This window comes from Populus nigra, chromosome 9 (assembly GCF_951802175.1).
Source record: "Populus nigra chromosome 9, ddPopNigr1.1, whole genome shotgun sequence".
NCBI classification, from domain to species: Eukaryota; Viridiplantae; Streptophyta; class Magnoliopsida; order Malpighiales; family Salicaceae; genus Populus; species Populus nigra.
The window spans coordinates 13980504-14052272 of record NC_084860.1 but is presented as its reverse complement, the minus strand read 5'-3'; the positions used below and the strand labels follow the sequence as shown (position 1 = coordinate 14052272).

General features: G+C 32.5%; 7 protein-coding genes across 9 annotated transcripts; 4 read left to right on the top strand and 3 right to left on the bottom strand.

Moving 5' to 3' along the window:
• The first annotated feature begins 7593 nt into the window (after positions 1-7593).
• Positions 7594-8949, top strand: LOC133702776 (stemmadenine O-acetyltransferase-like). Its single transcript, XM_062127093.1, has one exon. It carries the CDS (start codon positions 7594-7596, stop codon positions 8947-8949), a length of 1356 nt encoding a protein of 451 aa, XP_061983077.1.
• Positions 8950-13446: 4497 nt separating this feature from the next.
• LOC133702825 (probable disease resistance protein At4g27220) lies at positions 13447-17243 on the top strand. The gene is made up of 2 exons (XM_062127137.1): positions 13447-13676; positions 14069-17243. Exon 2 carries the CDS (start codon positions 14086-14088, stop codon positions 17023-17025), a length of 2940 nt encoding a protein of 979 aa, XP_061983121.1. The 5' UTR covers positions 13447-13676; positions 14069-14085; the 3' UTR covers positions 17026-17243.
• A 3763-nt stretch (positions 17244-21006) lies between these two features.
• On the top strand, positions 21007-24952 carry LOC133703490 (probable disease resistance protein At4g27220). The gene is made up of 3 exons (XM_062128049.1): positions 21007-23135; positions 23244-24405; positions 24577-24952. Exons 1-2 carry the CDS (start codon positions 21385-21387, stop codon positions 24367-24369), a joined length of 2877 nt encoding a protein of 958 aa, XP_061984033.1. The 5' UTR covers positions 21007-21384; the 3' UTR covers positions 24370-24405; positions 24577-24952.
• A 492-nt stretch (positions 24953-25444) lies between these two features.
• On the bottom strand, positions 25445-37019 carry LOC133703488 (trafficking protein particle complex II-specific subunit 130 homolog). 3 transcript variants are annotated; one of them, XM_062128046.1, is made up of 21 exons: positions 36784-37006; positions 36470-36699; positions 36180-36361; positions 35417-35600; positions 34986-35076; positions 34136-34296; positions 33455-33544; positions 33182-33343; positions 32875-32936; positions 32612-32702; positions 32058-32221; positions 31700-31913; positions 30110-30655; positions 29796-30008; positions 29300-29693; positions 29099-29189; positions 28865-28949; positions 28479-28668; positions 27112-27410; positions 26044-26134; positions 25445-25941 (listed from the first exon to the last, which is right to left on the bottom strand). In XM_062128046.1, the coding sequence occupies exons 1-21, from the start codon at positions 36845-36847 to the stop codon at positions 25766-25768; spliced, it is 3780 nt and encodes a 1259-aa protein (XP_061984030.1). In that variant the 5' UTR covers positions 36848-37006; the 3' UTR covers positions 25445-25765. The 3 variants fall into 3 exon arrangements, with proteins under 3 accessions (XP_061984030.1, XP_061984031.1, XP_061984032.1); XM_062128047.1 differs by lacking the exons at positions 35417-35600; positions 36470-36699; positions 36784-37006 and having other exon boundaries at positions 36180-36318; XM_062128048.1 differs by lacking the exons at positions 25445-25941; positions 26044-26134; positions 27112-27410 and having other exon boundaries at positions 28492-28684; positions 36784-37019.
• Positions 37020-47553: 10534 nt separating this feature from the next.
• Positions 47554-51776, top strand: LOC133703431 (uncharacterized). The gene is made up of 8 exons (XM_062127923.1): positions 47554-48125; positions 48828-48968; positions 49059-49172; positions 49261-49434; positions 49950-50065; positions 50942-51026; positions 51147-51441; positions 51534-51776. The coding sequence occupies exons 1-7, from the start codon at positions 47649-47651 to the stop codon at positions 51150-51152; spliced, it is 1113 nt and encodes a 370-aa protein (XP_061983907.1). The 5' UTR covers positions 47554-47648; the 3' UTR covers positions 51153-51441; positions 51534-51776.
• A 976-nt stretch (positions 51777-52752) lies between these two features.
• LOC133702530 (uncharacterized) lies at positions 52753-53377 on the bottom strand. Its single transcript, XM_062126829.1, has one exon. The coding sequence runs from the start codon at positions 53364-53366 to the stop codon at positions 52872-52874; it is 495 nt and encodes a 164-aa protein (XP_061982813.1). The 5' UTR covers positions 53367-53377; the 3' UTR covers positions 52753-52871.
• Positions 53378-57456: 4079 nt separating this feature from the next.
• LOC133703139 (NAC transcription factor 56-like) lies at positions 57457-59466 on the bottom strand. The gene is made up of 3 exons (XM_062127575.1): positions 59097-59466; positions 58683-58990; positions 57457-58543 (listed from the first exon to the last, which is right to left on the bottom strand). Exons 1-3 carry the CDS (start codon positions 59302-59304, stop codon positions 57992-57994), a joined length of 1068 nt encoding a protein of 355 aa, XP_061983559.1. The 5' UTR covers positions 59305-59466; the 3' UTR covers positions 57457-57991.
• Between the last annotated feature and the right edge of the window lie 12303 nt (positions 59467-71769).

Here is a 71769-nt window from a genome sequence, read left to right as displayed (position 1 = left end):
ATAAATCTTTTAGTTGTATTTTTAAACAAAGTTCATGAACTCTAGAAAATATAACTGAATATCTTTACTATAACATAAACTAAGCTCTAGAATATAAAGAAAACAAAGAAAATGATAGAGCTTGAAACTAAAGAAAATAAGCTAAAACACTAAGGTGAAGAAGAGTTTGGAAATCTATCAGATACTTTTTCATTCAATTCCTTTTTATAATAGTAGATTTTGGAATTAAAATTAATTCTTTTTATTTATCAGCTCTATTTACCTGTCACCAAATAAAATTAACTTGATGGTTTTTAATTTTAAAATATAATTTTTTTATTAAATAAAAAATAATTTGGATTAAAGAATAAAACTATACAAACACTATAATCAAGAAATGAAGAAATTAATGAGCTCGAATAATTATTTTTGAACAAAAAAATATTTTATAATAAATTTAAATCCAAATAAAAAATAAATTAACAAGAAAAAAACAAATCAAAACTCAAAACATGAAATTCAAAGTCCAAGACTTGTAGCAAAGTTGAGCCGGGCTGAACGAGTGCATGTGGTTTAACTCCAAAGGCGATGGAATCAACTTTTGTCCCATTGAATGAAGAATAGTGGTTGACGAAGCCTATATAATTAAGACGCTCTCATGCAGTAGAAAGAAACCACATCAAGAACATCTCTTTATGCATTAGAACATCTGCTTTTGTTTAAGTCGTCTTCTTCAATATGGACGTCAGTATCATTTCAAGAGAGCTCATCAAACCCTCTTCGCCATCCATCTATCAACCTTCACCGTTCAAGCTGTCCCTTTTGGATCAGCTTTTCCCCACAACTTATGTTCCAATGGTTTTCTTCTACCCAACAAAAAACAACCAAGATTTCAAAGGTTTACAAATCCCAATTCAACTGAAGAGATCACTGTCCCAGACACTATCCACCTTTTACCCTTTATCTGGGAGGGTGAGAAACAACTCTATTATAGACAACTACGAGAAGGGTGCTCCATTTGTTCAAACCCGAGTGAAGGGGGAGTTTGTTCGATTTTCTTATAGAACCTCAGCTAAATTCACTGAATAAATGTCAACTCCCCGAGTGAAGGGGAGTTTGAACCAACAACTCATGATATGAGTTTGAAATAAAAAAAATTAAAAAATTAATAATCTAGTAAAAAAACTAAAGTTTAATAAAAAAAAGTAAAAGAAACCCCGAGTTAATTTTACCAATCCACTCTCGGAATAACTAAACAGTAAAAAAAGTGAAAAATGACAAATCTCAATGGTAAATAACTTAATGTAAAATGTTGAAATTAAAAAAATATATGATAAAAAAATAAAAAAAAAAATATTCAAATCAACATGGATTAACTCAACTAACTAGCAATACAAGACATAAAATCAAAATGAAAAAAATTAATTAGATCTCCAAAAGAAGGGCCCGAAAAAAAGACCCAAGTTAAAATCTTAATATTTTTTTTATTTGTGATAATCTAATTATAGAATATTATTTTTATTTTTTAAAATTAAAAATTATAATAAAAAAATTATATTATTAACTCAAAAAAATATTTATATTATATTTACAATAAAACTCAAATTTATGACACTAACTAAATATAAAAATATTAAAAAAATAGTTTTAATATTTTATATTGCTAAAAAATGCTTGTATATAAAAGAAGAAAATGTATATTATTCATCTTTTTTTCTTGAAAAACTGCAGAGGACCTCTAAGTTTTTTTTTCTTCCATACTCATTGTAAATTTGAAAAATTAGTTTCATTTTTTTATATAAATATATTGCATTTGAACAATAATGGATCGATGGGCAAGCCTTTGACTTGTTTGTCATCCCCATTTCTCTTCACGTGAATCGAAGTTTTTGTTTTTTTAGCTCTAGGATCCAAAATAGTCAAAGATTAGATAGATAGCATGTGCTCCACGGCTAAAATATATTCAAGTGACGAGACATAATTTTGATTAAATTAATTAAAATATAGATTGAGATGAAAGACTAAAAAAAACCTATAAAAAAAAAGAAATTATAAAGTTAAAGGTTTAATAACCTAATATTAAAGATAAAAACAAAAAAAAAACTTTAAAAAATATAATGTTCAAGAAGAAAACCTAAGTTAGTTAAGGGTAACTTAATGAATCAACAACCCACTAAAATAAAATTAAGATAAAAAAAAATTTCAAAATGATAGCCTAGTAGAAAAAACAAAGTTCAACAAGAAAAAAGTTAAAAAAAAAAACCTGAGTTAATTCAAGTTAACTTTATCAATCCACTCTTAAAATATCCAAATGATAAGAAATGTGAAAAATGACAAAATTTAAGGGCAAATAACTTGATGTAAAATGATGAAATTAAAAAAATATATTATAAAAAAATCAAGAAAAAAAAATCTGAGTCAACCTGAATTAACTCGACTAACCCGCCACATGTTACATGAGATTAGAATAAAAAAATTAGACCTCCAAAAGAAAGGCTTAACAAAAAAGGACCAAGTTAAATAAAATAAAAAAACATTGTGAACAAAAATACAAGATGACCTGAGTTACCTTGACCAATTCGCTCTCAAAATAACAAAACAGAATGAAAGTGAAAAAATGATAAAGGAAATAATTTAATGCAAAATGATGAAATTGAAAAAAAAATCATAAACAATTGAGGAAAAAATTGAGTCAAGTCGGGTTAACTCGACTAACTCATCACTCAAACCATGAGACCAGGATAAAAAAAAATAGACTTCCAAAAAAAAACCTAGCAAAAAAAATTAAAGTTAAATAAAAAAAACATTGAGTAAGAAAATGCAAGCTAACCCGGGTTAACTTGTACTTGGGATAACCCAACAGAAAGAAAAATAAAAAAATCGCATAGCTCAAGAGCCAATAATTTAACGCCAAAGTATAAAATTATTAAAAATAATAAATTTCATAAAAAAAACTAAGGGAAAAAAATCTAAGGCAATTATGATTAACTTGATTGACCTGTTACCTAGGATATGAGATCGTGAAAACTCAATGAAAAGGAAAACACAAAAAACAATGAAGCTAATGGCTTAATAATCAAATTTCAAATGATGGATTTGAAAAATAAAATTAATTTTCAATAAGAAACTGCCTTGTTGGAAGGCAATTACAAAAAATAACAAAATAAAATATCTAAATGTAAAATAATTTAAAACTCAAACAATGAAGACCAAACATGGTATAAAAAAATAAATGAAAATAATTAGGGGGCTAAATTAAAAAGTAAAAAAAAAACTAAGAAATGAATAATTTTTTTTTAAGAATGAAGATCAAAACTCAATAAAAAAACATCAATTGAAATTAAATGTTGAGAGGCAAAATTAAAAAAAAAAGATAAAAAAGAAAAGGATAAAAATATAGCAATCAAAAGAATGAGGACTAAAAATAAATTAAACAAATACAATAAATTAAAAGGGACAAAATAAAAAAAAAAACAAGAAAAATATAAAGCACAGAAATAGAGCAAATAAAAGTAGAGGAACCCAAATCGGATAAGAAAATCAAATTGAAAAAATATCCAGGGATAAAATTGAAATAAATTCAATCTTCAAAAAGTATCAAAAGCCAAATAAATAATAATTAAAAGGAAGATCAAAATCGATAAGATTACAAACCGGAGTATACAATTGTTTTTTTGGAAGTTTAGGTGCATCTTTCCAAGAAATGAGAGAAGAAAGAAAAAATTCACTGCAACCCAACCGAACCTCCTCTGTGAACATGTGCCACGTTGACAGAAAGAGGATGACATGCTGCTCCTAATTTTTTGCGACGAAAGCAAAACTTTGGCCATTATACGTTCCCTCACGTGCCACTTGAATGACATGCAGGCCATGCCAATTTTTTATATATAATATTTAAAAATGTCAAGCTATCCTTGACAAAAACCTAAAAATAACAACAAAATCAGTAAAAAAAACACAGAACACCCTTGCAAATAACATTTGTTTTTTTTAATGGACGGTAAATTACAGCATTCTTTTAAAAAAAGAAAAGTTGGAGAAACTCGTTTATGCATCTATATTTCTTTCTCTTCTAAGGACATGATCATAACTTATATGCTCATTTTTTAAAAAAAGATAAAAGAGCCCCTCACCAAAGATATTTTTTTTTTCTTTTGAGGGAAAAACAATCATTACACTATAACAAAAAAACATGTCCGGATTATTTTGTTATTAATCAATTTTGTAATGACAAACGTATCACATAAAAAATACATTTTTACCCCAAATTGCAAGCTTCATTAGTTTTTGGCAAGGAAAAATTTGTATTTACACTGTTTCAATCTATATTGTTTTATGTCTGGGCCACAGTAAAATACTGGACTCACTTAGGTATTTTTTTAATAATTACAAAATTGTAAATTATTTGTTTTGTAGTCAATACACTTGTGCTATGTCATAACTAGGGGTGTCATGGATATACTTGGGTCGGGTTTGAGTTAATTATATCCGATCTAACTTCTAATATCTTACAAATTATAAAGTCCACCGATTTATTTTTAGATATATCAGGTTAGGCTAATTTTTGTGCTCGCTAATTTTCCTTGGCACAGCTTTATTAGAACTAAAATTTAAGTTCAATAAATTATCCAAAAACATGTTATAAGTTATAAAAAAAATACTTTAGGCTTAATACATCAAATAACATAATTGACTAATATAGAAGAATCAATTGCAAAAAAAAAAACTTAAAATATAACATACAGGGAGATATGTGAATAAGAGGTGGAGGGGGGATGAACAAAGAAAAAGAAAGAGAATATTTATACCAAGAACTTTCTAGAATATAGGGTTACATTGGTAGTAGGGCTATATAAGATAAATGGGTTGGGTCAGGTTAACTAAATTTCAAAAATCTCAGCCTGTAACATTCATTTCTTAGATATTTTTAACTCAATTTTATTTGTAATATCTATATTATTTAACTTTGACAAATTAAATTAAGTCAGATAATACAAATATTACAAAGTACTTGAAGTTGTTTTTTCTTTGTCTTAGTTGTTTTTTGATATTTATTTTTTTATAGAATCCTACATATTCTTGGAGATGTTCTTGCACATAATGATTTCTAAGAATAATTGGTCAATTGATTGGAAAAAAATATTTATTTACCTTCAAATCCTTCAATAATTGCCCTCTATCATCAATTTGTTTTGCACATAAATTATTGTTGTTTTAACTGGTGGATTAATTATTTCATAAAAAATGACTTGATAATATTTATAATTTTTTAAAAGATTTTTTTAATAATATGCTTCAATAATCATAATGACCATGAAATGGTTTATTAAATAAAGTTTTTGAAAGCTATGATTTTTTTTTTGTTGAAATGGTTGTGAATATTTTGCTGTGTTTGAAGCTGCTACCACTGATGTGCTTTGGAGGCTGATTACTGCCATGGAAGGTGGCAATTATTGTTGTATTTTGAGGTTGATATACTGCCATAGAAGATGATTATTTATGATAATCTAATTAGAGAATATTATTTTTATTTTTTAAAATTAAAAACTATCATAAAAAAATTATATTATTAACTCAAAAAAATATTTATATTATATTTACAATAAAACTCAAATTTATGACACTAACTAAATATAAAAATATTAAAAGAATAATTTTAATTTTTTATATTGCTAAAAAATGCTTGTATATAAAAGAAGAAAATGTATATTATTCATTTTTTTTTCTTGAAAAACTGCAGAGGACCTCTAAGTTTTTTTTTCTTCCATACTCATTGTAAATTTGAAAAATTAGTTTCATTTTTTTTATATAAAAATATTGCATTTGAACAATAATTTTTGTTTTCATTTTTCTGACTATTTTTTTTAAAACTAAAGTATTATTCTCTTTCTAAATAAACCCTTAGATACTATCTCCAACTCCAAACTTTTTTTCTTATTATATTTAGAAATCTGAAATCCTAAAATTATGATTAGTGGAAGGTATACCAAGTTTTGAATATTATTAATCTTTTGATGGAGAGGTCCACTGGGCCATAATAAGCGAAGATCCAGAGTTTGCACTTGTTAATTTATTATCAAGTCAAGATTCAAGAAATTAACCGTTGACATTTTATGATTCACAAGTGGTCGCCTAACAAAACCTTCCATCGCCTCTCTCCTACGCTACCCTGAGTGGCTCTGCTAAACCATTGATTCTCGTCTGCGCTTCGTTTTCTCCCAGGATTTCTTTTTGTGATTCTTTAACTCTTCCGTAGAAAGTCTTTTCTGGTCAGGTTAGCTATCTTTCTGTTCCTTTATTATAATGGTTTGTCATTCCATTCATACAGGTTCTTTTCACTTGTCGTGGTATATATATCATCACATTTAATAGTTTTACCACATAATATCATATATATATTTACTTTAATATACCGTTAGTGAGTATTTTCCAGATGGATCAACGGATGGAACTTGCTGTTAGAAAAAATCTCATCAGTAATTTTTGATCTGTTATAAAATCATGAGTCGACACATGTTTTAGATGTCTTTTCTTGATCGACATCTAATTAATGACACGTTGTTGTTATCATCACTACTAAAAAAAATTAACTACAATCTTGTGTTCATAACGTGTAATTGATTTTCCTCTATGTATCTACATAAGTTAACAAAAAATAAATAAATAATTTCAATATTTAAAAAAAAAAAAGCAATTCAGCAGCACTTCCTCTTCTTTGTATAGGAACAACCCAAAATTTTTAATCCTACAAATAAATAGTATAAATGCCTCAAATCAAATGATTTTATTTTATTTTTATCAACAATTTTAAATAATTCAATTTTGTAGAAAATTCTCATTTTCTAGGTGATAATATTTTTAATCTTGACAAGAATTTTTTGTAATTAAATTTAATTCTATATATTAAATTGACATTGAACAACAAAATTGAACAACAAATTTGATGATAACAATTAAAATTTAACAAAACAAGAAAACATTATTTCAATATAGACCAAAACAAAGACAAAAAAATTGAAAACATAATACAAAATATAGGCATAAAGAATGAAAAATTCTTACCTTAATGGCATGTTTAATTTTGAAGTTGAACTATGTGTGTTATGAAAAAAAATAAAAATACATTATTTTTAAATTGAAGCAAAGAAGAAAAATAAAAAAAATACTTCAAAATATTCACATATACTTGTTTATTGTGTTGAGAGATAATGCAACAGTAGAGAATTAAGAAGAGAATTTGAGAAAAAACTAAGATTTAGCCGTGAGAAAAAAATGTTTTATGAATGGAATACTATTAAATATTATTATTTTTAATGATGATAACTAAAATTAATTATCTCTATTTATCAACTTTATTTACCTATCATAAAATGAAATTAACCTGACAGTTTTTAGTTTGAAATTCAAAGTCCAACACTTATGGCAAGGTTGAGCCGGGCTGAAGGAGCGCGTGTGGTTTAAGTCCAAAGGCGATGGGATCAACTTTTGTCCCATTGAAGAATAGTGGTTGACGAAGCCTATATAAGACGCTCTCATGCAGTAGAAAGAAACCACATCAAGAACATCTCTTTATGCATTAGAACATCTGCTTTTGTTTAAGTCGTCTTCTTCAATATGGACGTCAGTATCATTTCAAGAGAGCTCATCAAACCCTCTTCGCCATCCATCCATCACCTTTTACCGTTCAAGCTGTCCCTTTTGGATCAGCTTTTACCCACAACTTATGTTCCGATGGTTTTCTTCTACCCAAGAAATAACAATCAAGATTTCAAAGGCTTACAAATCTCAATTCAACTAAAGAGATCACTGTCGCAAACACTATCCACCTTTTACCCTTTTTCTGGGAGGGTGAGAAACAACTCTATTATAGACAACTACGAGAAGGGTGCTCCATTTGTTGAAACCCGAGTGAAGGGGAGTTTGTTCGATTTTCTTATACAACCTCAGCTACATTCCCTGAATAAATTTCTTCCATGCCAACCATTCGGCTATCAATCAGATCCAGAAGCAACACCGCAAGTAGCCATACAAGTTAACACATTTGATTGTGGTGGGACGGCACTCGGTCTCTGCTTTTCACACAAGATCATCGATGTAGCTACGGCGATTGCGTTTCTCGACAGCTGGGCAGCCAACACACGAGGTCATTACCATGAGCAAATAAATCCTGCTCTTTTTGAGGCGTCATCCCGATTTCCTCCTCAAAATAAATTCTTAGTTCAATTTCCTTTGTGGGTGGCGGAAAACTATTTGTTCAAAGAAGGAAATGTGACCAAGAGATTCGTTTTTGATGCCGATGCCATTGCCACTCTAAGGGCTAAGGCTAAAAGCAAGCGCGTGCCGAATCCATCTCGCACTGAAACACTGACTGCCTTTATTTGGAAATCCTGCACAGAAGCTTGTAGGTCGTTATGCGCTCTGCCAAGGCCGTCTGTCTCTCTACATGCAGTGAATATAAGACAAAGAACAAAACCTAGCTTTTCAAGATACTCTATTGGGAACCTATGGTGGCGTTCACTGACAGCCTGTGAGTTGGCTGATACCAAGATAGAGTTAAATGATCTGGTGAGCTTAACTAGAGAATCTTTCACTAATATAAACGATGATCTCCTCAAGGAATTCCAGGGTGAGAACGGGCTTCGAGGCATATCTGAGTCCTTGCTGAAACAACTGGTGGGTATAGGCTCGAGAAACCCAGAAATATTTTTATTTTCTAGTTGGCTTAACTTTGATTTAAATGATGTCGATTTTGGATGGGGAAAACCTATATGGGTGGGTCTTACAGGAGAAGTTGGACGCCCTTCAGGGTGGGCGAATGCTACTTTCTTCAAACAGACTGGACGAAACAATGAAATTGAGGTGTGGATGACCTTAAATGAAAAAATAATGTCTGCGGTAGAGCGTAACCCTGAGTTCCTCAAATTCTCTACTCCAAATCCTAGTATTTTCATGCCTCATGTATCATCTTAATTAATATATAATTGTTTTTTGATATTTCTCCGACTGCGAGTGCTCTAAGCCTTATGTTTTCATGGATTTGATGTTGTTTTTTGTTCTTTTCTTTCTTTTGGGTGGTTCTGCTCTTCTTATGCCCTACTCTTTTTTGTCATATTTTCTTGTGGTCACATATTCTGCAAGGCTGCAGATAGGCCTTTTGTGGTCGCTGAAATTTTTAACTTTCCAGGACAGTAGAGTTTTAGTTTCAGGTTTCTCGTGATAAATAATGGATCGATGGGCAAGCCTTTGACTTGTTTGTCATCCCCATTTCTCTTCACGTGAATCGAAGTTTTTGTTTTTTTAGCTCTAGGATCCAAAATAGTCAAAGATTAGATAGATAGCATGTGCTGCACGGCTAAAATATTTTCAAGTGACGAGACATAATTTTGATTAAATTAATTAAAATATAGATTGAGATGTAAGACTAAAAAAAACCTATAAAAAAAAAAGAAATTATAAAGTTAAAGGTTTAATAACCTAATATTAAAGATAAAAACAAAAAAAAAACTTTAAAAAATATAATGTTGAAGAAGAAAATCTAAGTTAGTTAAGGGTAACTTAATGAATCAACAACCCACTAAAATAAAATTAAGATAAAAAAAAATTTCAAAAGAATAGCCTAGTAAAAAAAACAAAGTTCAACAAGAAAGAAGTTAAAAAAAAAAACCTAAGTTAATTCAAGTTAACTTTATCAATCCACTCTTAAAATATCCGAATGACAAGAAATGTGAAAAATGACAAAATTTAAGGGCAAATAACTTGATGTAAAATGATGAAATTAAAAAAAATATATTATAAAAAAATCAAGAAAAAAAATCTGAGTCAACCTGAATTAACTCGACTAACCCGCCACATGTTACATGAGATTAGAATAAAAAAAAATTAGACCTCCAAAAGAAAGGCTTAACAAAAAAGGACCAAGTTAAATAAAATAAAAAAACATTGTGAACAAAAATACAAGGTGACCTGAGTTACCTTGACCAATTCGCTCTTGAAATAACAAAATAGAATGAAAGTGAAAAAATGATAAAGCTAAGGGGAAATAATTTAATGCAAAATGATGAAATTGAAAAAAAAAATCATAAACAATTGAGGAAAAAATTGAGTCAAATCAGGTTAACTCGACTAACTCATCACTCACAATTACATGAGACCAGGATAAAAAAAATAGACTTCCAAAAAAAAACCTAGCAAAAAAAATTGAAGTTAAATAAAAAAAATATTGAGTAAGAAAATACAAGCTAAACCGGGTTAACTTGTACTTGGGATAACCCAACAGAAAGAAAAATGAAAAAATCGCATAGCTCAAGAGCCAATAATTTAACGCCAAAGTATAAAATTATTAAAAATAATAAATTTCATAAAAAAAAATTGAGAGAAAAAAATCTAAGACAATTATGATTAACTTGATTGACCTGTTACTCAGGATATGAGATCGTGAAAACTCAATGAAAAGGAAAACACAAAAAACAATGAAGCTAATAGCTTAATAATCAAATGTCAAATGATGGATTTGAAAAATAAAATTAATTTTCAATAAGAGACTGCCTTGTTGGAAGGCAATTACAAAAAATAACAAAATAAAATATCTAAGTGTAAAATAATTTAAAACTCAAACAATGAAGACCAAACATGGTATAAAAAAATAAATGAAAATAATTAGGGGGCTAAATTGAAAAGTAAAAAAAATAAGAAATGAATAATTTTTTTTTAAGAATGAAGATCAAAACTCAATAAAAAAAAACCAATTGAAATTAAATGTTGAGAGGCAAAATTAAAAAAAAAGATAAAAAAAGAAAAGGATAAAAATATAGCAATCAAAAGAATGAAGACTAAAAATAAATTAAACAAATACAATAAATTAAAAGGGACAAAATAAAAAAACAAGAAAAATATAAAGCACAGAAATAGAGCAAATAAAAGTAGAGGAACCCAAATCGGATAAGAAAATCAAATTGAAAAAATATCCAGGGATAAAATTGAAATAAATTCAATCTTTAAAAAGTATCAAAAGCCAAATAAATAATAATTAAAAGGAAGATCAAAATCGATAAGATTACAAACCGGAGTATATAATTGTTTTTTTGGAAGTTTAGGTGCATCTTTCCAGGAAATGAGAGAGAAAAGAGAGAAGAAAGAAAAAATTCACCGTGACCCAACTGAACCTCCTCTGTGAACATGTGCCATATTGACAGAAAGAGGATGACATGCCGCTCCTAATTTTTTGCGACGAAAGCAAAACTTTGGCCATTATACGTTCCCTCACGTGCCACTTGAATGACATGCAGGCCATGCCAATTTTTTATATATAATATTTAAAAATGTCAAGCTATCCTTGACAAAAACCTAAAAATAACAACAAAATCAGTAAAAAAAAAAACACAAAACACCCTTGCAAATAACATTTGTTTTTTTTAATGAACGGTAAATTACAGCATTCTTTTAAAAAAAGAAAAGTTGGAGAAACTCGTTTATGCATCTATATTTCTTTCTCTTCTAAGGACATGATCGTAACTTATATGCTCATTTTTTTGAAAAAGATAAAAGAGCCCCTCACCAAAGATATTTTTTTTCTCTTTTGAGGGAAAAACAATCATTACACTATAACAAAAAAACATGTCCGGATTATTTTGTTCTTAATCAATTTTGTAATGACAAATGTATCCCATAAAAAAATACATTTTTACCCCAAATTGCAAGCTTAATTAGTTTTTGGCAAGGAAAAATTTGTATTTATACTGTTTCAATCTATATTGTTTTATGTCTGGGCCACAGTAAAATACTGGACTCACTTAGGTATTTTTTTAATAATTACAAAATTGTAAATTATTTGTTGTGTAGTCAATACACTTGTGCTATGTCATAACTAGGGGTGTCATGGATATACTTGGGTCGGGTTTGAGTTAATTATATCCGATCTAACTTCTAATATCTTACAAATTATATAGTCCACCGATTTATTTTTAGATATATCAGGTTAGGCTAATTTTTGTGCTCGCTAATTTTCCTTGGCAGAGCTTTATTAGAACTAAAATTTAAGTTCAATAAATTATCCAAAAACATGTTATAAGTTATAAAAAAAATACTTTAGGCTTAATACATCAAATAACATAATTGACTAAAATAGAAGAATCAATTGCAAAAAAAAAAAACTTAAAATATAACATACAGGGAGATATGTGAATAAGAGGTGGAGGGGGGATGAACAAAGAAAAAGAAAGAGAATATTTATACCAAGAACTTTCTAGAATATAAGGTTACATTGGTAGTAGGGCTATATAAGATAAATGGGTTGGGTCAGGTTGACTAAATTTCAAAAATCTCACCCTGTAACATTCATTTCTTAGATATTTTTAACTCAATCTTATTTGTAATATCTATATTATCTAACTTTGACAAATTAAATTAAGTCAGATAATACAAATATTACAAAGTACTTGAAGTTGTTTTTTCTTTGTCTTAGTTGTTTTTTGATATTTATTTTTTTATAGAATCCTAAATATTCTTGGAGATGTTCTTGCACATAATGATTTCTAAGAATAATTAGTCAATTGATTGGAAAAAAATATTTATTTACCTTCAAATCCTTCAATAATTGCCCTCTATCATCAATTTGTTTTGCACATAAATTATTGTTGTTTTAATTGGTGGATTAATTATTTCATAAAAAATGACTTGATAATATTTATAATTTTTTAAAAGATTTTTTTAATAATATGCTTCAATAATCATAATGACCATGAAATGGTTTATTAAATAAAGTTTTTGAAAGCTATGATTTTTTTTTTGTTGAAATGGTTGTGAATATTTTGCTGTGTTTGAAGCTGCTACCACTGATGTGCTTTGGAGGCTGATTACTGCCATGGAAGGTGGCAATTATTGTTGTATTTTGAGGTTGATATACTGCCATAGAAGATGATTATTTATGATAATCTAATTAGAGAATATTATTTTTATTTTTTAAAATTAAAAACTATCATAAAAAAATTATATTATTAACTCAAAAAAATATTTATATTATATTTACAATAAAACTCAAATTTATGACACTAACTAAATATAAAAATATTAAAAGAATAATTTTAATTTTTTATATTGCTAAAAAATGCTTGTATATAAAAGAAGAAAATGTATATTATTCATTTTTTTTTCTTGAAAAACTGCAGAGGACCTCTAAGTTTTTTTTTCTTCCATACTCATTGTAAATTTGAAAAATTAGTTTCATTTTTTTTATATAAAAATATTGCATTTGAACAATAATTTTTGTTTTCATTTTTCTGACTATTTTTTTTAAAACTAAAGTATTATTCTCTTTCTAAATAAACCCTTAGATACTATCTCCAACTCCAAACTTTTTTTCTTATTATATTTAGAAATCTGAAATCCTAAAATTATGATTAGTGGAAGGTATACCAAGTTTTGAATATTATTAATCTTTTGATGGAGAGGTCCACTGGGCCATAATAAGCGAAGATCCAGAGTTTGCACTTGTTAATTTATTATCAAGTCAAGATTCAAGAAATTAACCGTTGACATTTTATGATTCACAAGTGGTCGCCTAACAAAACCTTCCATCGCCTCTCTCCTACGCTACCCTGAGTGGCTCTGCTAAACCATTGATTCTCGTCTGCGCTTCGTTTTCTCCCAGGATTTCTTTTTGTGATTCTTTAACTCTTCCGTAGAAAGTCTTTTCTGGTCAGGTTAGCTATCTTTCTGTTCCTTTATTATAATGGTTTGTCATTCCATTCATACAGGTTCATTTTACTTCTTGTGGTAAAAGATTTTTGTTCTTGATTTGATTAGTTGATGATTTAAAACACATTATCCCCATGTATTTATTTACGACAAGTCTACTATCCCAGTTTTTTTTAACTTTCATTTTCCAGTTAAAGAACATCATTGAGCCAAAATCGTGCAATTCATATATATATCTCAACTCAAAAAAATTGATAAACAAAATTCTAAAATTAATTAGTTTGGAGAAGATTTAAGTTAAGAATTTGACAAATTATGTGGTCTTAGCTAGATTTCTGGTTTTTTAAAAGTATTTTCTTTCTGTTATCAATTACTGTAATCATTTTTGTGGATGCAGGGCCTAAGAAAAAGAAAATGGTTGATGGATTTTGGAATTATGTTGAGAAGAAAAATAATGGTTTCGCCTGTAAGTTTTGTGAGTTTGAATTTGCAGCGCGCACTTCAGTTACTAGGATTAAATCACATTTATCAGGAATTAAAGGGCTTGGCGTTAGCATATGTAATCGAGTGCCTGATGATGTTAAAGAGGCAGCCTGTCTAGCAATTCAAGGTGGCAAAAAAAGACGTAAACCCATGTCAAGTTCAAGTAATGATGTGCTAGTTCCAAATCCAGAGAGAGATGTAGAAATGACACCAATGGCTGCTCAGAGATTACATCAACTGGTGGAAGGTGGAAATCTTTCAGGTATAGAAATAGGAAATTGGGTAGACAGTATGATTGGAGGAGAGATTGAGATTATCGATCAAGGTAGAGCTCCTGAAGTGAGTGAAGCACATCCTGCTAAAGGAAAAGCATTTCAGACAACAGAGCTAGTGGGTCGTGCTTTTGAAAGAAATGTAAGTAAGATCTGGTCGTGGTTAATGAAGGATGATGTATTAAGTATTGGTATTTACGGGATAGGCGGTGTTGGCAAAACGTCATTGTTGAGACATATCAATGATCAGCTTCTACAAAGACCAAGCTCTTTCCAGAATGTTTTTTGGATTAATGTAACGCAAGATTTCAGCATTTATAAATTGCAGAATCTCATCGCCAAAGCTGTTGATTTAGATCTTTCAAATGAAGAGGATGAGAAGAAAAGAGCTGTGAAATTGTCAAATGGATTGATTGCGAAAAAGAACTTTGTTCTCATTCTAGATGATTTGTGGAATCATTTTTCTCCAGAGAAGGTGGGCGTACCTGTTGGAGTCGATGGATGCAAGTTGATTCTGACTAGTAGATCATTAAGAGTTTGTAGACAGATGTGCTGCCAGGAGAAAATAAAAGTGGAGCCACTTAGCGAGGATGAAGCTTGGACTTTGTTTATGGAGAAACTTGGTCTTAATGTTGAACTTCCTTCAGAAGTTATAGAGATTGCAAAATCTGTTGCAAAGGAATGTACTGGTTTGCCACTTTGGATATTAACAATCGCAGGAAGCATGAGGCAAGTGGATGATATAGGTCAGTGGAGGAATGCCTTGGAGAAATTAAAAGGGTCAAAAATTGGGAAGGGTGACATGGAGGCTGATATATTCAAGATAATAGAGTTCAGTTATATGAACTTGAACGATTCAGCTTTGCAACAAGCTTTCTTATACTGTGCATTGTTTCCTGTAGATTCCGGAATCAGTAGAGAGGACTTAGTAGAGTATATGATCGTGGAGGGAATCGTTGCAAAAAGGAAGAGCAGACAAGCAGAATCTGATAAGGGCCATGCCATGCTTAATAAACTTGAAAATGCCTGCTTAATAGAAAGTTGTACACGGGAAGGTTATAGATGCGTCCGAATGAATACCTTGGTTAGGGATATGGCCATTAAAATACAGAAAGTGAGCTCTCAAGCCATGGTTGAATCTGGTGCACAGTTAGAGAAATTACCGGACATAGAGAAATGGGCAGAGGATCTAGTGCGAGTTTCCTTAATGAAAAATTACATAACTGAAATTCCTGCTAGCTATTCACCAAGATGTCCCAATCTTTCTACTTTATTGTTATCTCAAAATTACATGCTGCGGTCGATTGGAGGTTCTTTTTTCACACAATTGAATGGACTCGCAGTTCTTGATCTTTCTAATACAGGTATTAAAAGTTTGCCAGGCTCCATATCTAATCTGGTGTGCCTCACTACATTATTACTCAGGAGGTGTCAACAGCTGAGGCAAGTACCAACATTAGCAAAGCTTACAGCATTGAAGAAGTTGGACCTGGTTTACACACAACTTGAAGAATTGCCTGAAGGCATGAAATTGTTGTCCAATCTTAGGTATCTTGACCTCAGTCATACTAAACTAAAACAGTTGTCTGCTGGGATATTACCTAAACTCTGCCGTCTGCAAGTTCTCAGAGTTCTCTTGTCATCGGAAACTCAGGTGACACTTAAAGGAGAGGAAGTAGCATGCTTGAAGAGGTTGGAAGCTTTGGAATGCAATTTTTGTGATCTCATTGACTTTAGCAAGTATGTCAAGTCTTGGGAAGATACACAGCCACCGAGAGCTTACTATTTTATAGTAGGACCTGCGGTTCCTTCTCTTTCTGGAATACACAAGACGGAGTTAAATAATACAGTTCGGTTGTGTAACTGTAGTATCAACAGAGAAGCAGATTTTGTGACACTTCCAAAAACCATTCAAGCCCTGGAAATTTTGCAATGCCACGACATGACGAGCTTATGTGCTGTTTCTTCAATGAAACATGCAATAAAACTAAAATCCTTGGTAATTTGGGATTGTAATGGAATAGAGTGCTTGCTTTCGGTGTCCAGGATCTCCGCCGATACACTCCAAAGCCTTGAGACTCTATGTCTTAGCAGTTTGAAAAACTTGTGTGACCTCTTTAGCAGACAAAGAGCTCCTCCACCACCATTTCCATCCAACGGTACCTTTTCCAGTCTCAAAACATGTAAGATATCCGGGTGTCCAAGTATGAAGGAGCTGTTCCCTGCTGGCGTGCTGCCAAACCTACAAAACCTGGAAGTGATTGAAGTCGTAAATTGCAGCAAAATGGAGACGATAATAGCAGGAGGAGGAGGAGGAATCATGAGTGAAGAAAGAAATTTTAGTTTAAGCAACACTTCTGCTGGTAGCAGCACTGACATCAGTCTCCCAAAGTTGAAGCTTTTGACATTGATATGCTTACCAGAACTGCAAATCATTTGTAATGATGTAATGATCTGTAGTTCCCTTGAAGAAATCAATGCAGTTGACTGTCTGAAGCTAAAGAGAATACCGATCTCGCTTCCCCTTCCTTGTCTTCAAAAAATCAAAGTCAAGGCATATCCAAAAAAATGGTGGGAATCAGTGGAATGGCGTTATTGAATACTAGTGAAGGAACAAAGGTGCCAAAGTGGCAGAAGTCACTCTGTTTTTCACTCTGCCTCTCACTCTTAAGTCTAAATTGTTCAAGATTTTATTGTCATGTAAACAGCTATCTAATGGCATGCTAGGTTGCTGCCTGCCACCAACTTTCTATTTTGATCTTCCATGGTCTTTCTTTCAATCAAATATTCAAATACAGACTTGCAATTATCTGTAAACTTGTAGTAGCTCTCTGTTACAGCCTGTTGGAAACCAATTTATTAGAGTTTAATTGAGTTTCTTTTTTCGAAATCACTCTATCAAATTTAATGCCAAGTCAAGAAGTCTGTTTGAAGAACACTATGGAGCATGGTTATCAAATTTGACTCAGCCTCACGAATCAATTCACTAACCTGCTGATTGTAACCTAGTCTAGTCAGGGTTTTATTTCGAACCAATTTGAAGGTTAACCCTATTAAATCTAGGGTTGATCCGGCTAAACCTAGATAAAATCTGATCAAATAACATTCTCTGCTTTTTTCTCTCCTTCAAATTTTCATGTCATCTAGTTCTTGAGAGTTCTTTTTTCCTCTTGTATTGTTCAGCACTTCTTGCTTTATCGGGTCACAGTTCAGAACATATCCTCCTGGAACTTAGTTTATCATTTGTTATATATATATATATATATATATATATATATATATATATATTAAGTTGTTGCATTTTATTTTAATAATAATTTTTGGTATACATAAACATATTAAAAATATCATAACAATAAAAAAAATTATTTAACATGGCAATTATAGTCTCGATCACAGGATCCAGGCTAAATAGTTGTGACAACTCTAGATATAAGGTAGGGTAGAAAAAAAAATCCATCTCAACAAATATACAGAGCCCAATTCAAGGTGAATAGAATCCTTGTATAAAATTATAAATAATATCTTTTAAAATATTTAAGAAATATTTTATTATTATTTTTTATGCATGTTTGAAAGTGGACTTGAGCAATCTTCATTTTACATTTAGAATCTTTTATTAAATAAAAACAATATTTATTTCATAAAATATAATTAACAAATATACTTTATTTATTCTTAAAAAAATTATTAAGTAAAATTCTTGAGTCATTGTCCAAGTTGTCCATATATCCTAGCACCTGTTTGAATTTGTGATTGCGGTTACTTTTCAAAATATTTTTTATACTGAAATATATTAAAATAATATTTTTTTTATTTTTAAAAAATTATTTTTGAGATCAACGTATCAAAATGATCCAAAACATAAAAAAAATTAATTTTAAAAAAAAATAAAAAAAATTGAAAATGCAAGTACAACCGTTACATTTTCAAACGCTCACCAAGTCTACTCTACAAAATATGGGTGAAGCTGCCAAGAGAGGAAAGGAAGATAAAGGAATTAAGAATTTTAGGAAGATGAAAAGGTTACATATATCTTTGACAAAAATAAATTTTCATGGATTGTCTAATTATATATAAATTAAGAGAGTGACTATTTTAGAATTTCGAGTTCTAATTTTTCATTTGTTTAACCTCCTAAAACAATAATTAAAAGAATAAGTATTTTGGATTTTCGTTTTCATCATTTGTTTAAGTGAAATTATACTTTAGTCCTTATTTAATTTAGTAATAATCACTATGGCGTCTATGGTTTAAATTTTTGCAAAGTTGTCATCTAGTTTTTAAATAGTTCCAATGTGGTCCTTGATCGATAAATAGAAGAGTTTCAAGAAAAAAAGTTAAATAGGAATTATTTTAGATTTTCTTTTTTAGTGTTAAATTTTTTTTATGAGATACTCTCTTAAAAAAGTCATATAATATTTTATATCTTCACTGACATGCGTCGATAACAAAACAAATTATCTATAGAATTGTTGTTATATTCTAAATAATGATTAAAAAGCCTTTAAAATAAAATAAAAAATTATCACTCAATTTACATAAATGAAAGAAAGGAGAAACCGAAAGAAACTACCGAGAAAAGAAAAACTCTCCCTCGCTTTTCTAAATATAAAACCCTAGCGACCAACCTTTACCATACTGGTCGTCAAAAACACCAACTCCGACCAACAGTTTCCCTCTCATCCGCCTCTCTCTTTTCTATCTCTCTCGCAACCATCATGCAATTCACTAGACTCCACCATACTCGCTGCCAAAAACACCAATACAAACCAACAACTTCCCTTTTATCTCTCTCTCTCTCTCTCTCCCCAACTCCTCCATAAGCACCACACAAATCTTTCGGTTTCGATTAAGAGAGGATTTTGATTTATTTCCTATTTAACAAGGGAAAAATAACGAGGCAGGGGATATTTATTAGGTTTTGATTTGTTATTTAACTGATATGTTATTTGTGGGTGTTTGTGTTATATTATATGTAAGTGTATATTTGTTTTTTCATCCAAATTTAAAAGTTGTATAATTTTTAAAATTATAAAGGCAAAGAGTAATCCTAACTAAACTATAAAAGAGTCTCAGTAATTTTTTCAAAAGAAAACAGCAACTTCTAAACATTCATAGTGAAATAAAAGTATCGTTCTAATCATAATTATTAATCTCAACTTCAAAAAATAACTAGGTCACAAGATTCTAATCATAATTATTAATCTCAAGTCTGGAGAGTGACTCAGATTAACCTTAAAAACTAAAATCCCAACAACAATGCATATCATTAGATTATAGGTTAAAACACCATTTAGCTAGTAATTCAAAATCCAATTACAAAACATACAAAACCCAAATATTACCTCCAAAACCATAACCAAAACAACATTGTATCTGGATCTTAAAATCCCAAACTAAAAACAAAAACACATAAAAAAATTTTTAACTTTTTAACATACCTAGATGAAACTAGTGTCCATATTAAAGCTTGGCCCATAAAAATCTTTATTATTAGTAACCACTTCAAAACAAATCAAATATGAAATTGACTCTTCAGTTCAAATGACTTGTCATTCAATCTTTCTACACTATCTCCATCATCCATAATCACATCATTCTCGCTATTTTCCAGTCCCATCTCACCTAACCCAAAACCACAAACCCTTAAATCTATATTCTTTTTCTATATAAATTAACACTTTTTCCCTTTCTTTCTTTTCAAAATTACCCCACCAAAAATCACAAAAAAAAAAAAAAACCAACCAACCACAGTGCCTATTATGACTGCAACATTGGTGTTTAAACCCCTTGGACTAGTGGATGATGTACTTTCAAAGACATCAATGTCATGGCTGATCTTGCAGTCGGTTCCCTTGATGGGATGAAATGAAAGGTTAAGGTGGGACTTCTTGTCACTAATGAATTAACCAGAGGGGAAAAAGGAGACATTACAGGGGCCGGGTGTTGATGAGGTTGAGGCCCTAAATTATAAAGGAAAAGGTAACTAAAGAAGAAGCATGTTGGGAACTCATGGGAAGAGGGGATTTGGTATTTTGCATGGTGACTGCTTGTTTCAGAAAGTCGAGATTTTTATCCCTAATTCAAAATAACATGTTTATGAAGAAAAAATAATCAGGTTTCACTCGAGAAGTCACTTGCAACTCTAGTTTTTTGCTTTGTAAAACAGGATCAAGGTCCTTGATCTTAAATCAACAAACCAGATCAGGCCAGATCAGGCCAGGTTTTATAAGAATGATTCCAATGAGTTTTCTTTCTGAAGTGTTGGAAATTGATTAAATCAAGCCCGGTACTTTTAATTCATATGTGACCCCGTATCAAAAGTTTATGGGTTGATAAGTCCAAAGTTGAAGTACAAGGGCTGGTTTAATTAATTTCCAAAACTTGGGTGTCCATAGGATGAGTCTACTCTACCCCATGCTATTCTCATGAAAACAGGTTTCGATTTCCCATCCTCCAACTTTTTTTAATAATGTGTTAACTATTGATTTTTTTTAGATCTTTTCGAACGCTCTCCTTTATTGGGGGACCTTTTTCTTTAGAGGTTTGTCCTCTTTGAAAAAAAAACAAATTGAAAAACCTCCACTATGAGTCATAGTTTTCACTTTTCAGGGATGAATGCTGGTTTGCTGTCTGTACTCTATAGGGCCCACAAAAGAAGAAGGTATAACAGTGATCAATTTTGCGAAGACCAATGGTGGTGGTGGACCGGTGGTGGTGTCGAGTGCAAATTTAGAAACTTCAATTTCAAGGGTCAAATATCAATTGTCAGGAGAAAAAGGGCACGGGTTTAATATTGGTGGAAATGTACCCCTTGATGTTATAAAGAAGCAGCCTACCAAGCATTTGATAAAAAAAAAAAAAAAAACCGAAGTCCATCCCAACAAGCTACGTTCCAGATGTGGAAGCTCGGACAATAGAGTAAGAATTGAGGGAAGGACAGTATCTTCCAGATATGGAAATGGAAGATTGGATAGAGAGTATGAGAGGGGGGGAGTTGGTGGTTATTGATGAAGCTGGTAGATCAACAGTTTCTCAAAGGGAAGGAGGAGATCTTTTAGACACAGAAAATTTGACAGAGAGCATAACCGTAGAAGGGTATATGCTTATCAACCAAGGTAGAGTTTCGTCAGAAGGGCAAGAGACAGATGTTTCAGATGTGGGAGTGGAGGATTTGACGGATGACTTCATTATGGTTGCCGACGAAAGTAGGGTTTCTGAAGGGCTTGATACACATAAAGCTAAAGGAGAAGCATTACTGACAACAGAGCTGGCAGGTCAGGGTTTTGACAAAAATAGGGAGATGATCTGGTCTTGGTTGATGAAGGATGAAGTCTCAAGTATTGGCATTTATGGGATGGGCGGTGTTGGTAAATCATCATTGGCAACGCATATCCATAATCAGCTTCTACAAAGACCAACTTCTTTCAAGCATGTGTTTTGGATTACTGTATCACAAGATTTTAGCATCAGTAAATTGCAGTATCTTATTGCCAAAGCTATTAATTTAAATCTTTCGAATGAAGATGATGAGAAGAAAAGAGCTGCCAAGTTGAATAAAGCATTAGTTGCAAAGGGAAAATCTGTTCTCATTTTAGATGATTTGTGGAATCATTTTCATCTAGAAAAGGTGGGCATACCTGTTGAGGTGAACATGTGCAAGCTGATTCTCACAACTCGATCATTGGAAGTTTGCAGGCGGATGGGTTGCCAAGAGAGAATCCAAGTAGAGCTTCTTACTAAGGAAGAAGCTTGGACTTTGTTCAAGGAGAAACTTGGGCATGATGCTGCACTCTCTCCTGAAGTTGAACAGATGGCAAAATTGGTTGCAGCTGAATGTGCTTGTCTGCCACTTGGGATTATAACAATGGCAGGAAGCATGAGGGGAGTGGATGATTTATATGAGTGGAGGAATGCGTTGACAGAATTGAAACAATCAGAAGTTAGGCCACATGACATGGAACCTGAGGTATTCCATATTTTGAGATTTAGTTACATGCGTTTGAATGACTCAGCATTGCAACAGTGCCTCTTATACTGTGCATTCTTTCCAGAGGGTTTCACTATGGATAGAGAGGACTTGATAGGGTATTTGATTGATGAGGGGATAATTCAACCAATGAAGAGCAGGCAGGCAGAATTTGATAAAGGTCAGGCTATGCTTAACAATCTTGAAAATGCCTGCTTGTTGCAAAGTTATATAAGAAAAGAAAACTACAGATGTTTCAAGATGCATGACTTGATTCGAGATATGGCTCTCCAGAAACTCAGAGAGAACTCCCCAATCATGGTTGAAGTTAGGGAGCGACTAAAAGAATTACCAGGCAAGGATGAGTGGAAAGAGGATCTTGTGAGAGTTTCGTTAATGGAAAATCGCCTCAAGGAAATTCCCTCTAGTTGTTCACCAATGTGTCCCAAACTTTCAACATTATTTCTAAACTCAAATATCGAGCTAGAAATGATTGCAGATTCCTTTTTCAAGCATTTGCAAGGGCTCAAGGTTCTTAATCTATCAAGTACTGCTATCCAGAAATTGCCAGGTTCCTTTTCTGATCTAGTGAATCTCACTGCATTATATCTCAGAAGGTGTGAGAAGCTGAGGCATATACCATCATTAGCAAAGCTTAGGGAGTTGAGGAAATTGGATCTCCGCTATACTGCCCTTGAAGAACTGCCCCAAGGCATGGAAATGCTGTCCAATCTCAGGTATCGACAGTGAAATACATGGATGAAAATTCATTGAATCTGAAATAGCTTGTGTGAGAAAGGATAAAATGACTGACATCATTTGGATAATATGCTGTACCATCTCAGGTATCTTAATCTTCATGGAAACAGTCTGAAGGAGTTGCCTGCTGGTATATTGCCTAACCTCTCCTGTCTAAAATTCCTCGGCATTAACCGGGAAATGGGCCTTTTCAAGACCGAAAGAGTAGAGGAAGTGGCATGTTTGAAAAGCTTGGAAACTTTGAGATACCAATTCTGTGATCTTTCTGACTTCAAGAAGTACCTCAAATCTCCAGATGTGAGGCAACCTCTGATCACATACTTCTTCCTAATAGGACAACTAGGCGTGGATCCAACCATGGATTATTTACTTTATATGACACCAGAGGAAGTCTTTTATAAGGAAGTTTTGCTGAATAATTGCAATATCGGTGAAAAGGGAAGGTTCCTTGAGCTCCCCGAAGATGTTTCAGCTTTGTCAATTGGAAGATGCCATGATGCAAGAAGCTTATGTGATGTTTCTCCATTTAAACATGCACCTTCACTAAAGTCCTTCGTGCTGTGGGAGTGTGACAGGATAGAGTGCTTAGTTTCAAAGTCAGAATCCTCCCCAGAAGTATTTGAAAGACTTGAGTCTCTATACCTTAAAACTTTGAAGAACTTCTTTGTCCTCATTACAAGAGAAGGATCTGCCACACCGCCACTGCAATCTAATTCTACCTTTGCCCATCTTAAATCCTTGACAATAGGTGCATGTCCAAGCATGAAGAATCTGTTCTCCCTTGACTTGTTGCCAAATCTCAAAAACTTGGAAGTGATTGAAGTTGATGACTGTCACAAAATGGAGGAGATAATAGCTGTAGAGGAGGAAGAAGAAGGCACTATGGTTAAAGATAGCAATAGTAGCAGCAACCGCAACACAGTTACCAATCTCTCAAAATTAAGGGCTTTGAAATTAAGCAACTTACCGGAGCTGAAGAGCATTTTCCATGGGGTAGTGATCTGTGGCTCTCTACAAGAGATTCTTGTGGTCAACTGCCCAGAGCTTAAGAGGATCCCCCTCTTTGATCCGGTCCTTGGCATTGGCCAAATACCTCTTCGAAGAATCCAAGCATATCCGAAAGAGTGGTGGGAACGAGTGGAGTGGGGCAATTCCAACAGCAAGAATGTCCTTCAGCCCCTCTGTGTGTTTCAGGAGGCTTTGTATTATTAGTGGGAGAAGAAGGCCGGCAGTTGAACCACATTCATGGTATGGCCCTCATTCTGTATCTTGTATCCTTCTAATTCATATCTCTAGATATCTTCCTCCTCATCTGTCTCATTTCAGTCTCAACATTGTTAGTACGTCCAAGTGTCAACCTTCCACTGGTTTTTCCATTTTACCATTCCTCACTCCCACTTGAGCCATTTTTTTTCGCAGGTCTAGAGAGAGTTGAGAAGCAACCAAGCTCACTCCCCTTGAATGATCACCAGAAACCTAAAGAATTGAAGTTTGGGGAGAGGGTGCAAATAAAATTGGGAAGAGATGCATGCAGCGTTAAAGAAATTAAAGCAATACTGAAGGACAATCGGCCAAGCGTGGAGAAGGAACAAAGCCTCCGGAGAAAGTAAAGTGAAGGCATCAAGTGATCATTCTAGGAACTGGGAAAAAAAAAAATTCGTTCAGTTTTGGCTGTAAAACTAAAATTGCTTGGATGAAAGGCCAAATAAGTTTCCCTTGCTAGCTGTCTTGCTCATCTCTGTAATTTCAGCAACTATCATGGCTGGTAACAATTTTATTTTATTTTTTTGACACACTTCACAATGCTGCCCTTGAAAAAAAGTGCTCTTTACGTAGAGCAGATTGGGGAAAGTGCTGATTTCATAGTCAATTGGAGGGTTTGTAAACCATGTATACTTGAGTGTCAGGATCGGAAAAGCGTCTTTAGCTCAACTGGGTTGGAGAATACCCACGGCAAGGATATGATATGGATGAGACAGAAGTCTGCTTTGACGCACGGATAGTTAATTCCAGAACTGGCAGTGAAGCTGCAAAGAGCTTCTCACGAATGGCAAGGGATCAACAAAAAGATGGAAGAAGCCATCATCTCCATCTAGAAGTCAACAACAGTATTTGTCACTCATTATTCGTGTATTGTCCTCTGTTCGAAAGACGCAAAAATGACGATTGTTTCGAAGATAAAGCAATCTGCAAAACCTCCATATCAGTCGTGTAAATTCAATGTATCCTAGAAAATTAAAAAAAAAATGTCATTAATATAGTTTTATCAAAAAGAAAAAAGGGAGAATTGACGAGAAATAAAAAGTTGACTCTGTCAGGCTTTGATTTGCATGGTGTACGTGAATACGAATTCCACTATACAAAAGCAAGGACTTTACATTGCAAACGGCACTACTAAAAATAATAATAAAAGAGCCTAACCCTATCAAAATTCACTCCAACTCAACTAACTGTTCTTGATTCTCGAACTTTCAGGAACTTACAAATTTACAAGTTTCAGGGTAAGCAAAACTGGATGCTTAACATATTACCGTGTTTGTAATTTGATTGAATTGAAAAGGCAATCCGACCATTTCCAGAATAACTGGAATGCATCAACTAATAACAATCAAGGCGGAATGCAGAAGGAGGAGCTGAGAGCTGGAGGCATGACACAAACCAGATGGGGCCCAGGAGGATTGCAGCTTATATTTGACTCATCAACATCTGGTAGCCCAAGTTGAGGAGGGCGGACATAACCAGCTACCAACGGCACACATAATACTGAGATGACTATTCTTGAACCTGTCCAATATGAAGGAAAAGGGAAATCACTAATTATACCTGTAAGCCACTACATATTTCATCTAACAAAAATTGATGACAGAACTAAAGTAGTTTAGGAACCTTGGATTGTTGAGAGAGTAACATGTCCGCGCTTTCTCCCTGCAAGCATCCAATTTTCAGAATTTGCACTGACTTCATACAGCACTTCACCCTGTTGCACAAATAGCAGAGAGTACTTATGAATTCATTGCAGGGAACAACATGATTTACATCATCTAACTGATATGCACAAAGGTGAGAATTTTAAGGTTCCTATGTTCTGCCTCACATTCTCTCGAGATTTTAACATCTTAAGTCTGACATCAGGAGTCCCCGGAAAACAAAGGTCAGCAGTGATATCATCAAAGTTTGAATTCATTACACTAAACTTTGAGCTAATTGCAGAGAAAACCAAAAAAAAAAAAAAGAATTGGCAACAAACAGTAGAATCATATGTTCAAGCCATTTTAAAAATTTTGCATCACAGATGTGTGAGCAAAAAGGGGGGAAAAAAGTAAAAGAAAAAAAGAGCAGGCAAACAGAAATTCATCTCAAGTAAGAGAAACAGCAATGCTTTGTGAATGTAAGTTTTTTAATTGCAAAAATTCAAAACTGAGAATATAAAATCCATTGGCTTTTCTTTCCCAGTTTCAGAAAGAAGGGATGTCAAAAGGAGGTGAACAAGTAAAAATAAAAATCACAGTACTAACAAGGGTTCGAGATATATGTAACTTGTACCAAATATATAAATAAAAAAATAAATACTCGCAACTTTTGTTTGAAAAATATATAAGCAATGTAGGGCAACAAATCACATCCAATTCAACAATGACCATGCCAATGCTCTTTTTCCTCTCAGTTCAGGGAAAGGAACAGGTAATAAACCACTCCAACTGAAATGACTAAAGCAAATACCCTGAGATAACAGAACAATGAATTTGCTTAGTCCTGTGATGCATTAGCAATAAGCACTTGCAGGTAAAACCAGTGCTAATATTAACACTAATACCATGACTAATACTTGCACTAAAAAGAACAAAAGTAACAAGTATATAATAATCATGACAATAACACCTATGTGAGAAAATGTTGTTGTAACTCCATGATAGTTGCAGAAACTTCTTATTTTAAATTTCCATCAAGACTTACATTGTGTTCAGAAATTCCATTGTCCTCCAGGCCCTTCAATCTTTCAACTCTCCACTGCATGGTGATGAGTTGTCCAACTCTGAGGCCAGTTGAAGGAAGAGGAAGAAAACCAACAGCCAGGCATGGGTCAAGCACTGGTCTCTGCAGTACAATAGCACTCTTGAAGAGCAAGTCCTGCCTGGCATCCTCAGGTTCAATGCCATCCAAGGAAACAGGAGGATGTGCTCCATTTGTTCGCTCACCATAAATTCCATATCGGATATTTAGTATGCTCTCTGTCTGCAGTGCTTCCACTTCATCTGTAATCCAAGAGAATTTTTAAGACATGATGCACTGAAAATACAAAAAAGCAACGGATGAAAGTATGCAGTGTGCATAACATGTATCAACAAGAGCCAAATGTAGGAAGGGAAAATTAAAACTTAGAGAATTTATAAATATTAAGAAGGGTAGGAACAAGTTAAAAAGATCAGCAGAAATCTATGAGAATACACCATTAGCAAGACAATAGATATTTTCAATAGCTCAAATGTTCTTCAACTCTACTTCTAAATTCACCAAATTGACCGCGCTGCTCAGCTCCTCGCCTCTCAATCTTTCATTGAAACCAAGAAGTACAACATTATCCTGACTAAACCACAGCTAGGGGATACAAACAATTCAAATGTTCAATCTTGACATCAAATCATTCAGGGCTCCATGACAAGAGCCCTGAACAGCTTTACCCCTGAACAGAAGAAATTAAAAGGTTCATAAGAGTGTACCAGAGGCGGAATCATTAGAACAAGTTGACTACCTTTCTTTCACAAAATAAGAAACAACGAGAAAAGGCAAGGTGGGAAAGAATATAGAATGACTACAAACATTTGTGTTTGCTTTTCAGAAAACAATTTTCCAATTTCCATATCTGCTTTTCATCTTTGTTCTAAAATCATTCCTCCAAAGAAAACTAAAAATTGCATCCACAAATTAATAGCTCTTGAAATTGAAAACAAGGGCCTTGTTTGGATTGTCCTTAAAAGGATAAATGGTCAAGAGATTAACTAACTGATGAACCTAACGAGGCCCTAATTTCCTAAAGTGGAGAATTTGGAAACTTACAGTAATTTTCAATCTTCCTAGAAAATTGAAAACACGCATTTCCAATAAACAATAATCAGTAAACATGATTTCTCTGTTTTCTAGAAAACAGGAAAATTCTCCATGAGTAAATATGACTAAGCAAGACACTCTCCTAATGACATTAAAAGCTCAATGCACAGTTTCAACATAATAGCATGCTTTGTGAATGAATGAGGTGTATGTTTGACTAAGGACCAGCTATAAGTACAAGAAATTCTTTTTAAATACAAAAAAAAGATCCATACCTTTGTCAATTACTTTTCCCAAGCGAATACTGAACATGATTCCTGCTCTAGAGGTTGGAGAAATCATGAGCGGGAAGAAGCTTGAAGTTGGTCTTCCAGTTCCTTGTCCAGTATGAATAAATCCATCTTGAAGCTCAAGCCAAGCATCATATATGGTCAACGTAGCCTTCACTTGGGAATGCAGTATCACCTGGAAGCAACACAAACTATTCTGAAACTCAAATGAAATTGAAGAGGAACATAATAAATATAATGTGATATTTATAATTCTATCATAGCATGAAATAAGAACTGGCTAAGATGGTCTCCCTCAAAATGTCAACAGTTTGAGAATGCATCAGTTTGGTGGTTAAAAAACATCCCAGCTTAACGTATTTGCAGCATACCTGCAACAGCAGAGTACCATCATTACACTTGTCTGCAACACGTGTGCTCACATGGAAAGGATCAGTGAAATGTACTGCTACAGTTCTGCAGATCAAGGCAATATGATTTTTCATGTTTGGATGATTAAATAACATATTTTATACTTTTTATAGGTGAGGGAATGAGGAAAACAAAAACATAAAATAACTTATTATCAGCAGTATAATCAGGGAAGTGATGGACAATGACAATGCCTTTCAAATATCTGGTTGTGGGATACTCCAAATTCAAGTTTCAAAGCAATTGTCCTCATGCCATCTAGATTGCTTTGTTTCTGAGGGGTGACTGCCACAAAAGGAAATATATTATAAGACAGGAACATCATCGGATACAACAGAAAGTGTACATGCAAAAATTTATAGACTCAACAAAAAGCTGCAAATCATTATTATCACCTGAGGATGACCCTCTAGGAAGCCTGTCACTGATTGCACGAACAGGAATCCAGAGAACAGAATTTACATCACTTGCCCAAGCAGGAAACTCTATTCTACCATCTTGAAGTTTTAACTGCTGAAATTCTTTTTTAGAAGCCGAAGAACAATCCTTTTGTGTGCCATTAGAGTTTGTCATTTCAGCACTGCTCTGTGATATATTGACACGGGTCTCCATCTCAATGACATGCGACTCTTCAATATTCAGACCTGGACCAGTATCAATATACAAGACAGCACCTTTGAGAGAGTAGTCAATAGGCCGTACTATAACCCCAACCCACTGAGTTTCATTTATCAGTAAAGCAGATGAAATAGCTGCAGCAAGATCAACTAGTGGTCTTGGTTTGAAAACCTAAGAAAGAAGGGCTTTATTAGATAAGCAATACAATGCACCTATTTAACCAAATGGAATGACCAGAACACATAATCCTTGTATGAAACACAAAACCAATACCTTGAGTATAGGTCTAGTGGGTTTTTCATAACTCATGAAATCATCACTGTCCGCTGGGCCAACCTTTGAAAAACTATGAGATCTAAATCTCAACTGACCAATCTGCCCAGTAAGAACCCCCAAGACATAGGAACCTGGTTTTTGAGGAGGTAAAGCAAGGGTAATGGTATTCCTACCAGGCTTCAGTATGGTGGCAGTAGAGCTCCTTAATGCCTGAAATGTGAGAGGGTTTCTTGAGTTGTGAAGAATTCTGTACATATCATATCTGCTCTATAGAATCAAGTCACAACTATCAATGTCCAAGAAAATTGTACCTTAGCACCCTCGTCAGCATTAAATGTAGCAGTCAAAGTGAGGTTAAGTGAATCGAGAGTTATATCATCAGGAAAGCCACTCCAAACAGTTACAGAGAGAATACCAGGATCCCCATCACATAACTCCAAGGGAGGTCCAGGATTTCCAGAAAACGTAATCAGTGATGAAACATCCAAGGGCACAGGGTCCTTCATCTCACTGTGTGCAAGACGAAGAACCTCGGCCTGAAATGCTTGGCGCTCCTTTGTTGAGAATAAACCTTTATCTAAAGACAGCAATCTCACGCAAGATGCTAAATAGCCAGCTTGATCATTTAGCATCTTCTGGCACTCAGCTAAATTGGGAAGGACATCAGCCAATAATTCCTGCCATCCTTCGCCAGCATAAAGGGCACAAACTTTCTCATAAGACTTTGCAGCTAGATCAAAATTTCCATGCCCAAAGCAAACAGCTGCTATTTCACCATCGAGAACAACTCCATGCCTTTTCCACCAGGAATGATGGTAATTGTCAGCAGCACCTTTGGTTAGCTCGAGATACTTTTGCTGCCGTGACAAGAACATAAAATTGGTGAAATGAGGGAGGGGGGGTAATGAACTAGCACGTTCACCACTAAGCACTAAAATCCACAACTACCAAACTATAACCTTGAACTGATCTCTTTCAGAATTACCAACTGTTCAATTCTATTAAGAATATGAAAAATCAGTTGAAACTTTTGGCATTCTATTAGCACTGAAAATAACTTAATCTAGCAATAATCTTCCATCGCTCATGCATCTTTTTAACAATATAGCTATGGCTCACCATTGAACACAAAAAGTTTCCAGGCATGGACTGACAATATCTTGTCAGAAGTAGGCAGTTCTCAGAATTCCAATATTTAACAACAACAATGCCATGGGTTAGAAGGTTTTGCATTTAATCAAAGCACAAAACTAAAATGAATGAATATACAGAAATGAAGAGAACTTGAAGCAAAAGCACATGGTTTGCTGTGGCAAGGTCTCTGTTCACACTACAATGGCAATTCTTTTTTTGGCTTCTTTTAGTTAAGATTTCAATTAACAGTTGGTACTTGATCCTTTGCAGGATGATCAAGCAGTCTAAACAATACTCTTTTAGAAAAGTAATTTCAAATAACCAGCAAGATTTTGCAGATTAGTTCTGCAAATAGACATTCTGGGAATTGGGTTGATGATATGCTAAGCAGCTTTTGCAAAAGATTTTAGTTTCCATTGTGATGAGATTAGCTTAGTGCACATATGTGCATGTTCTATGCAAAGAAAGAGACAGAAGAAAGCCCAGGCAATGCAGCTCTGATTGCACAAGTCATTATTCAGTGCAGCTCAGGCCTTTTCAAATGAACATTCTCCAGCAAGCTGTTGTTGATCCTAGATATAGTTGTGCCAGATGAACTTCAGCAACTCTGTTAATCATTAGTTGCTCTAGAGTTTTTTTCTATTGTTTTTGTTTGCTTTGTAGTAGGGTGAGCTCCTACGTAGTTCCTTTCAATTAAAGAAAATTTTCATTCACAAAAAAAAAAAAAAAAATTGCATGTCTGTGTCAATGTTGGATTAAATAGATACCTCAAACTCCTCTACAGATGACAAAGCTTTCCAAAGATCTGCATCAGAAATTGTATGCTTCAGAGCATGTTCGGCAGCAACATAAATCTCTGCAAGTCTCATAGGTCGATCTACTGAACCATCAAAAGTTCCAGGTGAAGAATTAGTCCGCGACATAGAAATCGCATTCATTTTCTTTAATAGGGGGGTCCTTGATGAAGCATCTGCAGCTGATCTGTATTTATGTATCAATTAGATAAACAATCAAATTGGCATGCACCAAAAAAAGAAATGATGAAAGATTATAAGATATCAATAAAAAAAAGTTGCTTCTAGGAGAACCATAGTACTACATTGCCTCAATTCCCAAGTCCATTACCCATCAATCAAGGTTGGGAGGCCATCAAACATCTCAAACACATTCCCAGCAGAAAGGGAAGCCCTTCGCCGATTAGCCTCTCGCAGAAGTACAGAAGGTTCAAGAGGCAGTGGCTTCCTCTGGATGCCAAAGTGTTTGATTTTAGGAGTAGCTTGAAGGATCACCTGTACAAAGATAAACATGGTCGTCAATTCTATCAGGGGAAACTTAAATAGCCATTTTTTGAATAACAGGTGAAAACTACAGCATAAAGAAATTGGACTAAAATGTTTAGCCACCAATTGGGTTTGGCTATCAATTGGGTTCACCATGTAGATATACCATTAATTGCCTTTTCACTCATTTGTAAGAGTGTTATATCATCTAGAAGCAACAAACTTCGTGATAGTCACCCTTAGAAATTAGCAGAAGAGGTAAATAATGTATGAAATAGAAGAAAACTACAGTAATAACACAATCCTACAGTAAGAGAACAAACAAACAAACAAATAAGAGATATATATACCAATGCCCTTCTGTTGGTTCAAATTTGGACACGGCATCCTAAAGCGTACCTTTTCCTTCTCAAGAACCTCAGGGGAAGCATCAGGTGGAACCGATGGCCAAACCAAAGGCTTGGGCCAAGGTAGCATGCTGAGTAAGGCACTGTAAAAAATAAAAGAAAATAATTTAAAAGATACACAAAACATCAGTTTCTATAAATAGCTCAATTATAACTTTTTTGACACTGGAAAAATTTACTTTCTAGTTACAGGACCAAGTGGAATATAAACAAGAGGTGACAAGTAGATTTGCACTTTATAATTCGATTTTTCACCTGTTGACAGGACTTCTTTCTATATCTGCTCCATATCCGATCAAATAAGCCAGCCTCATGAACTGCAACAATCATAATTGCATTTCATAAAACCCCTTTCTGTAGCAAAATTTGAAGTAACAAAAGAACACAACTGTCGTGCACAATAGTCTTAGTCTGGCACAAAAAAAAATCATTTTTTTTTTAAATGTCATTCTTGCTTTGACAAAAGAGAATAGGTTCATAAAGGATAAAAATATTGAAAAGGTAAAGGATGCAGCACCATTTGCTGCTTAGAAAATCAAGCCAAAAGAAGAAAGTTTTTTACCTTAACTCGACATAAAGAATAAAGATCACCCTTGAGGCGGTAGAACTCAATTTCTATGTCAGGTGCCACAAGTCCATCGTAATTAGGAGAAGCAGTAGCATTGATTATAGCCAAGCAAGCAGTTATTACCCAAACTTCTCGCATACAAAAAGGTAGCATATTCTAAGAGGAGTGCCAATAGGAGAGGGAAAAGAGAGATCAGAAATAAAATCCTCTGAACTATGGTAAAAAAACCCAGCAATGCAACTACTTAATGAAACAACCATCATATACCTCATGCAATGTGAGGGCCTTTGAGAAGCCAATTATAAATGAATGACCCCTTGATGCAACCTCAAAGGGACGATTCAGCTTGAATAAAAGCTGCAAGTCCAACAGAATAATTAGATTAAAGCAAAAATCCCAGGAATTGAACTGGATTCCTTGAAGAGTAATGTATAATGGCGAAAAACTCTTGTGAACTTTTGGTGTGAGAACACTTTGGCATGCAATATTCAAACAAATGGCTACAAAACTGATTCTTGTGACAAAAATCAACCAAAACTCCACACAGAACAGAGGCCGTCTGTGCACGTGCTCGTGTAAGCATGTGTGCATGTTCACAAAGTGTGCAAGCACATATAAAGGTCATGTGAGCACACATACAAACACACACAAAGGAGGGGCAGAACAATAGCATTTAAAAAATACAAGCACATATCCAAGATCCACTCAAACTGTTATTCAATTATGAATCATAAGGACAAAAATCAACTAATGAGCAATATTTAAATTAACTACTGAATCCTGAAAATTAATTATGAAAAAAGAAGTTCAAGGAAAGCAGTGGGGCATAGACAAACAGATCTGTGTGGTTGATAAAGCAAACGATCAGAAATATTTCTCTTTCATTCTGGAATTAACTGCATCATAGTACCATTGTAGTGGATTGAAATAATTTTCAGCTTTCCATACCTTTGATTGGTAAGCAAAGAGATACTGCCTAAATTCAAATTCTCTAAATGAATCATCTTGAACAATCTGCGTCAATGGCTTATTTTCAGGATTAAGCAGTGCTGCCCAATCATCACCATGGTCTACTCCTCCAAATTCTCTCTGTTTTCCAGGCATATTAACTGCATCAAATTTGTATAAATTATTGGTCCATTATTGCTCAGGAAACATAAAATGTTCAGCTATTCATCAATGCTAAAAACACATACTCCTACAAGTATATAAACAATCATAAGTACGAAGAAAACTCAAAGCAGTGATCATGAGGGCTCAGAAAGCTCCAGTGTTGAATATTTCTTCAACACCTAAATGTAAAATAAAAGAAGTTAAAGTGCTTCTATCAAAGATTACAGAAATATTGCTATAATATTATCATTCATGCTCTGAATTTGTCAACAAGTACAAAAATTTAGACTCGAAACAAAAACACAAATTAGGATAAAGGTTCAGGTTAGAAAACTCAGACATACATGACACAAAAGATTAAGTTATCAATTTGAAATCATGATGTGCAGAGAAAGGATCTATGACCATGTGATCAGTGTTAATTACAGTTTAATATATCATTCAAAATACAATAAGAATACACTAGTTTGATTTTTTACGACACTTTCAACATGAATAATATAGACATATATAGCAGTATCAGATTATTAAAAAGAATATCTCATCTACAAGAAATAAAGTAAGATTACTATTACACTATAATTTGAAAACAGTGAAGAATGACAAATGTTTTGAGTACTTGAACAAACAAGGAGGAAAATCATGCAAACAACAACAGCACAGGCACAGGCACACACATGCTTACCTGTTTCCAAATAACAGAGTTCCAATTCATCATATTCACGTAGAGCATCTTCATAAAGATGAGCCATCTCAAACATAAAAGCCAAGCTTTCCTGAGAACAGAACATATATTTAGAGGTAGGAAGAATTGCTGGAATAACTGAAGAAATGTGATGCATGACTGAGGCATATGGCTACAAGGAACTAAAAGATTTCTTAGAGTTAAGCCTCCCCATGTATAGGGATCTTCTTAGGGATCAATACTGATACTTTGTGAACAAACAGAAATGATGGACTACTATAAGACAATGTTTCATAGATATGCTTTTCCAAGATAAATAAAATACACAAGAAAGAAAAAATGGGCAACAGTTTAAATCCAAATCAGGCATTTCTGCTGGTAGCTATAACACCTTTATCAGATTATTGAAATAATTTGAGAAAAGGAACAACCTTCAATATAAAGAAATTACAGAAATTCCAGACTGGCATGAACCGCTGTTCAGTGAGCTTACGTATCTCATCCTCATAAAACTGTACACGCCTATCCAGTGTGTTTCTGACACACTCGATAATTTTCGATTCTAAATCATCCCAAAAAATTGCTTCAGGGCCATGAATATCATATTTGCAGCACCTGGATAATTCACATGTTCAAAAAACAGACAAAAAGAAAACCAGACCTTTTGTGAATAACACCAACCACCATGACTAAAGCATTTCTGAAAAAGAGAACGAAAAAGAAGAAAATAGTGCAATATTGGAGCAAAGGTCAGTGTAGGCAATATTCAGCTAAAGAGAACTAGAGCAATGGTCAGTGTATAAACTTATTTAAGTTTTGGCCTTGCATTTCCAGTCATATAACTCAATTTACATCACTCATGTTGATGAACATGATACCAGCATTCACAATGCTATTCAAGTAAACAATAATGCATGAATATATCAACACATCACAACTTTTTTCAATTCAAGGATAATAGCAGTCATATCTAAAAATCAAAACATCACAAATTTTCAAATGAAGCAAAAGTATATTGTTTTACCGGAATACTTAAAAAATTAAACAAAAAAAAAAATCCAACAAATAATACCTCAAGAAAAGCTAAGAATGCACGACAAATCCAGCTAACAAAATGTACCAGCTGAATCAAAATAAAAATAGAACTCAAATATCAAAGTAAAATTAAAATGCGACCTACAGCTGCATGCTTACCTCTCCCTTTTTTTCGAGCTGAAATCAACTTCAAGCTTAGCATAAACCTTTTTCGCCATTTTAACAGCATTATCATTACTCGGATGCGCTCTCGACACAAACACAATAAACCATTCCTTCTCGTCATTTTGCACAATTAACTTCAACCGCGGCTTAAGTATCGTTTTAAACTCATCAAGATCCTAATTAAAATAAAATAAAAACGCAAAATAAATCCTTTTGAAATACACACACACACACACACAAATAAAAAAATTTAGGTCAAATGGCGAGTTTAATTAAGCAAATACCTCACATGTGACTAGAACAATAGTAGCGTACGGTTCGCGAAACCAAAACAAAGACTGTTCTTGAGGAAACCGGCTGCGGAGTCTTGAATCAGTAGTTAATATAAATTCGCAAGGAAAATTCTCTACGAGAACTGGATTTCGAGTCTTGTTATTTAAACTAGCTCTTTTAATTGGAACTCTCTCTTCGAATCCTGATTTTATGTTCGGCCATAAATCACTCACATCTTCAACTGCCAAAAGCATTACACTAAATTAATCAATCAAACAGAAAACAGAAAACTGATCAGGAAATGCGAACCATTATTTAGATTTACCTGCAATGACGATGTGATCGCAGCTATTTTTGATAGTTTGAAATTGAGCGAGGTAGTTTGCCATCGTTGGATCTGTGGAATTTTTATTTTTTTTCTTATCCTTCAAAGGAGTCCATCAGATCGGAGAGAGAGAGAGAGAGTGAGCTTTGCTTGGTGTTATTTTCAGTCTAAAAGAACGTTTACTCTGGGATGTTGGGGATGAATCACAGTCCCGGGATCTAGTGCTACGCGATTCATAAATCATAATGGTTGATGATTGGGATCTGACGCCTTGGCCGTTGGATTGCTCAACTGTCTTTTTTATGTGTGGAGTCATGATGGATGGTGTTTGGTGGTGGGAATTATGACGTCCGATCACGGGATATAATCAGTTTTGACCTTGTACTTGTAAATAGCATTGAGGTTCCCTTTAATACTTCGCTTATTCGGTATTATTTTTGTATTTTAAAAATATTTTAAAAAAAATTAAAATTTTTTATTTTTTATTTATTTTAAATTAATATTTTTTTAATATTTTTAAATCATTTTATAAATTGATTTTAAAAATATTTTTCAAAAAATAAAAATAAATTATTTTAATATATTTTTAAATAAAAAATCTTTTAAAAACAACCACGTTCCTAAACTTCCTTTAAATATTTACCCGCATTGCTTATTTTATCAGCAATTTCATCTCGCGTGTTGGAATTGCTATATACAATGATTAAAATTGCTAGAGTGAATTATACATAATTTCTTAAATTTTATCCCAAAAAAAATCATTTCTTACGTTATTAAATTTTTATGAATGAAAAAAACACATCAATTTATTTTTCTATTAGAAGTAGAATGTTAGATTTTTTTTTCAAATTCATTTTTTTTGCTCATAAAAAAAAACAACAGCAAACTAATTTTGTTATTGAGAAGTTATAACTATGGCTAACTGAGCTAAAACTCCTAAATAAATAATTCTTTTTCAGAGTGGGAGAATATAAAAATAAATAATAAGAAATTAACTCCCATTAATTTATTAAATATTGGGCAAAACTTTGACCTTGAACCACAAGCATTGAGTAAATTATCAAAATTAATCACACAATTAAACTAGATTATTGGCTTGTGTTATTATGGGTGTCGAATCAAATTTTTTAATATAAAAAAAATCAAAGTATTACTAATATATTTTCTAATAAAAATAATTATGAATATTGAATGATATATTTTTTAAAATATTAATATGATTACATATTAGATCGACTCACACTAACTTAATAAATATATGATATTTGTTATGAGATTATAATAACCTATAGAAAGACAATCAAAATAAATTATTAAGGTCAATTCATAATCAACTCAGTGTTTAAGAATAAAATTAAAAAAAATAAAAATTTTAAAAACTACTCAAATCAACCTAAATTAACTTTCAAAACTTGCAATTTAGATCATGAGATCAGGATAATCTCATAGAAAAAAATAAAAAAAAATTACAAAGCTCAATTTTCAACCAACTTAATGTTAAATGATGAAATAGAAAAAAAATCAACTAAAAAAATGAATCTAAAAAAACAACTCAATTCAACTCAGGTTATGATGTTAAATTTGTGATCCATCATTAGACTGAGACAGCCTTATAAAAAGAATATAAAAAATTTTATAAAGTTTCATTTCTAATAGATCCAATATTGAAAATTAAAATAAAAAAAAACTAAATATAAGAGACAAAAATAACTTCATAAAAAGCAAATTCAAAAACATTACAAATCTCAATTTCCAAACAACTTAATATTGAATGATAAAAAAAAAATTAAGTTTTTGAAATGTGAAATTAAAATAAAAATCAATTCAAAAAAAATTTAAAAAATAAATAAATTGAGTTAATCATATTTATCTACCAAACTCAATAAGATTAGAATTACCTCGTAAAAATAAAATAAAATAAAAAATTATAAAACCACTTAAGAAACATGGGTGCACTGTATTTCTTTCTAGGCCTTGAAGCCATCAGGGATGATTCTGGACTCTACTTATCTCGGCTGTGATATATACTGAATCTTCTTCTTCGAAGTAAAATGGACAAAGCCAGGGCTTGCTTTACTCCATTGTCCACATCATAACCCTTACTCAGTTCTACTGGCATCTCTTTTCATGATCCTCAGTTATATTGCAGCATCGTTAGAGGCCTGCAATGCATGTCCTTTACACGTCCTAACCTTGCCTTTGCCATTCACAAAGTTGGCGAATATATGCATCATCCAATGGAAGCGAATTGGGAAGCAGTCAAACACATATTGCGATATTTGAAGTGTTGGGGAATTCTGGCTACTCATGCGCGGACCGGTGGTGTATTAATAGTTGCTCAGATAGGAGGGGAAGTACACTGTGACACAATATTTTACGTGGTTCGGCAAATCGTCTACATCCACGGGAGAGAGTCCATATTATTTAGGGATAGAGAAAGGATACAATAAATACATAGAGGAGGATCACTCAACTCCCAGCTCACGCACTCTACTGCATATGGCAGCAGGGCTGCTGCCACTCCTCTTTCTCTCTTCTTCTCTTCACTTCACGTTCTCACACTTTCTCTTATTTTGCTCTCTCACGTATGCCTCTATTTATACGCATGAATGGTGCCACCAGCTCCTATTTTTCTTCAACAAAGGTGGCTGCCAACTCCAGCTCTTTTTCAACAAAGATGGCTGTCAACCTCAGCTCTTCTTCAACAATGATAGCTGCACATGGGTTAATACATTTGTCAATGATTGTTGCACATTAATGGCAACCAACCCAACATGAAGCACATAATCCAACATGCCTTATTCATTCAGGCAGCTGATACCTTTCAACTTCATACATTCAATGATTCTGAGTTAACATCTGACCGTGACAACAGAAGGTCCATTGATGCTTATTGTGCCTATTTGGGTGCAAATTTAATTTCTTAGAGCTGCAAGCAACAGCAAATTATCGCTGGCAGCAACACAAAAGCATAGGCCCTGGCTAATGCTTCTTCAGAAATCCAGTGGATCAAATCTGTCATTACTGATCTACATGTTCCGTTTGCTTCATCACCTATTCTATGGTGAGATAACATAGGTGCGACTTATTTGTCCCGAAATCTGTTGTTTCATGCTATCACAAAGCCACTGTCTTCCACTCAGTTTCAGTTTCTACGTGACAATCTTAGGGTTCTGTCGCTACCGAAGAACAAGATTCGGTTACAACAGTGTTCAGTTTTACAAACTCATCAACAACAGATCTCATATCAACAACATAGTCCTCAGCCTTGAGAAGTCAATCCATCTGCAACAACCATCAAAGCAAACTCCATTTCTTCAGGCAAATAACTACAAGTTTAAATATTGAATTAATTACATGATGTATAAGCAATATGATAAGATAGAATACTAGAATGAGGTTCTAAACTAATTAAATTCCAATGTATACATATTAAAAACCATCATTAGACTTCGCATATGTTTTAGCTTTTTCTGCATGCCTAAATACCTGTAAGCAATGAATATCAGATCCTTGTTGGATAAATATACCTTCACTTGTAGTTAGTCCAAATGAATGCTGGTTCCTTTTACCATACATTTAACATCAACTGATGATATTAGCCCATCAATTCAGATTGTTATAGATGGATACTCAACACAATTAACAGCAGGGAATTTTACAAAACTGGTAAGGTAAATATTGCGCCTCACCTCAGCCTTGTGGAAATCGTAACTTCCCATCAATTTGGTTTTCTCCTGTGTAGTTTCGGGATACATGCCATTGCATCCTGTTGATCATTCTTTTCTGTCACACTCGGTTTGATCTTTGTTTACTTTTACCTTTTTGATGTCCAGATAGCTTTGTTTTTCATTTCATCTTGTGAAAGTCATGCCTCAAAACTAAAACATTGAGTTATTGGAATGTGCTGCCCTCCTGATAAAGGACTCAAATTCAGTTAAACTTATGTTTCCAGGAAGTTGATCAAAGCTCAGCTGCACTAACCAAGCTGTTCTCACTGACAATCGACTTGATAAGAACAGTGGTTACAGTGTTCCCTTGGAAATAATGCCATCAGGTACGAAACTCCTATTTTTGTTTAATTTGTATGTTACATGCAATTGAAAATAGTTCTTCAATGTCTAATTACCTCCACTTTCCATTTGTAAGGACGGAGAATTGCCAGTTCTTCCACTATCAGTTTATGAGGCAGTTGCAATGGCACACACTGAGGTTTCTGAGGACTTCTCTGCATCATATCAGTTTTTCTTTGATAAAAGAAATGTAAGTTCCATACAACACGAAAAATAAAATAAAATATTAGTATGACCTTAGTTCCTTTTTCCTTCCTGCCAAATGATGAATACATCCAATACCTCATCTCTTACCCGTCATTTCTCCAATTCCTTTTAACAAACATAACGTACAAGAAGATAATTAGCACACCAAAGTTGCAGATCAACATGCTAGATTTTTTAACTAGTTTATTGACAAGGTTTTGAGCCCTGAAACGCATAAGAATGAAAATGAAGATGATCTAGTTTTAAATTATTGGGGATGGTAGATTGGAATGTTCAAAATATGATAATTATAATTAAAATTCAAAAATAATAAAATTACCTAACAAACTATATGGATTCTTCTTCATTTTTTAAATTGATTCTTGGATTTTTTGTCCTTTTGATTTAATTATTTTTTGGGCTTGATGGTATGAGATAAAGTTTTAAATTTAATTATAAATTAACTGCTGTACTGAAAAAGTTGGGTCTCCCCACCTATTTCACCACATGAATAGGGAAAGAGATTAAATTTTTTATTATATCATTAAATAAAAAATACTTTTAAAATTCAATAGAATCCATGATTCAGGTTACAGGTTTGATGAATTAAGCTACAAAATCCAAGTTGATCTAATATATCATTGTCTCAATATTAAAAAAAATATATATCATCTTAATTTTTTTTCTTAAGTCAAACCATGCTTTTAACAATTGTTCGAGTTGCATTTAGGACACACAAAGTCGATTGGGTCATGTAAGGGGAACTTCCACGTAGATTAAGTTTAAACTCGGGCTAACCAAAGATTTGAGTATGGAGGTTTCAAGGTTAACCCGCTAGGTCGAGTTTAATAACAATATCAAATAGTTTCTTGTTATTAAACTCCAATTTCCATTTTTTTTATTGAATCTTTTTTTGCTTTCCTTTTGATTGAATCTTTTTTTTCTTTTATTTTTCTTCAATCTTATCTTTCAACATTTGGTTGATATTGAATTGATCTTCATAATTTATTCGGTTTGCTTTTTATCTAGTTATTGCAATTTCAAACAAATATTTTTATATTTGGTTGGTGCTCAATTTTATGAACGTTTATTTTTATTATTATATCATTAAGTAAAAAATAGTTAAAAAAATTAAATTGTTAAATCAATGAAGTGCATGATTCAGGTCGTAGGTTTGGTAGGTTAAGGAAACAACCGGAAACTCGAAGGGGTCGCCTTAGCTGCAAAACATGAGTTGATTTAATATGTCGTCGTATCAATATTAAAAAAAAATGTCATCTTGAAATCTTTTTAAAGCCAAATCACTAATGGTCATTTGGGTTGACTCTGGATTTGCCAAGTCGATTAGGTCACGTTAAAGTAACTCTCATATGAGTTAATTTAAAACCCGAGTTAGGCAAGGAGTAGAGTTGAAAGAATTTAAGGTGGACCTGTTGAGCTAGATTTAATAATATAGTACCAAATAATTTCTTGCTGCTTGTTCAATTTTTTTTTTATTTGACTCACAGTGTATCGCAAGTTAGAAAATAGTTAAAAAAAACTAGAGGTGAAGGAGAAATTATTGTAGATCTAGATATAAATTACTATTCATTAAAATAATGTAAAAATAAAATTGCACCTTGATCATTAAACCTTTTAATTTTTATTGCACAGTAGAATTACTAATTTAACCTTAGAATAAAATAATCTAATATCTACTATTCAATGACATTTTTTTATTTTCAATTTTTTTAGAATAATTTAATTACTTTGGTGCCCTTACAAACAAAACCAACAAAACTCTCATTGAATGACTTTTTTGTCATTTTACATTGGTTTTATTGTAAATTCTAAAAGTAATCAAATGCATTGTTGTATTATTAAATATGATTAAAAAAAACTCTAGCATTTGAGTAGCACGTGCTAGTGTGTGGACGGCACATGAGAGATCGTTCGGCCACTAAACACCGCCTTCAAGGACAACGTTTAAAAGTTCTCAGCGCTTTTGACGTGATAGGGCGATGTGTATCCTTAACACGCATCTAGTATGACGCCAACAATAAACTTTTCTCTTTTTTCTCTCTCCCTACCCTCGAATTTTGCTCTAGCCTCTTAAAAAATTAGACTAATCCCAGCAATTTATTTTCTTTTCACATTTGGCCCCTGTCTTTTTCATTACCATCCTTTTTATTTTGAATAAGCTATGAAATTAAATGTTTTTCAATATCATTCCTTTTAAATTTTTTTATTTTTTAAATTTATTTTTTATTTTTTTTATTATTTATTTTATTTGAGATCATTTTTTAGGTTGATACACACACATCACTATCTCATCGTCTTTGACACACTTGAGATTTTGTTTTTTCATTTTTTTTTATATGAATATATTCATGTTGACTATACAAGGATCTCTAGGTAGCCTTAGAGGTCTAACCCCGACAACCCCGACCTCCGAGTTGCTCATGTTAACCACAAAAAATAGGTGAGAATCCTAAAGCTTCATGCACTCTCCACCACTTGATTATTTTCCCAGTGCAAACAAAAGAACTGTTTAAATCATAACCTTGAAAAAACTATATGGTTTACAAAATTTGGTGAAAAATAAAATACACTGCCACATGAAACTAAGATTATCTAGAATCACCCAATTAGAGATATTTTGGAACATAGCTTTCATGTCCAATGGAATTGTCTTGACTAATCCATATATGCTTATAGGACCCACAATCATCTCTGAACTTACGTTATAGTTTTAAATTATAGAGTATTTGATTTTATAAATCAACTTGTTTTTTTATATTATTTTTTATTTAAAAATTAAATTAATTTTTTAGATATTAATAATTTCGTACTGATATAAAAATAAAAATAAAAAATTATTTTAATATATTTTTAATTAAAAAATATTTTTTAAAACTATCTAACACTGTATTACAAAACGCACGCTAAAAACACCCTACACACTGATGACCTGTAGGTTACTGTACCCAGAAGCTCAATTCTAACGGGTACCGAAGTCAAATTTGGCTACTTGAACTCTCTCTTTTTTTCATAGCACGGATGGAATAAATAAATTAGTTTTCTTTTCTTTGGAAGTCTATCCATTTCACTATGGACGAACCTCAAATTAGTCCTTCAAATATGAAATAATTCTTAATATGATCTCCAAAACAAAATTGAGTTATCAAGATATCTAAGGCTAGTTTTTTCTATTTTTAGATTAAAAAAAGTCAAATGCTCCTTCATAATGTATTTTTTGGGTAGCAATTAATTATTATTCCGAAACAAAATAAAAATAAAAATAATGAAGATAAAGAAGACAATACATAAAAATGGTTATATAATTGTGTTTGATAGTGGTGTACAAGATAAATTGATTGTCTCTTAATCATGTTTGGTTATGATGGACAAGACAAAATAAAATATAAAGAGTCTATTTTACCCTTAACATGTATTATTGTCGAACTTAGATATTTTTTAAAAAATAATTAGATATTATTTTTTTAGTTTATATTGAGTGTTGAAACTTATTATATTGCAATTACTTTAGTTATAAAATCCAGACTGGTTTGGCGGGTCAACCCGGGACCGTGGGTTTGGACCGATTTAGGTTTAAGAAAAAAATAAAGAAATGATTGACCCAACCTGACTAGGTCAAAAACTCGAGTCAACCCGTGATCCAAGATAAAAAAAAAAGGTAAAAAAACCATTGATTTTTTTTTGAATTTTTTTGGGTCAAAACAACATTGCTTTAATTTTTTTTTTATAAAAATTGAATCAGCTCGAGTTGACCCAAATCAACTCTTGGATCGAGCTTTGTCCCTGGTTGAATCTTAACTCGGGTTTTAATATTATGATAGTAACCACTTTTACTCATACATTGACTTAGTTCAATCCAAGATGATCCATGACTCTGGTCAACCCTTGAGTTGAGTTTAAATATATGATAATAATCATTTTTATTTTTACATCGACTCGAGTCAACCTGGGTTGACACTCTCAATACATGACCTAAGCCTTGTTCCGGATTGATCTCTAAGTCAGGTTTTAAAACTATGATATTAACTACTTTATTCTTACGTTGATCTAGTCAATCCAGGTTGACCTTTTCGACCTGTGACCTAGGGTTTGCCCTGAGGTGACCCCGAATCGGGTTTTAAAACTATAATCATAACTACTTTTATTCTTACATTAATCAAGGTTAATTATCAACCCGACTCGTGAGTCGGGCCTTGCCTCGAGTTGATCTCTAAGTTGGGTTTTAAAACTATAATAATAATTATTTTTATCCTTACATTGACTCGGGTCAACAGTTAACCTGACCCGTGACCTAGGCCTTGTTATGGGCTGACCTCCGAGTCAGTAAAATTATGATAATTAACCCAAGTTGACTTTCCTGACTCATGACCCGGGCCTTGTCATTGATCGATCCCTGAGTTAAGTTTTAAAAATATGATAAAACCATTTTTATCCTTACATGTATTAGTTGAATAATTTTAAAATTGAGAGTTGTTTACAATGATATTTTAGGAATTAAAAAGTAATAAATATTATCTTTAGATATACGTCTCCTTTATTGGAAGTACATAAAATTCATTCTAAAATTATCATAAAGACATATTTATTTTTATGTCAGTGTCCTTGTCATCCAAACACATTTGTCTCTATTATCTCTATCATTTCTATCCTGAAACAATAACCAAATACTACATTATTAAATATATTTATATATAATTTAGATGTAAAATAATAATAGATATTGACTAGATTAGGGCCCGTGCCATGCCATGAGCCATACAAAAAAAAATTTAATGTATTAAAAAAATATTTAGGCAATGATAACGCTTTTATAAAAGTAAGAAAAACTTGAGAGTCAGGTTAAATTTTGATTAATTTAATAATATGATAAGAAAATAGGTAACAATAATAAAAAATAAAAAAAACAATATTGGAGCGGGTCAAGTCGGGTTAACACGTGAAACCTGTGACATGGCACATGAGATTGAGAGGATCACATAGAATGATGAAATAAAAAAAAATCAATTGTAAAAGAGGGTCTGAAAAAAAACATCTGAGTGACCCGATCTAATCTTTCAAACTTGTGACCCAAAAGATTAACAAAATCCCGATAAATAAAATGTTGAGGGACATAATAAAAAAAGAAAGTTTAAATAAAAAAGGATTAAAAACAAAACAAATAACAATAAAAAGAATAAGGGATAAATCTGACATAAAATAAAATGAGTTAAAATATTAAGAGATGCAATTAAGAAAATAATTAAGAGAATAATATAAAATATTGAAGAATGTAATTGAAAGAATAATTTAATCAAGAGAATGGTTAAAAAAAATTTAACAATCAAAAGAATGATGATTAAATATGAAAAACAAGAAAATTGAATGAGGATTAAATGGAAAGAAAATTCCAATTCCATTGATTATTTAAAATAAAAGAAATAAAAAAAAATAGGAACCAAATCCAAAAAAAAAATTTAAAGAATTACTTTGAAAATGTGCAGGGAAGGCTTTGAAACGAAAGATGAGAGAGGAAAGAAGGAATGAAAAAAAAAAATGGTAACAATACGAAACCTAATATTTTTTTTGTTATACATGCTACCAAATAATGGAGGCAACGCCATGAGAATTAAAATGTCGTTGTGAAAGCTGGAGTTTGGCCATCAGATAACGCTATACTCTTATTCCGAATAGCTTGGGAGCACTCACGCGCCACCAAATTTGATAAATAAATTAATATTATATTCATGTCTAAATACTAAAATGCCCCTAATGAGACTTGGTAACTACTGAAAAACTAAGTGTAAAAGAAAATAAAACCCTTTGACTAAAAGGGAAAGACAATTTCAATGTAAGGACATTTAGGTAATTTCATTGCACACTTTAAATGAAATAACTGAAAGTGCCCTTTCCCACCGTTGCATTATTTTTTAACTCAAAGGACATATTAGTTATTTTACCATGCAAATAAATAGAAAAAAAAGGACTCATATACCTCTATTTTTAAGGCTATTTGTGTTTTGTCAATAAAAACAAAATTATCATTTCACTGTTTCACATAGTATTGCCAATAAATCTATAGCAACAGCAAACAATACAGAGCAATATAACCACTCCTTTTAGTTTCTTTTAATAATAATAATGGGAAGCGTTCTCGTCTATTTCTAAGAGGATTCAACTGATTAAATATTTAGTTTGGGTATCTCGTTAAACTGCGTGTATGGTTAGAGGACTGATTTTAGATTTTCCCAATTATTGAGCTGCTGCTGGCCTTTCTTTTATTTGTGGACTGCATGCATTCATCATCTCATAATTTCAACCAATAATTATCCTCTACGTTCTATCTCAAAATAGAATTTCATCTCCTCATCATCAATACCAATCAGCATTTATTGTTGCCTGACCCCACATAGCAAGCCCTCATCACAGTTGTTCATCAAAATAAACCCAAGTAAGCTAATGTGATATCATAGTCAGTAGTGCACCGAATCAAAAACCAATTATTATAACCTGACTAACTTCACATACTCCAATTTGGAGAAGCAAACAGTTAGATTGATAACTCGATCAACTCAACTCAGTTCCTCCCAACCTCAACTCGGTAGCCAGAAAATGGCTGCTTTACACACCATTTCTCCTCGCAGTCTCCTTCCTCTTTCAAAACCCAAAAAGACCATTTCAAAAAACCTGCAAAACCCTCAGTTTCTATCCCCAAAATTGCCAAAGAGCCAAGCTTTCTCTAGAAACATACCGAACTGGCACTTGAATTCTGTTTTCCAAGAAGAGGTTGATGTTATTCCAGTACAAAGTGGTGACAGTGTAGACCAGCAAGAAGGGATGGCAGCGAGTCAAGTAGAGAGAGAAGGGACCGAGTTGGCTCCTCAGGTGAGTGGGTTTGGGGGGAGTGAAGGGCAGCTCTCTTTTGAAGGATTCTCTTCAGCTTCAAGTTCTGGTCTTGATGGAGAGACTAGACAGAGGGAATTGGAGTCCGAGAGGTTAATTGATAGGACCATCAATGCAACGATTGTTCTTGCTGCTGGTACTTATGCTATTACCAAGTTGCTCACAATTGACCATGATTACTGGCACGTAAGTAAAAGCTTATTTATTATGTGTCTTAGGACAAATCAAATCATAATTGGTTGCTTTATATGTTGTTTAGAGTTTTGTTTTTGTTGTTGTCATGCTACTTATGAAATTTGTTCATGTTGGACAATTCAAGGGTATCTCCATTTCTTCTTATGTTCTTCTGCTTAGCTTTTCTTGAGAGATAAAAGTAGCTTCAAGTTAATTTCCCTTTTCTTGGCTTTGAAGCAATATAATTTTTGTGGCTTTCACCTTTAGCTTTGGATTTGTGACCTTTTGCTCAATTTTTGCAATTCAGATCTGATTTTTTATGGAAGCTGACTTTGTCTAGGAGGCTAAGACTGCTAGAAAATTGTGGTTATGGTGATAAAATTTGGGACTTATGGGTCAAACAAACATATGCAGCTTGATATTAAGGAGTTGAGACTTGAGAGAATTCTTGGTTTCTTGTACAGAAGATTCATTAAAACCCTTAATTGGTATTCTGGTTGTTTTAATTCATCCATCCAAACCTTCTTGGTGTGTTTTAAATTTAAGATGTTGCATGCTATTGATGTTAACTTTTCTTTTTTCTCATTTCCGTAAGCATTGCAGAATGACATAATTGGATGTGTTATCTATTTTCTTGATGTCTTTTTGTATTCCTAAATTCTGTAGTTGTTTATCCACTAGATCTTCAAGATCTATTTTTCACTTTTCTACTAGGGGTGGACACTCTTTGAAATATTAAGATATGCACCTCAACACAACTGGTCTGCTTATGAGGAAGCTCTAAAGACAAACCCAGTTTTAGCGAAAATGATGATTAGTGGTGTGGTCTACTCCGTTGGGGATTGGATTGCACAGGTTTGTAAATGTTGTGAAACCAATATTGTGATATTCTATTTTTTCTTGTGTATACATCCTTTTACTTGGTTGTTTCTGTTTCATCTTCAGTGCTATGAAGGTAAACCAATTTTTGAGTTTGACCGCACAAGAATGTTTAGATCAGGCATTGTTGGCTTTACGTTACACGGCTCCCTTTCACATTACTATTACCAGTTTTGCGAGGTGAATAACATACTTCAAGTTTCCTTTGAAGTTTGATAGGCATAATGATGTATTCAGTGATTTACTCAATCAATTTACTGTCTTCTAGGAGCTTTTTCCATTCCAAGATTGGTGGGTGGTTCCTGTCAAAGTGGCCTTCGACCAAACTTTGTGGGCAGCAGCTTGGAACAGCATTTATTTCACAGTGTTGGGATTCTTGCGTCTGGAATCGCCCGCCAGCATTTTCAGTGAACTGACAGCTACATTTTGGCCGATGCTTACAGTAAGAGAACCTTCTTCCCTTTCCTCTTTGTGTCCAGAACCAAACTTTGATCTAGTGTTTGCTCTTATTATCACCTGGTAATGGAGTTAGAAAGACTGCTATCTGGCAAAACCACATTACTGGTTTTGAATATTTCCTTTCTGCATTAATAGTTGGATGTTTGAGACCCATGAATTTAATATGCATGGTGGTCTCATTTGTATGGCTCTATCTTCTATTCATAATTTTAAATGTTAGTTTGCAACCATTCTAAAACTTTAATGAGCGCATAAATTATTTTATAACTGACAAGCCTCAACTCAACAAGTTTCAAATTTGTTGATTTTCTGTTCAAAATGGTCACGTGGCAAGGAGCATTTTCGTTTTCAGTTTATCTAAGCCGAATTATGTGCTTGAAGTCTGGTTTTTGTTTATTACTTGGACTATTGGATCGAAACCCAAGAATTTAGTAGTTAGTTTTTTCTTGCTCACAACCTGGCTTAATTTTGTTCTGTTTAATGTGGTCTACTGTTCAGGCAGGATGGAAGCTTTGGCCATTTGCTCATCTTATTACATATGGTGTGGTTCCTGTAGAACAAAGACTCCTTTGGGTGGATTGTGTAGAACTCATCTGGGTGACCATACTGTCCACGTAAGTAGCATATTGTTTCTTTCTGAACTGTCATGCATTAGGTAATGAAGACTGGAAAGACATTAATGGACTCTTTTTCGTAGGAAATGTGATTAGGAAACGCATGCTCGATGAATAATTAACAGTTATAAGTCCCAGTTATTCGAGCACACTGGATATTTCCATTGCACAACTGAGATACGTTTTTTTTTTTTTTTTATATATTTCTTAGAGACAATTTTGATACACTAAATATTTCCGAGTGAAATATGGATGTATATAAGTTTTTTGTTTCCTAATTCTCTCACATGAATTTCTGGTTTGGAGATCTCCAGTGGTCTCTCCTACAATTCTGCTAGAAATTTATTTAGAATCTTCCAGTACTTGGGGGTATTTGGAATTGTAGTGCAGAGTGTTTTTCAAAATAGCTTTTCGCTTGAAAATGCATCAAAATGAATTTTTTTCAGATTTTGTTTTTTAATTTTTGACATCAGCATATCAAAACATCACAAAACAATAAAAAAACATTAATTTGATATTTTTTCAAGCCAAAAATACTTTTGAAAAACACTTAAAAGTAGAAGCAGAAGTTATGCCAAACACCGTCGTGTATTTGGTCTCGACATGTTGGATGCAAATATGAGTGATAAATATAAAAGCAAAGTGTTTGTATATAAGATGAACCCATAACCCATAAGTCTATGCTTTTGGGTTGGAGAAGTGGACACGGAGGACCATGCATCTCCCTGAGCTCAAGAAGCTCTCTAACATGACATGGCACAGCAAAGTCTTCTCTGTCCTTGTTCTGTTTGGTCTGGTGATAAAAGGATTTTTTGTTTTTTTGACTTGAGTTTGGAGTTCTAAAACTGCTGATTTTTTTTTCTCTCACTTTGGTAGTTATTCAAACGAGAAATCAGAAGCACGAATATCAGAGGCAACAGTAGAAGCTTCTTCCAGTTCTCTGTCCAAAGGTTCCCCTGAGGTATACCGCATAACTGTTTTATACTGTCTTATTTCGATACACCCATGGCCGCACAAGAAGTTATGATATGCTTTGAGTTGTCTTCTCCTTTTCTAACCCATTTTTTTTTTCTCTTCGCAGGAGTAGATGAAGTGCAAAAAATCACGAGCAATATAGAAAACGGGATAGTTGCTCAGCTCAATGCTGTCATGAGGGCTTTGACAGAGGAGACCACAGCGTGACCCCATATCTTGATGCAAGAATAGCAATGCCGAAAGTTGCTGGACAGACTGGCTATCGTATATACCCCACGCATCTTGCAACCTTGCGTATTTATGTTTATTGATGATTATTATACTCTTCTTGAGATACTTCCTAACAGCTGTAAAAATCATAGTAATGGAAAGTTTCCATGAAACATAGAAGAATTTACCAGGTAAGCATATATAAAGAAATGCCTGATCACCCAAATGAAAGACAATTTCAAAACCCACCATTCCAATGGCAGCTTCAATCTCAAATCTGCAGGCACAGTTAACAAAGACAATGATGATTATCTGCAACCACAGTTGCCCTCGTCCATAAGAAAGAAAACGAGTTGCAGTCGCAGTGCCATTAGAGAAGGGAAGAAAGTGGATGATGGAGCAACTGGGACATAAGAGGCTTTTGATTGAATGATTCACTACTTGTCTCCATTCCAACAATCCAGACAATTGTAGTAGGTTCTATTATCACTCAATATAACCCTGATCGATCATCAATTACGTGTTATTCGTTTCTTTTTTCTAACGCAAAAAAACAATAATTAGATACAGAATCTCAGCCGAGACAAATAATAACATTGCAAATCAAAACAATATAGGATTTGTGACAGGTTAATTTTAGGGTTTATAGTATTAATTGAGGTACATTAAAAAAAAAAATAAGATTCACACTTGGCTTTAACCGATTAAAAAGAAAGAAAAAAGTAAATAAATTAATATTTAAAAAACATAAAAAAACCATAAAAACAAAAGGTTGGATTAAATAGATGTTTGAGAATATGGGAATTATTGTTTTTTAAAATGTTATTTACTCGGAAATATATTAAAATAATATTTTTTATTTTTTTAAAATTATTTTTAATATCAGCATATCAAAATGATCCGAAAATAAAAATAAAACAATTGAAGTAAAAAAATAAAAAAATTAAATTATTATATATATATATATATATATATATATATATATATATAATAGCTTTCATATTAACCCAGCTAAATCTTTTGGACTTCAAAACGCGTCCACTGCTCTAATCCAGCTTGATCATGATTCCGTGCACATTGTGTCTGCATGCGCCCTCGTCCACATAACATCTTCAAAATGCACTAAATGTTTGCTTTTACTACTCTAAAAAGCACTTCAATAATTTTTAGCTTTTCCTACTCTAAAAAGCACTTCAATAATTTTTAGCTTTAACTAATCTTATTTTCTGGGATTTTTCTTCTCTTAATGAAATTTGGAGAATACCAAATCATCCCTCCTTTTAACACCAAGAAAAGGTCAGCTTTGTGAATTTCTAAATTCAACACAACTTCAAGAACTAATTTATTATTCTCAGTTGAATATTCAACGAAGCATACCAATACCGTATGAAAGTGTCAAGATTACATTGACTATCCAAGCAGATATATGATTTCCCAGAAGCTTGAAAAACAACGATGCCATATTAATGTAGTAGTCATAAGATGTTGAAAAAAAAAAAAACTGCTGTTAATTAGTTCTTATATAGACAAAATCGTTTTTTGAGAAAAATACAGAACAGCCATCTGTTCACACTCACTCACAAAAGAAGAAAAAAAGAAGAAGCGAAATATTGCAAATTAACTAGGCCATGGACATGTTAGAAAGCCGACTAGGCGTTGGCCGGAAGTTAAACCACCGAAGGGTTAACCTCCGATTTGGTGGTGCTAATGCCCTTCTTAATATCTCTTTATTTGCTTGATGTCTTCTGATCAACTTGTCACCGGGCACCATGTAGCCATGCTTGCTACACCTGACCGACCCCGGACGGTTTGAGCACGTACAAGTTGAGCGTGGCCTAGGAGGTATCGATACAACTTGATTATTTCTTCTAACCCTACTGCCCTCACCTAGTGCTTGTCTTGTTGGAAGCTGTAACCTTCCTCTAGCCTGTTTCTGTGACATGGATTCCATTTTGTGAGCCAAGAAAGAGAGAGAGAAAGAGAGGTATGATCTTGAGCTGGCTATGCGAAGAATTGCGTTTGCCACGTACAATTGGTTTATCACATGTTGAAAGCTTTTTATACAGAAATGCAATGATGCATGTCTTGACAAGGCTGTTCTTAAAGATTTTCTCATGATTCCATATGGTTGGCTTGGCAAGAAGACCTTGACTTGTTAAACACTTGGTAGAGTGTCATTTGAGGCTTGGTGGATTCAAACCTTTGTTTTTTGACTTTCAAATGATGGACTACTCGTCAAACCACAATGTTTTACGCGGAATATTAGTGGGTTCGTTGACAATCACTCATCACCATTACCCATCACAAGCACGAACTCAACCCTATTTATTTTTAGATTTTAAAAACGTTTTTAAATAAAAGTTTTAAATTTTAATTTTTTATTTTAAATTAATATTTTTAGATCATTTTGATATTCTGATATTAAAAATAATTTTTAAAAAATAAAAAAAATATTATTTTAATACATTTTAGAATGAAAATCATTTTAAAAAATAACCACAACCACATTTTTAAATAGATTAGATTTCAAATGAAACCTCCTTCTTCTCCTCCTCCTTCTTCTAGTTTCTTTACTTTTTTTTTTCCCTTAATTAGTGATATTTACTCCCTTCTCCAATTCGGTTTTAAAGGAATTTAATATATAGAATGACCAATAAATTCAAGGAAAGTTACGGAATCTCATTTGCTTGTTTTTCTATATAATGTTTTTCTATATATATATATATATAACCATTGGGGTGTTTGATGTAAATGATAATTAATTTTATTTTACGTTATCATTTCAGATTTTTTTTTTATTACAAAGGGGATTTGAGATCTCTCAAAAAGAGAGGAAATTAATTAAACCTAATGTTACTTTAACTTATTATTTATCGTTCTAGTTTTGATTTTGAAAAAACAAATTGAATTTTTTCCCTCATCAATGCATCAATTAAGAGATCTAACTATAGCTATGACTAGAAAATGACTCCCCACCAATATGTAAAAATTAATTTAAGGATTTCTTTACATTAAAAAAATGCATGTTTTCCCTTAATAATTAAAAAAAAACCGTACTAAGAATAAATTAATGAAAGAGCATTAATCTTAGAAAAACATGAACTGTTTTTTTGTCATTAAACAGTGTTTTAATGTAACAAAATCTAACATTTGATTATTTCTTCTAGAACTCAAATAAATTGGATTCCAAACATTCTAGTTTATTAATTAAACACCTCAACTTTTTTTTTTTATATAGTAAACACCTCGCTTGATTGAAATCTCTCGGTATTTTCATAGGATAATTCAACTTCAACCGCATCTAAAACTTCTAATCGATACTTTATTTGTAAACTTCTAATCTCTCGGTAAGTGACCTTTTCTTAATTTCTCTTGTATCCCAAATTCGGAAGAAATTTTCTCATTGAAGCCCAATGGGCCCCTAGCTAGGCCACCGACTCTCATTAGGGTAGGCAGTTGTTTGCATGAGCTCAACCAAACATACCTGGCATCCTGGCTTCTTCTTCTTCTTCTCTTCTTCTTCTTCTTCCCCAAAGGAGCATGTTATTTTCAAGAGAATTTGCTTATAGATTTTTAATGAAGTTTCCATTCGAAATTATAGTTTATGCTTTTCAAATTATATTTTAGTTATCTTTTTCAATAATTTTATGTGTTGATTTTTAAAAAAATTATTTTAATATATTTTTAATTAAAAAAACTTTTAAAAATTACTCTGCAACATTTTACCATAATACACCAAGAATGACATATATACCCACGGTTATTCCAAGCCCAACCCACTGCCAGCTATATGCAACCCAAATCCTCAATTATTTATTCATTCATGTAATGATGATGACTGACAAGTATGATTAATAAGCTTGATCTTCTTGCCTTTTTTTTCTCTGTGGGGGCATGGCTAAATGTTCAACTATGAGCTAGACATTGCTGCCTACCATTTGCCATAACAAGCCAGGATTATGGGGCATCTTGGCCCTTGTCAACTAGAAATCATCAATGGTCCAGAGTACTTTTCAGCTGCCTGGAACAGCTTGGGAAGCATCTGTCAATTTGTGGGTCGCAGATAAAATAAGATGTTAATCCCTCTTGACAGATCTTCAAGCTCAATCATGGGCCTAAGATTGTATAGAATATTAGTTAGCTGGCCATGGCCTCGTCAATGAGAACCCCATCATTTTCGGTACCTTCATTTATGAAAATGAAACAGCATTCCTGATCTCTGCATATCCATGTTGAAAATGGCCATTTTTTTTTGGAGAGAAAGACCTGGGTGCAAGAAGACCTCTCTGATCAGAGAAAGAAAGAAGGACTGCCCCCTCTTTTCTTTTTGATAAGTTGATAATTAACCACTCAACTTGTTAATATTTCATGTTCTTAAAGCATCGATCACAGGAAAGCCATATGTAAGCATGCATGTCAAAAAAAGATTATCGTGGAAGCTAATTATAACCAGTATTCGTCTCTAAATCATATTTGCAAAGCTTTCAAGGCCTAATTAATAGAAAGCATAATCCTAAAAAAGAGATTCGGATCCAACGATAATGGAAAATTCTGTCAAAATATCAATTTACATTCCAAAACTAAGCAGTAATAAATTAATTTCTTTGTAAAGCTGTTCTGTACTCTTTCCTTGGAAAGGAATGCAATTAGAGGAGATAATAATTTTGTGTGGTTCTAAGATAATGATTCCTTTTGATGATGATGGTGAGTTGGTCCCATAGTCAGCAAGATAAAAGCCATTTGTCAGGTAGCCTCTTGTTGTCAATATTTGTGCGACCTTCGCCTCTAGGTCATGGAATATACTTAGCTAGCTATGTCTAATCATTCATTCATCACTAGCCAGATGAGATCAAGAAAAGGACACCCACCCTCAAATATCTAGCATTCTTTTGGAGATTACACCAAAGATACAATATATTTAATTAATTCTTAGAATAAATGAAAATCAACTTTCTGTAAATTCGATCCCTTGCTATAGTTGCTTTATTTCTCCAGAAGCATATATCAGAAAGCTCTCTCATGTGCACAGACTCCATAGCTTTCCATACAAATTAAAGTTCATGGAAAATTCTTGCAAGGAACTATCCATGAATATCTTTCAAGAAATTAAGAGATGTGTATGGATACAATCCAAACAAGCTAAATCTTAGCTTTCTTTCTTTCTTTCCTTCCTTTTTTTTCTTGAGAAAATAACAAATCTTGGTATTTGTTTGTGCAAATAACTTTCACGATTGTGAAGTCAGCATTAAGACATACCTTAGTCCTTAAGTTATATAATTTTTTGATAGTTTTGCACCAGGAAAAACCAAGAAGTGGTCAGTAAACTTCATTTTCGACTTATCAATTTTTTTGTTTTGTTTTTGCTTATTGCTCACGAGATCATCAATCTTTCTCATGCGACAACAATGTGTGCCAATTATCTTGTCACGTTCCTATAGTATATTAAACATCTGCAGCTGATACATCACCAACATTGTATTACTTTGTGTCATCTACAATTTTTGTTATGTATTAATCAGTTTCTATTTGATCAATAGTAATAAAATAAGCTGGTAGAGGAACTCCAAGACCATAGGGCTAGACAAGAACAATAAAAACAAGTCACTAATAGTAATTAATTAAGATCGGTCCATTTCAATCGTATTAGCCCGTTTGTTTTCTTTTTCTTGATTTCTCAGACAATGATTAAATATTTACTTATGAATTAATGCTAATGATTCTTGTTCTTATTATAAACAGTTGAATGCAACAATTCCATACTAGAAAATTTATCAAGTTTCTCAGGATTTATATGCTCCAGCATGGAAGATAGTAATCGCAAAGTCTCGAACTATTTTCTTGCAATAAGTTGTATTTTGAAGAAAAAAAGGAAAATCCAAGAACAAATCAAGTTTCCGAAGAAATATGGTGTTCCAGATTTGCTACAAACCCAAAAAATATGTACGTATTAACCCATAAGAAAATTATACCAGTGCCATAATCAGAATTCATACATGCTCCTCTACAGATTCTTCACAAACATGAACATGGCTGGAAAAGATAAAGTAACCAAAAGAACTAAGAGCTTTTACCTTCTAGGGTTTTATTCAACAAAAAATTATGCAAAAGAGTCAAGCATGCCATCTTTAAACGCCAAGCATCACTGAGCAATGAAAGGAACTCATTGCACAATCTTAATTATCAAATGATCAAGATGAACACAAATATACAACAAAGGCAAACCATGACCAATAATATATATTATTGGAATAATTAAGAAACTTTTAATAAATATAAACTGTTGTGCATATATACAAGGTTTAATCGTAAAGCAGAACAATTTTATATATATATCACTGACCAACAATTTTATTTTTCTATAATATCAGGATCCCACCTCCTATTTTTCTTTGCTTCCTGAATAACAATATAATAAGAGCAAACATTTACATAATATATATGCAACTATATATAAATATCTCCATCTATATGAATTGTATCTACGGCCTCGCTTCAAATTGGCAGCTACATGTTTCATTTGGAGAAACTGGAGGCCACTGAATGACTCTCTAATCTCTTCCTAACAATCAAAATCTCAATGTACCCCCAATGGAAAGCTGATACAACTACTAATCAATCCACGACCGTCTATATAAACAAGTATATAACTTGATCACTATTTGAATGCTTCATATTATCCACTGGGAATGGATTCATAGGTCTAAATATAATATATGCATAGACCAATGAATTAAGATTAGTTTAAGAGTACCAGTTCATGCCTGGAATTTGATATGGTGGCCTAAAAATTCCATTTCCCATAGACCCCAGCATTGTCTGTTGGTGCAATTGAGATGTCTGTGGAAGTTGACTGAGAAGAGTAACTATGGAACTATTCCCATCATTCCCCAGAACACTTTCATCTCCATTAATATCCCCTTGAAATCTCTTACTTGATGAAGGGACAGCCATGTCCTCGTCGGTCCAATACAGTGATGGGAGTGTTCTTTTGAGTGGAAGCATGGGTAGGTGATCTGGCTTGGATACTAAAGAAGCCACGTGAGACATAGAACTGCTGCTTCTGATGCCATCATTGCTGCTTATTATTCCTTCGAATAAATTATGGTCATTGTCAAGCAATGTCTCATAATTTGTGCCTTTAGCAAGATGAAGTGTTCCATTCTGATGGTTACCAACCAGTATCGAAGGCGGTATTGATCCAAGAATATCATCCATAGAATCATCTTTATCGTGATCTATTGGTCTATGTGTGTTGTTTTTCTTGTATATTCGACATAACACCCAATCATCAAGCTACAAAGAAAGGTAAAAACAAACAAACAAACAAAAAACAGTAATCACCATTAGTCTTACTGTGTTTTCGAAAAGTATCCAAAGTGAAAAGACAATACATATGTAATAAAAAACTCGGTAGAAAGTGATCACTAATTACCCTCAAGGAGTTTTTCTTGTTTCCCAAGTCACATCCTGGTGGCTTGTTTTTGACTTTGTTATCAGCTAACCGGTATTCGTGCATGATCCAATTGGTTTTGATCCCTTTAGGAGGCTTACCACCATAGAAGACCAGGGCTTTTTTTACCCCAACTTTCTGTGTACCACCTAAAGTTAATATTGGCTTATCAGTTCCCGTAGCCTTCCAATACCCTGAAGTTGCTGCCCTGTTTGGCCTAGTTCCATTTGGGTACTTCCGGTCCCTCGGACTAAAAAAGTACCATTCTTGTTCACCAAACGTGGCCTTAGCTGAAAAAAAGATGAACCCACCATTTATTAGGCTTTATATGTATATATAATAGTACACAATAAGTAATAAGAATCGGATTTCCAAGTTAGCAAATTTGGATGTAACCTGGTAATTCCCATGGATCAAACTTGTAAAGATCAACTTCTGCAATAATCGCCATAGGGAGAGGAGCAGAAGTGGTCTTTTTCTTGAGGTAGTGAACAACTAGCTCTTCATCTGTGGGGTGGAACCGGAACCCTGGTGGAAGGTTTGGTTGTTGAGAGCCGCCGCCGCCGCCTCCGGCACCTCCTGTGGATGAATCATTGCTTTCCATTAATTGCTGGAGTGGCGAATTTGAGAAATTGAGGAGTCCTGAGATGATTTAGAGGGTTTATTATCAGAGAACATGCTACAATTTAGAGAGGTGGTTCAAATGTTGCATTGAGTGGCATGATCCTTCTTTTATAAGGACAGTTACCACTTCTGATGGGTATTTAGGGCAAGAATTAAAAACCAAGGGACTTTATCTTAACCTCGGATTATGATCTGACACGTAATAGAGTTGAAGGGGTTAGTTAGTAATTTTACTATTGTGATGACCTAATCACCCATGTTGTCTCTGCTAAATTCATGCATAGGTTGACAAAAGCATACACAGATCTTATTTTATTTAAAAATATCTTATAATAATATTTTTTTATTTTTTTAAATTTATTTTTTTAATATTAAAGCATCAAAATAATTTAAAAAAACTAAAAAAAAAGTGCAGCCCATCTGTGGAAATAAACGGTTAGAAGAGAGTGATGCAGGGGTGATGGGCAGCTGATATGGACACAAACTAGGAACAGAACCATTGATAGAAAGACACGTGTAATCCTAAAGTCATGGCACAACCCGACACGTAGGAGGAGAGTTTAAGGCGTGGTGGATGAGGGATCAAAGCATTTAAGTTGTGGTAGTGGTAATAATTTAAAGTATTTTTTATTTAGAAATATATTAAAATAATTTTTTTTATTTTTTAAAATTTATTTTTAATATTAACACATTAAAACGATATAAAAAAATAATTTTTTTTTCATTTTAAAAAAAAAATAAAAATTTTGGGGACTTCCCAAACACACCCTAATATGTCATGCTTTTGGTTTAATCCCTCCAATTTAAGGTCCCCTGGTCCTCCCCCTCCTTTAAAGCCAATTTATTAGACTTGGGTACTAGCTAGTTAGACTTATTAGATGCCTTTAGTTTGGCTCTCGCACATGTTTAGGACTTTCAGTCTCCAATTAATTAATTCTTTTGCTTTGGTTTTGGTCCAAATTTATTAGCAAAATCAAAACTGAATTAAATCATTATTCTAATTGGTAAAGAATGATGTAAATTAATTTGAGGATATTATTTATTGTTACATACATATATATATATATATATTTGTTGGGCATAAAGTATATATCACATTTTATTGGTCCATAATTATATATTTGCATCAAAATTCAGTACTTCATTTCTTTTACAAAATAAAAAAAAGGGACTCAATGATCTATAAGACGCTAAATTTCTCGAAGGGAGTGGATGGTGTCTTTTACATATGCTTTCAATGTCTATTTATTGTACACAAATATAAAGACAATTAAAAAGTGAGTAAAAAAGGTGGGTTTCTCTCTCTTTTTGTGTTCTTGTTACGAATAATAATACCATGGAAAGAGTGGGAACAAGTAGAAAACAATGGTGGAAGATGAGAGGTCCATGGGGCTTCAGTCCTTTGACCAGCAACCCAGCAATGGACACAGAAGATCGAATCTTGATACCATCCACACCCCTCGTCACCGTCGGGCGTGGCAAGAAAATGTTCATGGCGGAAACTGCAGCTCAGTGGGGTCCAATGCTTCTTGCATGATAGACCAACGGGACCCATTAAATGGATGTCACTTCCTGTAAGTCTGTTTCTTATCAGCAGGAAAAACACCAGCCCTTTCACATCTCCCGTCCTTGCTAGCCTGAACTCCCCCCTTCTGTTCTCACACTTGGGATCGGTAGCAAGGAGAAGGAGTGTGAAGTCTACGGTGATCATGGCTTGTATGGCTAGACTGTAAAACTTACCAACCCTCTTTATTGGGCCTCCTGTACTCCATCTTTAATTAAATTCACACCAACCAGAGAAATCAACATGCATGGGACCTTAAGGTACATCGCATGACTCATAAAATGCTCTTTCTTATCACGAAGAATAAAAAAGGCTACTAGCTAGTGGATGGAGCTCGACTACGAGATCATATATGACTGGTTCATTGGATCCACCGTTGGCGTTGCACTTTGTTTCGTCTCAATCAACTCCTTCAATTTTGAATACTGTCCCAATTGACTTTGTGAAGGTTTTCAATCCTGAATGTAGATCAAAAAATTTAGTTTATGAATATTTTTTATCTAGAATTATTTGTGTGAATAAATAAAAAAATTTATTAATAATAATTAAAATAAAATTAGAAAAATCAAAGGATAAATATAAATTAAGATATTTGATTTCATGACACGAGACATTTACTCGGTTATATTTAATGACTTCATTTACTAAATTTAATTTTTTATTTAATCAAATGATAATATAAATTTGTTTTTTATGATATTAATTGAATAAAATCAAAGAAAACAAATAATATTATGCAAGGTTACACATATTAAAAATACTATTAAAAACTAAATCTTTTTCATTTTTAAAAAGAAAGACCATAGGAAAAAATAAAAAATCAAAAAAATAAAGTTCAAATTAGAAAAAAAAATATTATATGACAAATTAAAATTAAAGGACTAAATTGAAAATAAATAAAGCTTTTACAAAAGAGTTAAGAAAAAAATTAAAAATCAAAACAATAAGGGTCAAAGTTAAAGTATCAACAATAAAGATGATCAACCCGTAATTTTAGGGGGATTTAGGCATAAATACCCTTGGTTAATAAATTTAATTTTTTTAACCCGTGGTGATTTAAATATTTTATTTTTTAAAAATAAAAATAAAAAAATGTACATAATTGTTAAAATCATGAATTGACTTGTAAAATTATATAATTTTACGAGTTAATATATATATATATATATATATATATATATAAAGTTTCGATCAAACTCATTTAAAATCAATTAAACTCGGTAAAATCAGTCTAACCCAACCGATTTCACAAATTGAGCGGAAATTAAAAAATTTGTCAAATTGCTGACTTCATTCCCTGAGTCCCCGACAGTACTCCACCCCCAGTCTCCTCTTTTCTTTTTGTTGAAATCTCAAATTCTCAAACCCTAGCAGACTAACACCAGCCGCTGCTAAAAAGTGAGAGATCACGAGAAAGAGACGAGTCGAAGAGGAGAGAAATAACTCCCATCAGCTGAAAAGGTATTTCATGTGATTTTCTTTTCTGTTTCTGACTACCCGCAGTAGAGATCGTAGACGGTAGATCTATATTTTCCGATTTAATCATTCATGCTCTGTATCAAAAGAAAAGGAGGTAATTATCAAATTACCCTAGCGCACCTCATTTATTTTTTCTTTAAAAAACAAGAGGTAATTTCACTGCTGTATATTAGCAGTGTATAATAGATACACAAATTAATGTTTTCACTACGCGTTTTATATTTTTGTTAGTGTTTTCCTGTAAGATGTCTACTCTTCGATCGTTGCGGGGCAAATAACATCACTCAATCAATAAAAGATGGAAAAAGAGAAATATGAACAAAGATGTGCAATCAAGAAAGTAAGTCAAAGTGGATTGACTGACAAAACCAAAACTTGTTCTCCACAATATTAACTTGCTAATCAAATCCAGTTTTTTTTTTTTTTTAATCCAATAATTAAGTATCATGTCAAGGGTTGTATTTAGAACCTTGTGTCAACAACTTGAAAATCAACTTCACTTAGGAGACCATACTCGAGCATGCAGAATAAAAATAAAAGGAAATGTAGCAGAAACTTTGCAATAAACTCTACCTTTTCGCCTCATAGAGAAAAACCCTTTATTAAGCAAGCAATTTTCAGAATTATTTTTGAAAAAGAAGGCAAGAAAATACTGAGAAGGAAATACACTAAACATAGGATTACAAAGCATAATTAAAGTCAAGTTCTCAGTGAAATAATGGTGTAATTAATAGATGAGAGCCACCTTCATTTTCCTGTATTCCAAGTTCAGAAACCATCACAAAAACTTTATGAATGATAGTATTTTGTTAAGAAGTTGCACACTGAAATCACATAGCCTCGTGAAGTGCCTAGCAATGGAGTTGATATAGCTTTATTGAAGAAAGTTCATGGTGATTGAGGGAATCTTTAAAGGCAGTTAGAACACTTTAGCGACCTAGCCTTCATGCATGGCAATTCTGCATATTTGGTTGCAACAAGCACCTCCACTTCATGATCTTTTCCGTGATACATGTTTAAGCAGCCAATGAATGACAGAAGTACTGATGTTATAGCAGATGGACATCGCAACTCAATTTCAACAGTACTGTACACATTCCTAGAAGAGTTTCAGAATTTACAGCACCAAATGACAACTTCCAAATACAGAATGATGCCTGCAAGTTTTCCATTGTTGTTTTGTGAGATAAAAATAAAAATAATATCCATTTCTCACCATAGATTCATAAACTTCTGCAATATCAAAGAAAGTTGTATTATAATCAACACTTGTACCAAAAGCTGCTTTAGCAGCCTTCGTTTTCCATCATTGCAAAACAAAGAAAACGATAGAAATATTTAATGGAGGAGAAATTAAAAAGGCATTTAGTTATAACGACAGATATATAGAGCTTTTTGTGGAGCAAATAAATAAAATGGCAAGCCATAAAACTAACATAAAACCTGTATAATTTGTTATTAAATTGAACATGGCAATTCTTAGTGATAACATGTATTTAAACGCAAAAAATAAAAAAAATTTATATTACAAACCAACATGCATAAACAATAAAAGTGAGGATATAAAATTGAAAAGGGAAAATCATGAAAAATAAACAAAAGCATAATTCAAAATTGTTAAAGAATAATATAAATTATATCTTGAAACCTCACCTAATAGTTTAAACTTTTAGGTTGAGATGGTTCTTTGACATGGTATCAGAGCCTTGATGACCAAGCGGTCACGAGTTCGAATCTCATCATCTTTATTTATTTGATAAAAATTAAGTATAAGGTAAAGTGAACCTGTGCAAGTTTCAAGCCCAAAAGATTTTAACTTGAGGGGGTGTTAAAGAATAATATAAATTATATTCTGTGACTTCACCTAATAGTTTAAACTTTTAGGTTGAGATAGTTTTTTGACAAAAATCAGTCATAAAAAATATACAATTAACTTATAAATTAAAATTATTTAACGAATAACAAAAATTATTTTCTTTATTTCTTAAATATATATAATAATTATTACATCATTATATTACAAACCTTATAAAAATCAATTTAAGTTTATAATTCTATTGTATAAAACAAGAACAATAATAACAACGATGATGATGATTAATTAAGAAAATGTATAATTAGTGTGTTAGAATCCGCTAGTATTATATATAGTAATTCTATATCAAGTACAAAGTATATAATGTAAGTTAGGTAGTTGATGTATTCTTTTTTGAATACATGATATAAGGTAATAAAAAAAAAATAAGTTCATAATTCAACATTATATAAGGTAATTATATGCATGATATCCGAATATAAAAAATATCTTAAATGATTCACATATATATATATATATATATATATATATATATATATATATAAGGTAATTATATATCTTTAATTCACACACAGTTATAATTTTTAAATGTGGCATAGAAAAATAAAATTATTAGTGGGTATATGAGACAATTGAGATGTGATTTTGTGAGAAGCTATAAAGCATTTAAATAAATTCTCAAAATAATTAAAAAAAATCGGATAGAACAAAAATGGATATACACACACCCGTATTCAAATGGATAGAACAAAAAGTTAAGATGTCTCGTAAAAATAAGGGGATGTGTACACTGCAATACAAGAACTTTTATTGATTCTTAATTACGATATACACACACCCATATTCAAAGATATTTTTGCAACACTCGAGAAGCATATATAAACGCGTTGAGCCTTGCATTTATGAGCATTTTATCTATTAATATTGTAGTTCAAGGATGTCTCGAGTTCGATTCTTTCATTTTTAACAAAATAAAAACATTTTAACATTTACTATTACCAATTTGCTTAAATATTATAGAAATTCCATTTGAAGCTCATGGTGGCTTGTCCTCCTGTTCTGAGGGAAATTACTGTCAAATTCTTCGGAATTCTAATATATTGATATAGCTTGTTGATATCTTTGCACTGGATGTGGCTAGTATTAATTGCTTTTCATGCATGATAAGATCCCTTTACTTTAGATTTGAATGAGCCTTTTGACAAGCATATTTCGATCTTTATTAGGTTTGTATTATAGCATTTTTCTACTTGTATTAAGACGTGGTTCAATGTTTTTGGCAGACATCCTTTTCTTTTTCTCCGTCGTGGCTTCAATATTGTCCATGGGAATATTTCTTTGGATACCAAACAAAGCTTAATCCTGAGGCTTGAGGCAATTCTCCTTGATTTACGCCAGGAAAGGCCTAATTCTCTCTACTTAAACAGATTCGAACAAGTGACAATTTCAGGACGCTTTAGTATGCGATGTATATCTCGCTACTCATTTTGGCAGAGTGCACAAAATTCAGCAAAACTAAAGTTTCATTTATTTGAGCTCCAAGCCACTTGCTAATCAATCTTGACCACCTACATAAACATCAGTCTCACAAAACCAAAGGAGGCCATAAGGGCTTGCGTTTCTGAGATGGCAACGTAAAAATAACATGTACAGGGGCCTTGAGCTATATGTCTGGATTTGATCTTTATAAGAGATCTTAATTCATCCCACTTTACAGGCCTTCCATGATTTTAGTGACAACTTTCAATGAGAAAAACTTAACTAGAGGCCTGTATACATCATACTCACAATCTCTGATCATTTCAATTGATTTCATTTCTCCAAAAGTTGAGTGCTAGCTTTTATATATATGGCATTATCCTATAACCTTTACGCCATCATGCAAGGAGCTTGCATTCTTGCATGTGGTGATTCTGTCACCGTTGATTGCTTGTCATAGTACAAATGCTTTTGTGATTGCAATAAAAGCATCAATAGACAAAGAAACTGGTGATGACAGTACTACAGCCATTGTGTTCTGTGAGACCTCTCCATGATTACCTGCTTAAATCCAAATTAAAGAATAGCTGGTTTTTATAATTGCTCGTTGTTCTTGAGGCTTAAAATCGCAAAACGAGCACAGGGATATTCCAAGGGAAGAAAAGCCTTGTGCATGAATCTTGCTCAATTATCTAGAATTACAATCGTATCTTACGGTATATATTTTGACTATTTGTAAACTGGTTCATTTAATTTAGCTTTTTGCTAAAAAAAATACGTACGTGTTGAATTTTGATTTTGATTTTTCCCCAACAAGTTACACATACATATGCTTATAATATCTTTATATTTTGGTGTTATTCCGTTGACTGATAGAAACTTGTTTATGGTAAACGATTGAGTGGCAGAGGTTAAATTCCCAGCCAAATGCAATGTAAAAAGTCGTTTATGTGTATACAGGTCGTAATCTTGAAAACCCAGTCACAGGAAAAAAGTATGAGATCAAAATGGGAAATCTGTTTCTGTGATCATGGAAAAGTTATTTTATATTTCAAAGGGAAGGAAAGATCATGTGCACGTGTAAGCTAGCGTTGTCAAATGTCAAAACAGTTCATATCTTTGGTTGGCTGAAGCTTTTGAAGTTTTCTCCATTTGGTATCGATCGCAAAACATATGAACAAGTACGATTTTCCTACTATATGGACTAGACTTACCAAAATGAGAAACAGATTCCTGTATCCTGTCCAAAAAATACAAAAAACTAAGGCAAATGAAGGAAATACGTGTTTGCCAAGATGCATTTCTTTTGCATTTGGAACTCTTACACTTTCCGTAAGTTTCACTTCTGGATTCTACGACATACATAAAATTCAAGAGATAAGGAGAAAGAAAGAAGCCACTTTGGTTTAATAATTAAGAAGAGACGCCTTAACTGATATCTGAGATGATATCGAAATCCACCGATGCTTGGTGACTGATGTTAGATGTTCTTTTCCGCATGGAAGTTGGTGGAGGCTGCTGATTAGAGCTGTGTGTGAAGGACAAAACACTTTCAGCATACCTTATTAGTAATGTAACAGTAGGTTAACTTTTGGGCACTAAAATTAAAAATTTAAAAAACAAATTGACATTTGTAAATCAATGTGGACCATGAGAAGATGCACTGTAGATTGTGTTTCTTTCTTTCATATTGTATTGAAGATGAAGATATTTTAGTGTCAAAAGAGTAGTCCGACATTAAGTTTATACTTGATTTCTTTTTTTTTTAAAAAAAAAATTCAGATCAAATTTGAGACAAGGAAAAATTATATTAAAAAACATGCCTTCTTACATATATTTGCCTAAAGATTTTTATAAATTTGATTTCTAATCCCTTAGTTTGACAATGTAATATTTTGATTTTGATTTTTTATATATATTTTAAGTTTTTAGATTTAAAGAAGAAAAGATAAACTAACAAAAAACCGTGAAAGATAGAGAAAATGGTTTGTTAGTGAATTTACATTAAAAAAAAAACTAATTTTGATTTTAATATGTTCTTCTTGATGAGAAAGTGTCATTAAGATGTTTTTAATTTTTTATATTACTAGAAAACCTAAACTGAGTTGAGAAAGATTATTTTTTATTTAATTTTCTAGTTTTAAACCAATTAGAGGTTTTTTGAGTTGATAAACTAATTTATTGAGATTAGGGTGTTTGTTAAGTTATTTAGGTGCAAATAGGTTAAAATTTTGATCTTCAAATCCAAAAACTAGATTTTGAATTTCTGATAACCTCTCCAGCCACTTAAAACTAGGCTTGCAGGTAACGCATTGCTTGTATGGTTAAAAATAAAATAAAGGGCAAATATTATGTCGTATGCCTTTAAAATAAAAAAAAAACAAGAAGAAGGATCAAGCACACAGGGCCACCCGTGTTGTTGCCTTTATGCAAATGTTTCTCCTCAATAATTTTATTTGTTATCTTTATGCAAATGTTTATTTTTATAATCATTTAAGAAAATAAAAAAAGGATTCAACGAAGCAAGGTTACTTAACACGACCAAGGTTGACAAAACCTAATTTTTGACCCGTGTCAAATATCCAAAAGCAAAAAAAAAATCTTTTAACCAGAAAAATAATATTTCAATAAAAAACAAAATATTATTTCAAAAAAATATATTTAAAAAATTAAAAAAAGAAAAAAATTTTGAAAGAAAATTACAATCAGTGGTAAAATTAAAAAATATTGAGAAAAGGGTTGAAATTTGCTAATTGAAGAGCTAAAGATTGCATTGGAAAATGAAGAGAATTGAGTGAACATTTTTAATGCAATTAGGGTGAAAATGAGAATAAAATTTGAAAAAAGAGTTGAAATTGGCTAAATAATACAAAATTTAAAATTCAATGGCCAAATTAAAAAAGACACCAATATTAAGGTACTATATTTATGTAATAAAGGATAAAATTGATAAGAAATCAAAAGAAAATGGTTGAAATTGGCTAAAAATTAAAAAGCTGAGAACTAAATTGGAGGAGGCACCAATATTGAAGGATTATATGGGAAGCAGGGATGAAATTGAAAGAAATAATAAGAAAAATGTTGAAATTAGCCAAAAATAAAACAATTAAAGATCGATGGACCAAAATTGAAAAGGCACCAAACTTAGAGGGCAATTTAAAAAAAATAAACTCTTCATTAAAAAAACAACATCATTTTAAAATACCAAAAGAAAACATAAGTGAAATGGCATGTCTCACTCAATTAAAAAAAAAAGATTGAAACAACACTATTTTTATATATAGCACTAACATAATGCCTTCTTCTCCTGAAGAGCTATAAAGTTTCCAACATAAACATAAAATTAACAAATTGTGATTGTTACCTATGAAATAACCTAACATTTGTTTCAGTAGAACATACCTAAGTTAGAAAATAAAAATCAATTTAATCAAATTACAAACAAATTCAAATTTCTCTAGATCCTAAATAAATCTTAACATACAAATTAAATTTCAATTCTCTATGAAAAGATTGTAAAACAGTTTAATATACAAGCAAAGTGCACAACAAATACTATAAAAAAATATTAATACATTAACTTAAAATATAAATGGGCAAGTTTTCTTACTTGGTGTAGGGAATATTTAGAAAAAATTATACCAAGACAATGGTGTTGACACTACAGACTATTGGGTGTCTGAATTTGTGATGGTGCGGCCTAGTTTGTGGTATAATATAGGAGAGGGGCTTTTGTTTTGAATTTAAATTAAAGAGAAAGAGTAAGGAAAAAAAAGAAAAGGATGAGGCTGATATCGGTTATAACATTTTTAAATTTATAAATGGAATTTTTGATAGAATATTGTGATGAAACATTACCATCAACAAGTTCATTGGTAAATGTTGACATGTCATTTTATTGATGGAATCACTGGTACAATATTTCTAGATTTTTTAATTATTTTTATTCTATTAGTGATTATTTTGATAATTATTGATGAAAAACATTCTTTTGGTAATTATTTTGAAACTTTTTGACAAACATATGTCATCGTTATTATCATTAGAAAATAGTGATATCATATTTTTCTTCAATAATTCCGTTGCTATTTTATAATTTTATGATACTGACCCTCTAAAACACTATAAAAACTAGTGTAAAAATAGCAACTCAAACATGTTTTGGTTGAAGTATCAACTATGGTGAGGGTGAAGATTAATGAAAATAAACCAATGATCATAATCATGCCACCAACAAAGCTTATAAAACCTTCATCCTTGCCTATAAATAGAGATGTAAAGTAATTAACAATATAACCCAAGATAGAGAGAGAAAATGCCAGGAGATAGAAGGAAATGAGAGTTTTTGAGCAAAAACAAAGGTGTTTTGATCCATTAGATAAGAGATGAAGAAGAAGAAAGAAAGGAAAATGAGAGATAAAAGAAATAAAAAGGAGAAAGATGAAGTTGGAAAATCATATGAAATCAACCATCACCAGTGATTCTGCCACCCTCTCCATCACCACCAACCACTGTAATAGCTTCTCCTAACCTAAAACCAACCATAAGGTAAGTAAGATTCATATATTTTTTTAAAAACTTCTTTCTCATAGCTTGCGCATGTTATTATTAACAAATGCAATTAAATGTTGTTGCAATATTCATTCATGGTCACTATTCACTGATGCATTTTTTTATTATATTAATTTTACTAGCTTCACTACAACATTATTATCACTTTGTAACGATATGCTGTCATCTTTTTATGTCTGCATGTATGTGAAAAAATTTTATTTTTAGAAATTGACAACTTTTCACTTATGCATTATTTTATTTTATTTTTAATGGCTTTGCAATAGTGTTATTATCATTTCATAAAACTATGTTATCATCTTACATACGCATGTGTGTGAAAGAATTCATTTTTGGAAACTAGAACTTTTCACTCATGCATTTTTTTAATTTTGAATTTTTTAATTTTTACTACTTCATAATAATAATATTATCACTTTGTAAAATTATTTTTTCATCGTTTTATGTATTTATATGTGTGAAAAGACTCATTTTTTTAAAATTAGCAATTTTAAATAGATATATTTTTATTTTATTTTTGATGGCTTTGAAACAACATTGTTATCATTTAGTAAAAATGTGTTATCACCATTTTATGTATATATGTGTGTGTAAATATTTTTTAAACTAGAATTAAAATTGTGTTAACGAGTTTCATCAAGTTTGCAACATGTTTTGATCAAAGCTTGACTCTTAAACAATTAGGCCAACTTGTCTTCTAGATTTTAGGGACTGACATGCATGGTGCAACATTTTAACCCTAAAATGAGTTTAAAAAAAAAGGCATAAACGAGTTTTTCATCAAGTTAAAATCATGCATTGATTCTAATGTTAGGTTCATAAGTCTTCTATTTTTAAGTATCGATGTAGGCCTAACATGTTGTTTTCAACTAAAAATTAATGATAAATGACTTGGAAGTCCATATAAAGATAATTTAAACAATTTGTGTAATACATAGAATAAATGTAGGAGAAAACACATACCTAAGGTAACCCCTTAGTTAGATCTCTGAAACCATTATATATTTTAGAATTTTTAGTTTTCTTAAAAACTAGGTGATGACTCCATTTTTCTATAAGTTCCTTTAATTTTTAAGGTCTCAATTTTCATTTTGGGGGCAAGAGGGGTCACAACCTAAGTCATGGATTAGGTAGGTTAAACCGGTTTGATTCAGCTTAATCTAGAATGTTGCCTATTTGTTTTGTAATGGAAAAAATCAGACCAAGTTTTGAACCAGTCAACTAAGTCAAGGGTGCACCTGTAAAGTTAGATAAACTAGACTAGGTCAACTTCCACCCAGTTTACTAGTTTACTTTAAGACCAGGTTGACGAGCCACCATGTTGATTCCCCTGATTAAACAAGGTTAAATAAAATAGCTAAGAATTTCCTCGCCATAACATTTTGGAAACTAACTAGTATAAATTGAAAATTTTATAATTACCAATCGCAAATCTTGAAATTTTATCATCTTTATTTTGTTTCAAACAATATTAGAAGATGACTAGCCGCGTGTTTGGCAGTGTGGTTGCGAGTGCTTTTCAAATAACTTTTCGT

Coding starts and splice junctions, on each gene's coding strand:
- LOC133702776 (XM_062127093.1), top strand. CDS start 7,594: ATGGACGTCAGTATCATTTCAAGAGAGCTCATCAAACCCTCTTCGCCA.
- LOC133702825 (XM_062127137.1), top strand. CDS start 14,086: ATGGTTGATGGATTTTGGAATTATGTTGAGAAGAAAAATAATGGTTTC.
- LOC133703490 (XM_062128049.1), top strand. CDS start 21,385: ATGGAAATGGAAGATTGGATAGAGAGTATGAGAGGGGGGGAGTTGGTG. Junction 23,136..23,243: donor GAAATGCTGTCCAATCTCAG/GTATCGACAGTG, acceptor GTACCATCTCAG/GTATCTTAATCTTCATGGAA.
- LOC133703488 (XM_062128046.1), bottom strand. CDS start 36,847: ATGGCAAACTACCTCGCTCAATTTCAAACTATCAAAAATAGCTGCGAT. Junction 36,700..36,783: donor CGATCACATCGTCATTGCAG/GTAAATCTAAAT, acceptor TGCTTTTGGCAG/TTGAAGATGTGAGTGATTTA. Junction 28,950..29,098: donor CACAACCAGATATTTGAAAG/GCATTGTCATTG, acceptor CTTGATCTGCAG/AACTGTAGCAGTACATTTCA.
- LOC133703431 (XM_062127923.1), top strand. CDS start 47,649: ATGGCTGCTTTACACACCATTTCTCCTCGCAGTCTCCTTCCTCTTTCA. Junction 48,126..48,827: donor TTGACCATGATTACTGGCAC/GTAAGTAAAAGC, acceptor CTTTTCTACTAG/GGGTGGACACTCTTTGAAAT. Junction 49,435..49,949: donor CATTTTGGCCGATGCTTACA/GTAAGAGAACCT, acceptor TCTACTGTTCAG/GCAGGATGGAAGCTTTGGCC.
- LOC133702530 (XM_062126829.1), bottom strand. CDS start 53,366: ATGAGAAAATCTTTAAGAACAGCCTTGTCAAGACATGCATCATTGCAT.
- LOC133703139 (XM_062127575.1), bottom strand. CDS start 59,304: ATGGAAAGCAATGATTCATCCACAGGAGGTGCCGGAGGCGGCGGCGGC. Junction 58,991..59,096: donor TGATCCATGGGAATTACCAG/GTTACATCCAAA, acceptor TCTTTTTTTCAG/CTAAGGCCACGTTTGGTGAA. Junction 58,544..58,682: donor ACAAGAAAAACTCCTTGAGG/GTAATTAGTGAT, acceptor CTTTCTTTGTAG/CTTGATGATTGGGTGTTATG.